Source organism: Lissotriton vulgaris, chromosome 1_2, assembly GCF_964263255.1.
Source record: "Lissotriton vulgaris chromosome 1_2, aLisVul1.2, whole genome shotgun sequence".
Lineage (NCBI taxonomy): Eukaryota > Metazoa > Chordata > Amphibia > Caudata > Salamandridae > Lissotriton > Lissotriton vulgaris.
In genome coordinates this window covers 238,798,621-238,870,516 of record NC_141686.1, presented here as the reverse complement: position 1 = coordinate 238,870,516, position 71,896 = coordinate 238,798,621, and the positions used below count along the sequence as shown (strand labels likewise).

General features: G+C 46.2%; 1 protein-coding gene across 7 annotated transcripts; it reads right to left on the bottom strand.

The window, feature by feature from the left end:
* Window positions 1–21,396: 21,396 nt before the first annotated feature.
* Window positions 21,397–30,983, bottom strand: NASP (nuclear autoantigenic sperm protein). Of its 7 annotated transcripts, none has more exons than XM_086953150.1 (16): window positions 30,061–30,983; window positions 29,916–30,006; window positions 29,022–29,069; window positions 28,101–28,211; window positions 27,705–27,785; window positions 27,353–27,459; window positions 26,391–26,843; window positions 26,040–26,092; window positions 25,696–25,769; window positions 25,336–25,409; window positions 25,068–25,256; window positions 24,615–24,784; window positions 23,747–23,809; window positions 23,152–23,226; window positions 22,436–22,564; window positions 21,397–21,679 (listed from the first exon to the last, which is right to left on the bottom strand). In XM_086953150.1, exons 1-16 carry the CDS (start codon window positions 30,890–30,892, stop codon window positions 21,611–21,613), a joined length of 2,619 nt encoding a protein of 872 aa, XP_086809276.1. In that variant the 5' UTR covers window positions 30,893–30,983; the 3' UTR covers window positions 21,397–21,610. The 7 variants fall into 7 exon arrangements, with proteins under 7 accessions (XP_086809276.1, XP_086809275.1, XP_086809274.1 ...); XM_086953149.1 differs by having other exon boundaries at window positions 29,022–29,072; window positions 30,061–30,982; XM_086953148.1 differs by having other exon boundaries at window positions 29,916–30,983.
* Between the last annotated feature and the right edge of the window lie 40,913 nt (window positions 30,984–71,896).

Here is a 71,896-nt window from a genome sequence, read left to right as displayed (position 1 = left end):
TGCTCCATCAGGATTCAAGCAAGCTGGGCCGAAGACGGCTGAAATGCCAGAAACCGGTCCCCGGTAGCTTGTCTCCTTTCTGATAAAGAATTGGCTTGGTAGTTTAGTCTGCCCTGTTCCCATGATGCACTGGGCCAGGGACAGACTGATTTGCATATAGCCAGATTCTGAGCTGGGATGGGGCAGTGAGATAAATAACGGTGATGGATCAAGCCCTGATCTTTGGACTGGGTAAGAGTGGTCTGCTCAATTCAGACACTCTGTTCATCACCACCCCCTTTTGTAAATGGATTAAAGCTTAACTTGCTTGATGTTTCAGTTTCTGTTTCTAATTCTGTTACTTTGGCTATCGCTATATCTTGGATCCCTTTTGAAATATCCACCAAAGTTTCCTTATCTGTATCATTTTTAGCGTCATTTTTAGCGTCATTTTTAGCTGCAGTTTTAGCAACCACTTCCTCCAGATGCCCAGCTTTTTCCCCCATTGTAGCCAAAGAAATGTTAGAGATATTAGAAATATTATTCTTTTTCAGTACCTGTTTTGTGGTGCTGCAGTCCTCCAGTCGTTGAGCTCCCACCGTGTCTGGATCCTCAATCCTCTCTGTAAGGGCAGGAAGTTTCATTTTTTTCTTTTTTTCACCCTCCTTGTTAATAACTGAGGCGTTTGGCATAGTTGAAGCTGTGAAGGTGAGCCCTTTCCGAGGTGTATTGGTTGGCATCGACTGTGGGGACAATGGAGTGGTAGATGCCTTTCCAGCTGTCAGGCTAGACGAGCCGCTAGAGGAGCCGCTCTGTGGCTGTACAGGTGAATGAGGAGAAGGTGGCAGTTTACTTGCTGTATTTTTACTGTTCCTTGTAGTCCTAGGCGGGTGCTTTGGTGACATTCTTCCTCCTTGTTTCAGAGAATTCGTGAGCTTGTGGCTCCAGTTACTCAGGTGTGCTAGTCCAGATGAGTGGAGCCCAGAGCCTCTGAGCCGATCAAAAATCGCCTGCCAGAGAAGCGTAGTTTTGGCAACAAAGTAGAACATTTATATTAGATTGAATTGCTCTCTTCAGGTAGTGGATCACGTTTTTCTAATCTCCACAAGTAAAAGATATCAGCACGTCATTGACATTGACATTGACATTGCCGTACCTTTTCTCAATGCAGCGTGGAGCAATTATTCAAATCGGCGCCGGGTCCGGGTTCAATCACTGCTCTCAGATATGTCAGCCTTTTCTCTTATGGCCGCCAGTTACTTTTTCACTTTCAACAGTGCAGCAGCGCAGCATAGAAACCCTCGCACTCGTGCTTGAAGTCGGGTTTTTCAGCTCTGTAGCTTTTCTTTCTCAGCCGCCAGCAGTGCAGCATAGCATAGGATCCTCGCGCACACACCCGTGCTTGGTGCCGGGTTCTCAGCACCGTAGCTGCCTACCTCGCGTTGTTGCGTTTTCCAGCTCAGTGCTCAGTGCTCAGCAATCCTGGTCTCAGCTCCGTATTTCTTTAGAACAGCCTCGGTGTTTTTCGCATCTTGCATCGGTGCGAGGAAGCCAGCTCTGCTCTTTCTTTTTTCAACGCTCAGAACTCCCGGTTTCAGCTCCGTATTTTTTCAAAACAGCCTCAGTGGATTTCGCATCTTGCTGCAGAGAGAGGGTAGACTCAGGTGAGCTGCTGGCGTCGATCCTCACTCCGCCATCTTGGATCCCACCACCACATACACTGTTCATGCAAACTACAATAGATTACCAAAATACCTGGATTGCCGCTCGATATCAAATGACATGGAAGGACCCCACCTGCTCACACTGATCAGACCTGTCATACACAGTCCCCTTGCCCATTTTAACCATGGTGTTGTAAGATAAGTAAGACCTGTGGAGTACTTTAAGCTGCACCAGCCTGAACTGTGCTCTAATCGCCACCTCTCTGGGGAGGCAAAGGCCTCTGGCCAGTCCTCAGTCAAGCCACCCAGGTCTACATACCAGCTGCCCCGCATGTGAAAGAGCGTGTCGGGAGAGTTGTTGTAAAGAGGGCTCCCTCACCTATGAAAAGCTGATAATTTCAGGTCTAACAATCTATCCTCTAGCGGGGATGATTCCAGCAGTTCCTCCCAGGGAGATCACACACTGAAGAGCATGCAGATAATGAGAGGTCTCCATAATCGCAAGCACATCATACTTGCTCTATGGTTCAGAGAATGGGACCACCCCCCACTGGACCAGAGGTTCTCTACCTTAGTGACACCTTTAAGGTCCCATTTATCAAAGTCAAGGCTTGTCCCCAGCATGCGCAACCTCTCAGAGTCCCACAGTGGTGTGGCCTGGGTAAGCTTACCAGCCCAGGGTTTTGTCTCGTATGCAGATTTGGACCTAGACTGCTGTTGGTCACGTGAGGATAAACATGTTGGGTTGGTGTAAAGTGCTCATAGATGACCTCCTAGGTGTAAGATATGACAGTCCATACAGTGTGCTGGCTGATCAACCCATTGATTAATAACCACCAGCTGTACCACCCAGTAGTATTTTTGGATATCAGTTAGGGCTGTTCCTATAAAATACCAGCTCTAGCAATTGACCTGGGACTATACAAGGAGTGCCTCAACCACACAGCAAAGTTCTAACTGCTTTCTGTGGTTTAAAAATAGATTGGAAGAACAGGGAGTGGCATATTCTTAGGCAATCCTGGTTTAGGTTTTTTTTAAATTCAGTTTTCAAACTTTAAATACAGCTTACAAACATGGCTTCCCCATTGCCAATTAACTCAAAAAATTTTTAAAATGGAAACCCTTCCCATCGACTTTGTTAAAAATGAAACATTGCCCACTAAACATAGGACACTTACATATCACTTAGAACCTGGTCTGGGCTATTGGCCAGGAATAATACTAGCAGGCCCCACATCACAAGGCAACGAGGATCATGGCGCCTCCTCCACATGTCTCCAGTGTAGTCTTGTAGTAGGTCATGACTTATGCAATCGCGATTGATTTGCTCTCTGCATTTACCTCAGCTCATTGCTACCTGCCTTTTGGCTAACAGCAGCGTCACCACAAATTTACAGTTTGCTGATAGTATAGATTTGACCAACCCTAATAGACAACTGGGGCGTGCAGAGAACCTGGTCAGAAGTCATGTCTGAGAGTATGTACCACCTTCTCCCAGTACTCCTACACCTGTCTGCAGTCCCAGGCCAGGTGCAAGAAACCTACCTCCGACCTCCCACATGATTTGATTTGATTTGGACTTGTAGAGCGCATGGCTGCCCTGGAGCGTCCCAGCGCTAATCCTAATCTGAACCTGGTGAACTCAAGCGGGGAGCAAGGTTAGGGGATGGAAGGGAACAGAAAGGTTTTAAGTACTCTTCTGAATTTAAGGTGATCCGGTTCCATTCGAAGTTCTCTAGGAAGGGCATTCCATTTGTTTGACACATTCAGTGAGAACCGTCGGCCTCCAGTTCGTGCTTTCCTCACTCGTGGGACAATGGCCAGATTTTCTCCATCCGAGCGAAGGGCCCTGGTCGACTTGTAAGGTCGGATCAATCCTCTCAAGGCCGGAGGGCCTTTACCCTGCAAAGTCTTATGTGCGATGCAGAGAGACTTAAAAGAGACCCGCTCTTGGATGGGGAGCCAGTGCAGGGCATTCAGCAATGGTTTGGCTGAGGCCCGTCTCGGCGCCCCCATCAGCAGCCTGGCTGCGGCATTCTGAGCTCGCTGAAGAGTATTGATAGTGGCATGAGGGGCTGCGAGGAAAAGGGAGTTACCATAATCCAGTTTGGACAGAATCAAACCCTGGATTAGCAGCTTTCTAGATTGAAACGGAAGGAGAGGGAGGACCTTCCGGGGTGCCCAAAGCAGGCCGAAGCAGCCTCCAACCACTTTCTGCGCATGAGTCTTGAAGGTCAGTTGGGGTTCGAACCAAATCCCTAGGCTTTTAATTTGCTGCTTGGGGGGTGGAAGATCTCCCATACAGGCAGGCCACATCTCAGGGGGCAGAGAGGTGAATTGATTGCCTAAGAGCATGATCTCCGTCTTCGATCCATTTAGTTTAAGTTTCGAACTGGACATCCAGGAGGAAATGGCTGTAAGACAGTCTGGGAGATCGACCGGGCTGCCCGCATGTTGCGACAACGAGACGACAAGCTGGGTGTCGTCAGCATAGCTTATGGATTTAACCCCGAATGGGGCTATCACCTTCTCCAACGGGGCCATGTAGACATTAAACAGTGTGGGGCTGAGGGAGGAGCCCTGCGGCACCCCACACTGAAGAGGGAAGGCCTCTGACATGGACCCATTTTCCCAGATCCTGAAGGACCTCTCCTCCAGGTAGGACTGCAACCATTTGAGGGCTGATCCTGTAATGCCCAGCAGGGCCAGGCGTTGGGCCAGGACAGCATGATCCACAGTATCGAATGCAGCACTCAGATCCAGGAGGATCAGCGCTACTGATCCCCCTGAATCCAAGATGCATCTAACCTCTTCAGTCACCGCCAAAAGGGCGGTGTCTGTGCCCTGACCCGGGCGAAAACCAGTCTGAGAGTCACTGAGGAGATGGTTAACCTCTAGATACTCTGAGATCTGCTTATTCACCACTTTTTCGGCCACTTTGCTCAGTCCAGGTAGGAGCGAGATCGGGCGAAAGTTGGCCAGATCGGAGATGTCTAGTCCTGGTTTCTTTAAAAGCGTTTTGACTCTGGCCTGTTTCCAGCTCGGAGGCACTATGCCCGAGAATAGTGACGAGTTAAGTAGCTCAGTGGCTACAGGGGCAATGATGTTTAAAGTTTGCTTTAGAATGTGCATCGGACTGGGTCTGAGGGAGAGCCGCTTTTAATAGTGGAAAAGATATTACAAAAGTCTTCTTTGGATATAAGACTGAAAGCCTCAAGTTGAGGACAGGTAGGGTCAGGAGAGGGGGTCTCGATGAGTTCAGTGGTGGAGGATTGAGGAAGGCTATCTAGAATTTTCCGAATTTTGGTATCGAAAAATTCTGCTAACTGATTGCATCTCAGTACTGGATCATTCTGGACCAGGGGGGGAGCTGGGACTTTAAGAAGCATGTTCACAATTTTGAATGTTTCTCTGGAAGAATTAGAAGAGAGACGAATTTTTTCTGCAAAAAAGGCAGCTTTGGATTTTTGCCGTCCTAGCTTGTAAAGTTTTAGGGCTGCTTTATATGCAGTTTTGTGAATAGGTGCCCAGTCTTTGCGCCAAGCGCGCTCTGCTCTTTTGCACGCTTTCCTGAGTTCTCTTAGTTCAGGCGAGAACCAGGGGGATTTGAAAGTGTTGCTCTTTTTAGTGCAGAGCTTAAGAGGCAGAACCGAATCCAGGGAATTAGTGAGCCAGTCTCGAAAATTTGTATCTGCCTGTAGAACATCCGATTCTATAGGGGGTGCAGATTGTTCGAGAGCAGTTGACAAGTTGTCTACTGACAGCCTTGGCCATGGCCTTTGAAGCGTACGGGAACAGGGGACCTTGGTTCCTCCTTGGTAAAATTCCCATGAAAAAGGAACTAGGAAGTGGTCTGACCATAATAGGGGTAGGGGGGTTTGGCTGTGATCTGGGGGATGTTGGAAAAGATCGGGTCTAACAAATGACCTTTATTGTGGGTGGCTTCCTTATTTGCCAGTTCCAGGTCAAAGGAGCTAAGGTTGGTGATCAGTTCAGCCCCAGAGTTGTCCTTGGGGTCGTCGAAGTGTATATTCAAGTCGCCCAGGATCAAAAAATTCGAGGCCTGAGAGGCAGCTGATAAGGAGATTTCTAAGAGGGAGTCAGGGAAATGTTTTAGACTCCCCAGGGGTCTGTAGATGAGGAGACCTGACAGGGAGTGGGTGGGTGAGAGCTGAATGTTAAAGCTAGCACTTTCTGCGTCCAAAATTCCACCCTCCTTCAATCTGCAGTTCAGAGACTCCCGATGAATTATGGCAAGTCCCCCCCCCATACCTTTATCTCTGTTCAGACATTGGATATTGAAACCACTGGGGAGCGCCGAGACAATATCGAAGTCTGAGTGAGGGGATAACCATGTCTCCGTCAAGAAGAGCAGGTCGAACTTGCAATCTTCTAACAGCAAGTGGATCTCGATCGCATGCTTCGGCAGCGATCTGCAGTTCAAAAGAGCCATCTGCAGGGTTCTACCCACCTTCTTACCAACCGACTCCCCGCTGCAGGGGGCCGGACAGGCAGGGCATCGGCAGAAAGGAGGGCTAGAACCAACCCAGCGCGGGCATCCCGGGTTGGCCGTGAGTCGAAGTGACAGTAGTTCCTCTTTTGAGAACCTTGTGGGTCCAAGGGGGGACACGGGCATAGTGGCTGGCCCTAGGCCCGGTCTGGCCCAGACGGGCTTGCCTCTGGCGCGCCATCGGCGCGCCCGCTGCGCCCGCCCGCTGCGCGGACCGAAGACAGACTTCATAAGTAACGCCCGGGCTGTGATTCGCCCGAGCGCTAGAGCGCTGACCGCGTTATTTCAGTTGCAATGGCGGCCAAAGTCGTCGCCCTTTGCAAGACAGTAATCATCAAACAGCACATGTCCCTTTGCAGGCCATAGCAAAACAATTTAAGGGGCATCAAGTAAGTTTGCTATAGGAACTTAAAAATGAATGATGCGGAAGTTGCATTTTGAGGTCAGCATCATAGTCAGTGTGCAGCAGAAACAGGGATGTGTTCCAACAGGCCAGTGGTACTGATATCGGTCTATCCCTTTGCACTGTTATGTCTAGTGACCAGATGTCTGTGGGAGGTATAGGCGAGTAGTGTTTGCATGGCGTTGTCCCCCCATTTCATACCTGTAATGCTGTGTCACTGGTGTCTGGGTTTAGCTGCCTCTGTCACTGGATAGCTGTATTCCTGCGGTTTAAGGCCCAAGTTTTGTCTTGTGTCCCCAGCCTGATCGACCACCAGGTTAACCTCAACAGTGACGCTTTCCTATCGTTCTCTTTTCGTGTCCAGCCATCAAAGAGAGCACCTGTCTCAATTACAGTTTTGTAAGCACCCCTAAAGAATATAAGACTCAGGTAACTAATTTTCTTTGAAATATCGTTCAGTGGCGTACACCAGTCCCTCCCTCACACCCGAGATCTGAAGATCTTAAGCTTTCCAAGCCCCCTGCACCACCAGTACATCACTTTGTGACACGTGAAAGGGGTGTTCCATGGGGGGTGTTGTGGGTGTTCCCACACTACACCCATGGAATGACACATATTCAGATTTACAATGAATCGTAGATCTGGAAATGCGTGTGAATGCTACGCCTCCCCAAGAGAGGCATAGGAAAGCGCAGCGAGGAGAAATGTAGTCATTTCTCCTCGTTTTTTCCTCTTTCAAAGTGTGCTGCATTCTACAGCACGCATTGAAAGAGGAAAAAGCCTGTAGTGATTGGTTTTGTGCAGGAAGATGCTTCTTCCTGTACCAAAACAATCCCCCCACGACGCAGGCATTCTTGCATGATGGTGCAGGGGTGCCTCCGCAGGACAGCAGTTTGTGCACATTCGCAGGGGGAAGCACAGAGATGCAACATACTGTTGTAAATAGGTCACATCCCTGTGCTTTGAAAGTGACTCAGTACAGCGCACCAATTACTCTGTATAGTGGTCTCAGCACAGCCAAATGGCTTGTGGAATGCACTGAGTCACTTTCATTGTAAATTTGCCCCCAAGGGTTCAGTGTAGTGGTCCTTCAAGTTCACGGCTTATCCAGACTGAAGATCTCCACACTGGCTGAGTGACTAGATATTTCCCCCCTCGTTAAATGGCATACATCACGAAAAAAGGGAACACAGTAGACCAATGTTAAAACAAAGTCAATATGGTAAAGGCTGCCATGGGACCCAGAGTAGAAAGTACAATTGTGTAGTGGGTTTGTGTGCCTGCAAAATGTCAACTATTCCCAGGGCTGAGAGGAAGTCTGCCAAGTGGGAGCAAGAGGGCAGGCTTTCTTGGAGTCATGCAATTTGTTTTAACAAAGTGCCATATTAAAACCTCCTGCATATCTATCAAGCTGATCAACCCAGGTTTGGTTAATAGTAAGTGTATCTGCCTCTTAAGGAGTATTACTGTCCCCTAGAAGTGAATCCAGCCAAGACCGTCACCCCCCAATCCAGAGCCCTGCAAGGATTGCCCATATGGGGTTTCCTGTAAAAGGATTACATCTGGGGAACGTCTTTAAATACATTGAAGTCCCATGCTTAATTCTGTCCCATAAGCCTTTTACAGGACAAGAGCTGAATTTCAGAAGTGGTCACTTTATTCACCATTATACCTCACTACATTGCAATGTTTTATCACTACCTATCTCAGTAGCCATACCTGGAGTCCTGGCCATGACCGTACCACATACATACATACAATTCGAGGTCTACTAGTGTGCTGAAAAAAGGCACTAGTTAATTTGCCTGAATGGTATCAAAGCTAGCAAACTGACCTCCACCTTTTCAGGTTTGTTACAGCATACCATAACTCAATGAACCCTCCCCCACCACCATGCACGACAGACCTAGAACAGCGATTCATAGGTTACTGGAGCTGTCTGAAGTATTACATCAATCCTGAAAGTTGACAATACGAGCAATAATGGGTGGGGTCCCTGGTTTGGGGCATCCACCCAGGACTAGATGGGCCCACTCAACTGAGAAAGGAGGCAGGTTCCTTGAGAAGATCCTCAACAAATAGGTCCACTCTAGGACTACTAGTATGTACAAATTAGTGAGCCTGGACCCGCCTTCATGGACTCCATTATTTTACTGGTGGCCTGTAATTCACTGACCCGGAGGGCCTCAGTTTCATGTTACAGAGCAACCTTTTAATCCTCCACCTCTGGTTCATGTTGCCGAGATGTGCTCAAGACTGGTCATGACGGAATCAATTTGTGCTTCTAGCACAGATCTTACTTGGCCATGATGTCATGCAGAGTCAATGGTTCCCCTTCAGAAGCTAGTTGCACAGCGAGCAGTTGTACCTGGGACTCATACAAGGCCTGACACTTAAAAAGTTCAGTCTGGTGGGAGGTCCGCATGATCGCTACGGATCAGGCTATGTACAATTCAAGCAAAATGCAGTCAGTTCTTAAATGTGCTGGGTTTTGCCTCGCTCCATTAATTGCACGTCACCAATGCTCAGTTTTACAGAGCACTGTATTGTTTCACCCGGAGATTGCCAGCTACAGTATTATGGATTAATCATCTTGCAAAGCATTCAAAACCTGGAAACGGCTCCAGTATACCAAAGCTCAAACCAGCTATCAAGAGCATTGGTAAAGGGACTCCTTTTGATTGTTAGTTGACCTACCCTACGTCACTGAAGTAAGCCTAAAAGTGATGGGCAGTGTGCTTAATTATCCTAGCCATTGGTAATTACTGGTGTCCACATACAAGTAAATATTGTCCCACCATGCTACCTCAGCTTAGACCAAATGATTTAGAAATGTCTTGATCCTACACCAATAGAAAAGTCCAACCCAACTTGCCAAGAAAGGTTCTATTAGAACCCAAAAAGCAACCCCATACAGATTATCCTTGTCAGGTGCACCTATGTTTCCATGATGCAGGACCTGTCACTGGATCAGTAACATCCAAGTAAGGAGCGACAGGTGGCATGCTCAAATTAAATCTACACCAATTACTCTGCATCGTGGTCCATCTTTCACCCACACCACCACCTCAGATCAAACCAGTCATTGATTGGAATGTGCCCTGGGTAATTACCAGTGGGCGAGATAGTCAAGTAGGTCATCCACTCCTAATGTATTCCTCAATACACACTACATCCTGACCTGCATGTGAGGGGCAAGCACTCGAGCACAAAGAAAAAAGTTACCTGATGGAACAGTAAATACACAATTGAACTAATCGGAATAGTATAAATGCTCCATGAAGGAACACATTGAAGGTAAGCTGTTGGCCAAAGAAATCCATTAATGAAAGTGCCCACTGTTGGAAATAGGTCTATCCCACCGACAGCAACATTTGCCTGTAGCAGTGCCAAAGCATTGGCATAAATAGGGGTCACCTTCATAAGGTGAAGTCATGTAGCACATTGCCCTGTGAAACGATTAGTATGCTCAGATGGGGGGTGACGGCAGTAGCTGAATGAGCATGTAACTTACTCCTATACACTGAAGATGACCAGTTACTGGACATGTACTGCTTATGTGGGCTATGGTTCCTGAACTGGTCACCCTACCTGCACAAGTACCAACTAGATGTACATTTTTACAGCAATCTTAAGCGGTAACAAAGCAAAATCTATACAGCATAACTGCATAATTCCTCAGCCAAATTGTAGCTTTTGCTCTGGTTTAATTGGCACTCACATTGAAGACTACAGAAAATGCTTTAACTGCATTTCTGCCCGAGGCTCAGAATCTAGTATACAACCATGCACCAGTAACAAAACTCAGTGTATTCATCGCCAAACTGACATTTTGCAGAGAGAGACTGCATCATCTTGGTGAGAATGGAGTCTTTTGTATCCATCCATACTAATATAATAAAGAGAGACCAAACCTTTGAGGCGGGTAATCTCAGGAACCACAGCACCAATCACAACACCCAATACAGCGTTGGAAAGGGCAGTTGCAGCAGGAGGACATAGGCTATGCAGACGCCCACCATATACATTTAAAAAGTTAAAGAAACGTGACAGCAAAGTAGTCCCTTGTGGGCGTCTCTGCGTTGTGCTGTGGGGGCGTGACAAATGCTGGGGGCATGTGGTATGTTCCACCCTTTGGGCTGGTCTGTTCCCATGAGGCACAGGGTCAAGGCTGATTTGCATATGGCCATGTCTGAACTGGGGTGGTGTGGAGTGCAAAACAACAATGGATTTAGGGCCAGATCTCTGTAATTGGGTGAATGTATGACATTGTTCTGCATTCTGTCCATCAACTGTTGTTTTTGCATTTGTCACCCCGAGTGGGATGGGTATGCTCAGATGTGAGTGCCATGCTCTCCTGATTGAAAACGGTTGATAGCCAGAAATTGGTCCTAGCATGTGTGAGTCAGATCCAGGAAAGATATGACTTAGCAGTTCAAAGGGCCTGGAACATTACTCTTAGGTACAGGGTCATGGCTGAGGAGGTGTGGAGTGCAAAAAAATTGATGGATTTTGGCCCAGATCTCTGTATTGGGGTGAACGTATGAGATTGTTCTGCATTCTGTCCATCATCTGTTGTTTATACAATTTGCACTTCATGCCATGTCTCATATCCCGTGTCGGGGGTGTGGGCGGCAGCGGGGCGCGCGTCGTGTCAAATATTTCATTGTTTTTTCTTCCCAGGTTCTGCACATTCCAGCTCCGGGTGTTCACCCTGCTCCCTTTAAATACCTCTGCACACCATAAACAAAACCAACCCTTACTCCTTTAAATACCCCAACACCCTTAAACACTAACCCATCTTAACCCTATAAATATACCATGTACCCCAAAAACCAAACCTACCCCTGAACCCAAAAATACCCCTGTACCCCAAAACCCAAACCTAGCCCGAACCCTTAATACCCCTGTACCCCAAAACCCAAACCTACCCCTGAACCCTAAAAATACCCCTGCACCCCAAACCTAGCCCTGAACCATAAAAATAACCCTGTACCCCAAAATGCAAACCTAGCCCTGAACCCTAAAATACCCCTGTACCCCCAAACCTAGCCCTGAACCCTAAAAATACCCCTGTACCCCAAAACTCAAACCTAGCCCTGAACCCTTAAAATACCCCTGTACCCCAAAGCCCAAAACTACCCCTGAACCCTAAAAATACGCCTGTACCCCAAAACCCATACCTATCCCTAAACGCTAAAACTACCCCTGTACCCCATGACCCAAAACTATATCTGAACCCTTAAAATACCCAAACACCCCAAAACATATACCTCAGTACCCCAAAACATATATACCCCTATACCTATACTTTCCTTATCCGAACATTTAAAAAAACATGCTTTTACCATTCATGCATTTACAACGAATTTCATTGTAAATGTATGCGTGGTAAAAGCATATAACATGTAATGCCATGCGTTATAATGGCCTTGCGGAGTCATGGTACTTTCATAATGAAAGTATGCGGAGTGATGGTATGCGGAGTGATGGTATGCGGAGTGATGGTATGCGGAAAGAACGTTGCAGAATAATGGGTGTTTACCCTCCCCCGGTAAGTGCATTGGTGGCACGGCGGCCCACATCTCCAGCAACATACTCATATTTTTTCAACACCGATTTGAAAAATGCCCAGGTCTCTCATTGATGGCCAGCACCCACATACACTTTTAGACACACCTCCCGCCACAAGTTCTAAAATTGCGAACTTTAGAGCTGGGGAGCTACGTTTGAATCTCGGCATTAGGTCAACATCCTGTGATTCCAGGCAAATTGCTTTGTCCCCCCGTGCCTACCACAAATTAATGTGTTCTTCCGTAATGTAAATTGTGCTCATGCCACACTGTCGAGTTTGCGCTATATAATATTGCAAGGAAAAATAAAGTAAGGAAACTCGAGTTCACACACTACTGAATGCACACTCTTAAGTGCATCAGCAGTGCACTGTGAATCGGAGCGTTTCACAGGCCTGTCCCAGATAAGAAATGCTATCAAAACTAAGTCCTACAAAACAATATACTACTGGCCGACAGCAATTCAGACCCGGATAACGTTGGGACGGGCTGCTAGTTTTATAATATGACTAGCAGCCCGTCCCGACGTTGTCCGGGTATGAATTGCTGCCGGCCAGTAGTATATTGTTTCGTAGGATTTCATTGTGATAGCATTTCTTATCTGTGACAGGCCTGCGAAACGCTCCGATTCACAGTGCACTGCTGATGCACTGAAGAGTGCGCGTTCAGTAGTGTGCCAACTCGAGTTTCCCTACTTTATTTTCCTTGCAATATTGTATAGCGCGAACTCGACAACATGGCATGAGCACAATTTACATTACAGAAGAACACATTAATTTGTGGTAGGCACGGGGAGACAAAGCAATTTCCCTGGAATCACAGGATGTTGCCCTGATGCAGAGATTTGAACGTAGCTCCCCAGCTCTAAAGTTAGCAATTCTAGAACTTGTGGCGGGAGGTGTCTAAAAGTGTATGTCGGTGCTGGCCATCAATGGAGAAACCTGTGCATTTTTCAAATCGGTGGTGAAAAAATATGAGTAAGTTTCTGGAGATGTGGGCCGCCGTGCCACCAATGTACTTACCGGGGGAGGGTAAACATCCATTATTCCGCAACTTTCTTTCCGCAGACCATCACTCCGCATAATTTCATCCTGAAAGTACCATGACTCCGCAATGCCATTATAACGCATGGCATTACATTTTATATGCATTTACCACGCATGCATTTACCACGCATACATTTACAACGAAATTCGTTATAAATGCATGTATGGTAAAAGCATGTTTTTTTTAATGTTTGGATAAGGTAAGTACAGGTATAGGGGTATATGTTTTGGGGTACTGAGGTATGTTTTGGGGTGTTTGGGTATTTTAAGGGTTCAGATATAGTTTTGGGTTATAGGGTACAGGGGAAGTTTTAGCGTTTAGGTATGGGTTCTGGGGCACAGGCGTATTTTTAGGGTTCAGGGCTAGGTTTGGGTTGGAGTACAGGGGTATTTTAGGGTTCAGGGGTAGGTTTGGGTTTTTGGGTACAGGGTTATTTTTATGGTTCAGGGCTAGTTTTGGGGTGCAGTGGTATTTTTAGGGTTCAGGATTAGGTTTGGGTTTTGGGGTACAGGGGTATTTTAAGGGTTCAGGGCTAGGTTTGGGGCACAGGGGTATTTTAGGGTTCAGGGGTAGGTTTGGTTTTTGAGGTACAGGGGTATTTTAAGGGTTCAGGGGTAGGTTTGGGGCACAGGGGTATTTTAGGATTTAGGTATAGGTTTGGGTTTTGGGGTACAGGGTATATTTATAGGGTTAAGATGGGTTAGTGTTTACGAGTGTTGTGGTATTTTAAGGAGTAAGGGTGGGTTTTGATTATGGGGTGCATATGAGACATTGCATGAAGGGCGGAATGTATTGACAGAATAGAACACAATGTCAAACATTCACACCAATACAGTAATCTGGGCCTAAATCCATCATTTTTTTTGCACTCCACGCCACCTCAGCCCTGACCCTGTGCCTCAAGAGAACATTCCAAGTCAAACTACCAAACCATGTCTTTCCTGGACCGGACTCAAGCCTCCTATGACCGATTTTTGGCATGCAACAGCCCGACCCACGAGAAAGGCTCTATCCTCGACCTTATCATCGCCAAAGAGGACGCTACTCAACGAGTCTATTCAACCCCGTGACTGGTCAGATCATCATATTGTCACATTCCACATCAATGAAAAAGTCAAACTCAATTCGGTTCAACCCTCCAGACCTAAAGCCTGGAAAAGACCTGAAAAAACTCAACCCATTCTCCATACCCCCCGAACAGTCGCGACCTACTCCCGCCTACGGGCGCTACAGATGTCCAATCCCTGACTGACCACTATCTTAACGCCGTGACCTCATTAATGAGGCTGCTCCCATGCAGCTAAAAAGAGTCTCCGCTAAAATCTCCAACCCATGGTACGACGGGAGTCTCAATGAAGATAGACGAGCCATGAGATTGGAAGAGCGCACCTGGAGGGCAGCTCCCTCTGCACTACACCTGAAAACGCTGAAGAAAAAGAGAAACGCCTACTCAGGAAAATAAAGCGCTCAAAAGCAAACTTCTTCAGCCTCCAGCTCGACCAAGCAAAAAAAAAAAAAGCGCCCTAGAAAACTGTTTAAGTTATTCAGAACACAAGCCAAGGAACAACCCCAACCTCTCAGTACTTTGCACGAAGCACCCTCCTGTGAAGACTTCGCCACTTTCTTTACCCAAAAAACTAACATAAAGAATGATCTACGCACTGACGCAAGACTCCACAACACACTCAACTGCATAACACCCACCGAACCTAAAAACAATGCAACATGGTCAACCTTTGAAACCTACTCCGAAGTAGGCAAACTGCTCAGCACCTTGAAACCTTCCAATCACCTCACGGATCCCCTCCCTGCTAACGCTGTTAAAGATTTCACCCCACTGCTCCTTCCTCTCTGGACTAAAATTATCAACAGCTCGCTCCAAGAAGGAACCATCCCAGACTCCCTCAAAGTTGGACAAGTCACACCTTTGCTAAAGAAACCTACTGCCGACCCATCCGACCTAAACAACTACCGTCCCATTACCAATATTCCCACTCGCGCCAAATTATTGGAAAAATGCGCTCAACTACAACCGACTAAACACATTGATCTGTTTGATCTCCTCAACCTTCATCAATCAGGCTTCCGAGCAGGTCACAGCACTGAAACTGCTATGACTCACATAATCGACGACGCCCTTCAAATCTTAGATCAAGGGGATACCTGCCTCATCCTGCTTGATCTCTCCTCAGCATTCGACACTGTCAAACATGAGAAGTTACTCGATCTTTTGAGCACAAGAATGGGTCTTTCTGGGACTGTTCTCAAGTGGTTCACCTCCTTTTTACACAACAGGTCGCAGAAATTCAAGAGTAACAACCTGATGTCCTCTCCAATACCTGTTTCGTTAGGCGTCCAAGGATCTTCCCTATCACCAACTTTGTTCAACCTAGTTATGGAACCTCTCACCACCTTGCTTCAAGCATCCAATGTACTTTTTCACATGTACGCAGATGACACCCAACTATCTCAAATTACAATCCCCCAATGACATCTTACTACTTAACTCAACGATCAGAAGCACCCAATCCTGGCTTGCTGATAATCATCTCAAACTCAATGCTCTGAAAACAGAATTCCTGCTTATCACACCTCCCGCGAAGATCCCCACCACGCAAACCTGGCTTAAACAGTTAACTGCACTCAATGTCCAACCCATCATAGTGGACTCAGCGAAATCTCTAGGCACAACCCTCGACTCCAACCTCAACATGCAGCATCATATCAGCAAGGCTACTAAGGGAGCGAACTTCCAAATCAATACCCTGAGGAAACTTAAACCCTTCCTACCAGCCAAAGACTTCCAAACTGCAGTAAAAGCACTAGTAATCCCGCGAATTGAATACAGCAGCACCGCCCTTTGCGGTCTCCCGTTAACCAGCACTGCACCCCTAAGAGCCTCTCTAAACGCTGCAGCCAGACTCCTCACCAGATAAAAAAACTCGCACATCACCCCTGACCTGAAAACACTGGACTGGCTGCCTTTTGAAGCCAGAATACATTTGAAAATCACCTGCATGACACAAGGCTCTACATCTGAGCTCTCCCGGATACCTCACTCAGAAGCTGTCAATCTCTGGCAGCTCTAGAAACACTAGAGGCACAATCTTCTGCTAAAACCTCGAAGATTCCGGAAGGTAAAAACTTATAAACGCTCTCTCAGGAATGGCACCCAGGATCTGGAACTCACTCCCTCCTGAAACCAGGCTCATCTCCTCCTACACTGAAAGTAAAAGCTATTTTTATGGCCAAATACACTTGACCTATTAGCGTGGATCTGGAAAGACTCTACACCAACCTGTATTACTCTGTTCGAACTCTATGACTATGTATTTCACCTGTATTATTGACGCTACTGACTGCACACATTCAACTGTTATATTTGTATTATTGATGTGCTGTACTACTTTGCTCCCTCACGTACCTACCCTTCCCACTTATGTGTAACCCCACTCTCTTGCTGGCATCCCCTGCTTTGTAAAGCGCCGATATCTGCAGAGATCTTGTTCACGCTATATAAAACTTTCAAAATAAATTAAATAGCTTGACACCAGTGGTGTGGAGAGCATGGGACTCACGTCTGAGCATACCCATCCCACTCGGGGTGACCAATGCAAAAACAGTTGATGGACAGAATGCAGAACAATGTCATACATTCAGCCCAGTACAGAGATCTGGGCCTAAATCCATCGTTTGTGCACCCCAATTCAGACATGGCCATATGCAAATCAACATTGACCCTGTGCCTCATGGGACCAGTCCAGCCTGAAGGGCGGAATGTACCACACGCCCCCAGCACAAGCCCACAGCACAATGCAGACATGCCCACAAGGGACTACTTTGCTGGCACGGTTCTTTTAGTTTTTAAATGTATATGGTGGGCGTCTGCATAGCCTATGTCCTTCTGCTGCAACTGCCATTTCCAACCCTGTATTGGGTGTTGTGATTGGTGCTGTGGGTCCTGAGATTACCCGCCTCAAAGTTTTGGGCTCTCTATTATATTAGTATAGATAGTTAAGCTCCCTCAATCCTTTGATCAGTAAATTCAGAAATAAGATTGTATGGCAAGCAAGACCTAGACTGGAACTACAAACGTTCAATTTGATTCTGAAGATTCTCGCTTAACCAGATTTTCGTTTATATCAAGCTTCACTTGGTAATTGGCTGACTTACAATTCAGACATGCTTTGCCATTCCCCAGCCACTCCATTGCTTGATGAATCTGAGATTCGCCTTGCTCCTTTCTTACAAGTTTGGGAACTAATGGAATCCCGTAGAAACATCCTCAACTGACTTTAGGAGAGTGCATCCCTCTGGGGCTTAAGCAGTCCATTCAGATTTGTGGGCTAAACTTGGGTTCCATAAACTAGTTATTTATGAGAAAACATTTTCTATCCTGGCAGTTAGTCACAGAATCGAATATAAACTATTTTTAATTACATCCAGATTAAGAAATTTTGCTCAGGCTTAACCTCAGAAGATAGACAGTTCTCAACTTGGGAAAGTTGACTTATACTTGTAAGTAACGGGCTGGAGAACTGTTAAAGGCTATTTGCTTTTCAACAGATTAGAACAGTTTCAGATTTAAAAAGATCTTTTACATCTACTGGTTGCAGCCTTACCCTCCAAAAAAATCAGGGCTTTAATAGAATTAATTTGCACTGTCAAAATTTTTAACCTCCCTGTGGTTTACCCGTAGCCGAATGATGAAATGCCTGCCATAAATGGACATTACCAGCGCCTGCCCACCCATGTCTTTATATTTTAACTACTTTAGAAATTTGGATCACACTATGTTTAATAAGTTTTTAAATGTATGTACTGTTTTGCATCTTTTATGATCTGTGATCGAAATAAAGATTCATGAAATGAAAAGAATTAATTGTAAAGCAGTAAGCACGGTCAATTTAGGAAGCATGACCGTCAGTAAATGATGATCTACTATACGCCTGCCAGACTTCATAGTCTATTCAGCAGTAGACCCTAGATATTCTACCAAAAATTCATTAGGTGGGTGCATGTGAACACCACATGCATCCAGCCCCAAATTGTCTGCATCTAAAATGTCTGTGCTGAAATTAGTAGTCTGTCACTTGATCTCAATACCATAGCTGCCTTTCAGGTAGAATAGAGGCACGGGATGAGCTTACTACTGTCCAGTTATTCACCACTAAGATGGATTCTTGCCAACTGGAAATCCGAGACTATACAGGCAATTTCCCAATGGGTGATTACAATGAGTTGTGGGAAGGAAGCTGCCAGGCGAGGCTCCTAGGCTAGATCCAGTGGCTGTTGGATTTTGTAGACTGTCAAGAGTCCTTCGCCACATTCCACAAATAGTTTTTTAAGCATTCACACTGCAACCCACCTTACTGTGGAATTGACTTGCCATCAGATGAAGACCATGAGCTAAACATTCACTGCCACATTTCACTATTTACAAGTCTGACAGCAGTGCTCATAGCGGTGAGTGACTGGACTGCAGATGGAGGTGGTAAACTGCCCGATTGAGCTGGAAGCAATATGGCAGCTACATGCAAAGGGCCCCATTGAGCAGCTTGTCTCTACACCTGCTTTCCCTGAACTATTCTTGAACCAAAGAACTTTACTTAAATAGAAACTGGTTCACATTTGACTTGACAGACCTTCGTTCTCACCACTGACAGGACAATATGCAATAAACCCACACTGCCCGACTTAGCTCAGCACCTGGAATGAGCTGCACAGGAAACCTCGCAGCAACCCAACCTGGCTTCATTAAAAACATGCTGTATGTTAGTATGTCAAATGATGTGCCACTCCCTCCCTCACTGGACTTGTTTACATAGACCACAACTAACGTAAGTACGAAATTAAAAGCCGTCAAAATAAACTTTCTACCATGGGCACACTGATTACAAAACATTTCATGGTACTAAAACCCACGAATAATAAAAGCTTTTCCAACATTCACCTGCAGTTCGAAGGTTAACAGGCATAACTCACTGCATGTGTGCGCAATGTATACTGCTTACAACTCAAAAACTTAACACCAGAATGCCTGACTTCTTAATCTGAGAATGCAGATTGAAGCAATTCCAAAAATCAAGAACGACAAGCTTTACAAATATCCTACCACATCTGGGCAGCCTGTCCACTTCCCAGCCCAAGCAGTCTGTAGAAAGGAACACTACTCCAAGCAAAGTGCCAACATAGCTAAGGCACACTGAAATTCAAAGTGCAAATTAGCTGGGGTGTCGAGTGGAGAGAACGAAATGACAAGAGGAAGGTACAGAGCCAGTTCAGGGGTTGCAGCTGTTGGGACAGAATTGGACTTCCCATGGAGGACAGTCTGAACGCGGAAGCAAATCTGCCAGCAGATGCGAGTATGCTTTCTCCCTTGCTGCCCAGCACACGAAAGAAGGACGGTTAGAACAAACGTCACAGGATGGGAGGGGAAAGTGCTATCTGCCATGACATGTTAAATCCAGCAGTAGTAGAGACTAGTGCTTCAGATGGTGCCAGTCAGGCTAGGAAGCGGATATCCCATGTAGAGATCAGTGGACAAAGATGTGGCGTGAGCAGTCTGCACACTTGTAGACGCATCACAGAAAAGTGGGAAAAAAAGCTGTGACAAGTGTTTGGGAAACTACAGTGATCAGCAAGGACGAAAGAGAAAGGGGACTGAAACCAAAATGTGGCCCTTAGTGAAAGGATCCATGTAGCAAGGGCAGTCGGCAGGTTGGGAACAAAAAAACCACTACAAGGCAGGACAAATGTACACTATTCATCACCAACAAAAACCATGCACTTGGTTAAGGCAGACCAAGCAAACAATGAGTGGTGGGCATGTCCAAACACCAGAGGGACCACAGTACACCTTGCAGAGCTGGAAAAATCGTGGCATCCAATATTAGTTACAAACCAAATTACCAGAATGCAACAGTAAGATTGTCTTGCACTGGAGATGTAACAAACACCAGTTGGGCTTCACAATACCACTAACAAAGATCAGAGTAGCCCATTGGTCTTGCTTACTGGAATTTCCTGGGTGGCAGTACTTGGCAGAGTTCAATATGACTATTAAGTAATATTTCTCGCAAAAAAAAAAATCCTAATTTTTTTGTTATAAAAACGGACCCGATTGACCTTTACCCACAGGTCTTTAGACATGCAAGACATTTACGAGGGCCAGAGTAAAATACCAGGGCATGCAGGTTAGTGTAGCCAACACCGAAATATGCAAGTTCTATAGCCTGAAATGAGTAGATCGAACTAGGATTCAGACAATGCATGTGGCAATTGCAAACTGTCTCGGTATGGAAACACATTGAGTTTTAGTCAGTGATTGACCGCAAATCTTAGAGGAAATTCTAAGAATAGTGACTGGTGCAGCGACCTTCAGAGCACAGGGCTCGATCTCCGGCAGCAGACCAGCTCAGCACCATGTGACTGGGCAATAACTCCCTTAATTTACACAACGGCCCCCAGTACCGAGACCCGTATGGTTGAGTAGTTCGCGCTTTACTGGATATACGATTTTAAAGTCCCAGGACACCCTGCTGCCAACTGCACCAAGAAAGTTAGCTAAACAAGTAAGTTTGCCATCACAACCGCGATTCCTTCGTATGCACTCCATATGGTCATGTTTCCAGAAACTAGTGTTGCCTCCTATAATGAATCACTGCGAGATTAGGATGTCACATTTGAGAAATGTGGCAAAAGGATTATACATCCTCTGCTGCAAGTAATGCAACTACTGAAAACTTCAGATTAAAGTCTAGTTTTTGTATTGAACAATCAGGAAAATTGAATTTACGAATAAAAGCATAGCATGATTTGTTATCTTCTTGGGTAGAGGGTACACAGTTAGTAATAGTTTAATCCTTGCCCCTGGCAGCAGCTGCTTCTGAAGCCCTGTCCGGAGGAGGCAAAGCCTTGTAGCCCAATGAAGAATCTGGGCTTCTCCAAGAGGCAACTGACTTCTCAGAGCAAACTCTTAACGAAACAAGCCAATAGGGTAAAAAGGAAGAACCCTAAAGCCTGCTAGATCTGCACGCATTTTAGTTTCCAGCTTCTCTCAAAGCAAAAGTGCCCAGATGACCTCACGCCCCTAAAAGATGACCCACAACTGCTTTGCCAATCTTTAGGTCTGTTTTTACCTCAAGGCTCAGCATTTCTAGGCGGCAGAAAATTAACATGTTTCAAGATAAAAACCATAAAAGAAACAAAATGATAGAGTAGTGTGACTTGTAACATTTTATTCAAGTTAAACGATTCGTAAACTTCAACACCCAAGACGGCCTGCCTGAGGTAAAGGTTTGAAGAAAACGAAAGACATTCGCAATGTAACATTTATTTAAGTCATACAAAATATCCTGCCAAAAGTGAAAAAAATACATTTATGTACAAAACCAGTCCCTTTACAAGAGCAAAATAAGAGCAGGGTTTCTGCTCAGGATGTGCTTTCAACTGCTGCGCCTGTGTCCATTGGTGTCTGTTCCATTGGAGTTTCTTTCTGTGCCTGTGGGAAGTAAACATCAAGTCAGTAACTAGGGCAAACTGTTCTGAAACTCTTGCTTACTCGTCAAGTACTACACCCTCATATTTGGACACTGCCTAAAACTCACGATTTAAAAAGGGTATAGATTGACTGTTACGAGGCAAGCCCTGCAATCAGATTTACTATGCTAGGCAGAGATACTATACGCGGCACTGCCTGGCATAGTAAATCTGGAGTGACTGATAAGTGCTAGTCTGCCTTGTGAAACTCTGCATCAGGAAGGAGTAAAATGGGTGGAGTGTAGGTGCTCACAAACTATGGTTTGACGCATTCCTAGGTTTACCAAGACTTGTAAACCTGGGAATGTATCAATGCTACACCTTCCAAGGTAAGGCATAACAAGTAGATTCTCCTTTGCTGTTCAGCAGGTCTAAAAACCCTCATTGTGTAGGGTGTCCCTTTCAGCATAAAACAATCCCGTTTGTAACACAAGCACACTTGCACCATGGGTTTAAGGATACCTGTGTTGGTGCTTGGCAACCATAACCAGAGAGCAGCAGTGTGCTGCCATGTTATTTCTAGCAGTTTCCAATTCGATCACGGATTAACCCAAAAAGCAGGTTAGTGATGCTGTTCATGCAGTTAAAGGTTGCCTTAACGTTACAGGTCAAGTGATAGCATGCACACGAAGCAAATGAAAGTGATGTATAAAGCCAAGTAATAAGCCTTGGCTTGAGATTAGATTTGGTGTAGGGTGCTTGTGATTTAAGTGCCCACCTCGTCAAGCTTTTCCACATCACCATTATTGGTGGCGTGATCAGCATCCCCGCCACCATTCACAACTGCTTCCTGCTTTGCCTTTTTTGCTTCATTGTCTTTCAACGGACTCTCTTCTTCAGGCTTCCTCTGAAGAAGAAATTGTGGGAGAAACAGTTACATTTTCTGGGAAGGCCAAGGGAGTCCACTTGGGAAAAACGGAGCAACTACATCAAGCAGCAACTATTAAAAGTAAGCTAATGGCATTGGCTAAAAAAAAAATGTCCAAGTATGAATAAGTTGCGGCCAACAGCTGTAAAGCAATGCCCTTGAGTATGTAACTGCGGTTGTACAAACACAAGCACTCAAACCCCTCGATTTAACATCCTGGTTGAGTTAAAGCTTGTAAGTTCTGTAGTGCTCAGGCACTTATGGTCTCATGGTGTTTTAACACGAGCCCTTGTTATTCGGAGTTTAACCCCTTCCATGCTCATGACGAGCTCAGCTCGTCATGCAGTACACTGGTCGTGTGCTTATGACGAGCTGAGCTCGTCATGAAACAATGAGAAAGGGAAATCTGCTGCACAAGAGTGGAATTGCTGCAGCAGCCATGTGGTTAATATGCAACCTACTCCACAAAGCCAGCAAAAGCAGACACCATTAGTGTAGTCTACAGTGATAGCGTGGTTAGAGGAGCACGGGTGATGAAGCAAAGGAAACGCTAGATTGTTACTCACCTTCTTCCTAACAAGATGAGAAATATCTGTAGCACAGTTGGAAGCTGGTGCCTCTGCCGGTTTTCTTACTGGAATCTAGAAGAACAGTAACAAGTTACATACAAAGCACTCCAGCTAGAGGTCAAATTCACTGAAGTACTAACACCATAAGTTCATTGGGAGAAGTGTGGCTCAATGGTTAGAACGGCAGACCCTGATGCAGAGGTCTAGCCCGGGGTTCAATTCCCTGCCTCGGCGTGTCTTGGGCTCAAAATTCCACAAACCTGATAATTCTCGCCTCGGTGCCTATTCTAATCATAGAGTCCCACTCTGCAACGCTGGGCAATAGCTTGCTTAATCTCCACAATGGCCCCCACAACGCTAAGGATGCCTGGCCTCCACCTTGGGGGTGCCTAGGAGTGGACGCCTCACAGGGAAAGCCAGGATGGGTTCCACAGCGGTATTCGTACAAGCGCCTTGAGACCCTTGCGGGTGAGTAGTGCGCTATACAAGTATCAATTTACATTGGCCAAGTTATGCCAGTAAGAGGGAAATTTACAAGCACTCTGGAAAGACACGAACAGACAATGACCAAGCAAAACAGAAAGTGGCTTACTGTGGAAACTGATGAAGACACATTGCCATTGCCTTGTGTAAAAGGTGATGTAGATGCTCCGGTCTGAAAAAGAAATCACTGCGAATAAGACTCACTGGGCATAAGACTCAGATATGCACGACAGATAACCATCCTATGGTAAGCTTCTGACAGGTCAAAGGCTGTAGAGTTTATGGGTAAAATTCCAAATGCTTAGGAGTTGTAGCAGGGTACCAATTTGACCGTTCTTTCGGTGAAAGCTAAAGGCTCTGCATTGGAGACTAGTCTGTCGCTCATTGTACCAAGCACTCTACCACATAAAGGTGTTGCAGTACCCACACAATACCAAAAATGTCCATTTGAGATTAGACTGGGCAATTCCCTTGCCTGCATTAGTTTAGAAATCATTCCAGAACTTATGGGTTAAAGTTTACGAACTCTACAAGGAGACTCGACTTGTTCTACAATAAATGAAGATTGCAATACGATCAGAAACACCCATGTTCTTCACCCCCACCAAAGCCAAGCATTCTTTATAAGGGGCTAAAGGGTGTGAAAGCGAAGATCAGGAGCCTGAACACTAAACCAGAAGAGGGCTTATTGAGAGACTTCAAATGTGGCATCAAAAGCCATTGTTACTTAAAACAGCTTGTGAACACCTTCCATTGGCAGTTCATACATGCCAATGAAATGTTGTGGCCTTTCTTCCTGCATGCGATTTAAGAGGCATGATGGTAGGCAGCCATGGATGTGTTGGGCTAATTAGCACAATTCTTGGTGCCTCCACTGGAAGGTGTCATGGAGAAGTTGTGCTTGCGTTTACCCATAAGTAGCAACTCCTCAAATCAGTACAACGCACTAGACACTTAGCTGAGATCACCATACTAACCAGAGTTTCTTTAAGAGCTACTTCTGTGACTACGCCAGTCCTCTGTGCTTCTTTTGTGTCCTCAATCTTCAGCTTCATTTCTGGAATCAGTCCCCTGAGCTCTTCCATTTCCTTTGTGTCTTCAGGACTACCATCACCGCCAGCCGTCTTGACACGCTCTGCCAGTACATCTGAAAGGGTGGTTTAAACATAAGTGGCTCCACTAGCTTAGTAGCCTTGCATTGTAGTTCCCCCAGCTTGCAATGCTAGTTAACCTAGCACACAAGCTCACCATGGGCTGCCAACAAGGACTGTAAAGACCCACATGGGCTGCAGGACTTTAAAAATTAGCTGTTTAATGCTTGCAGGAGCAGTTGCTCAAACATTTTTGGTACATGGGAGCAACTTGCAATGGTTAGATTAAATGTCTAGGCTGCCAAAAAGTGAGCTAGAAATGTTCCTGCCAAGACTTACCAAGTCGTTTCTCAATGACCCGAATGGACTCCGTGAATTGAGCAAGGGCTTCTGCATGCTGGTTGCTATAGTGGTATGCCATGGCCAACTGATAGTGAGTCTCGGCAACAAGTCTGTCGTGTTCCTCCAAGTGCTTTTTCTGAATATTTAGGCATGCATTAAAGTCGTCCACAGCCTGGGAATAGTTCTCTGCAAGAGAACAACAAAGTAAACCAACCGGGAGCAGCTTTAAGCACAACCTGCAGTTCGAAACACTACAGATACTTACCAGATTCTATGCTGACCTCGCCAAGTTTGAGATGAGCCTGAGCAGCATGAAGCTGAGATGCCTTGGTGTCCGCTCTATAATTCAAGAAAGGCATAATGAACTAAAGTCAAATGAAGTTAGTGAGGGGCATGCCTTCATAGGTCTCGGCACTAGTGGAAACAATTTCAAGATAAAGATTATAAGTGGAACTTGTGACTTTCAAACTATATGTTCACATGGCTTTCAAACCAGTTTAAGTGACTAAAATCCATGCAATTCGTAATTTGCCAGTATGTAGTTCTAATCAAAGTAAAGATACATAGTGTGCATGAAATACAAGTAAACTCGCCAGACCAAGTAAGCAACTAGTGAGGACATTACCTTGAAAATATAACCTTGGCAAGCTCCAGCATCTCCCAAGCAAGCTGCAGATTCTCAACATCGTCCTCGTCATTCTAGAATCAAGACAAGCGAGTTACTCTGCAAGTCACTGGTGCCACTTAGAAAGGTTTTACAAGGCTGTAGCCAAGAAAATCCGTCACAACCCCTTTGACATCGTGGACCACATCAAAACCAGATTATCCATTTTACAGTGTTACAAACTGAAGATCCCCAGTCATGACTAAAGTTGTACAGAGTGCCTGGATCTGAATCAAGCAGATCCTGGATAACCGCCTTTGTCCTCAAAACAAATTCTCATTTGAGCAGTCAATATAATAACTCACTTTTTCGTCAGTGGTCTCGTTTTCTTTGTCATCTTCTGAACTTTCTGCTTCTTCTGGAAAAAAGGGTCAAAAGCAAGTTTGTAACAACTATTTCCAAGCTACAGAAGTCATGATGAAACACGTGCATAAAAGCAGGCTCATTTAGAAAGGCATGCAGAAATCAGCTAGCACAGGACATGAAACATCAAGGCAGGAAGCTTCCCTAGCAGGTTCCAAAACAGCCCTTGCACAGAAGCGCCTCTAAAGCAGAACTAAGGTAGACCCAGTCCATTATTTGGAATTTACCAATACAAAAAGTCACCTTGAAACTTGCCCCCGCCCCCAACCTTGTTTAACAGGCAGAGCAGTTACCTTCTCCCTCCATCTCCTCAGCTTCTTGGGGCTCTTTGCCATTCTCTACTGCAGCTTTTCCATTCTCTGCTGTACCCTGTGGGATATCTTCAGCTTTGCCATCTTCAGCCTTTTTACCTTCTATTTCAGTTGCCAGACGTTCTTCAGATGCTTTTGTTTCTGCAGTTTCTTTGCTTTCCACTGTCTTGGTATCTTTACCTTCCTCTGTAATGCTTTCCTTTGTTACTTCTGCATCCATTTCCTCTGGTTTATCAGCCTCTGCTTCTTCAGTTTTCTCTGCCTCCTTTGGCTGATCAGAATCCTGGTTTTGCTCTTCGGTGTCTTCCATATCCACGTCAGCCCCTTCTTCAGGGGTAGTCTTCTGTGCATCAGTGCCCTCTGCAGCATCCTCTGGTTTCTTCTCTTCACCCATGGCATCATAAACCTGCTCTCTCAATTCCTCCCTTTCTTTCTCTAAATTATTAAGGGAATAAACATTTCTTCCATAAATGGGAAAGGCACGACTAATTACTGCATCACCGTTGGCTGTCAAGCAGCATGCAAGCTCCCTAGAGGCGAAGAAGCCACACTACCATGCAACATCCGACATGTCTGAGACACTAAGCTTTCCAGAGCTACTGGGAGTCACGTGCACAATAAGCTGCCCAACCAGTCACTTGTATAAGGGCCATGCAAATTAACTTTATACAAGATTTGAGCCACCCGCTTTAGAAAAGTTCATATGAAGTGAACTCTAAATTATCCAGGCAGTGTGCAGCCACAACAGCTTACCAAATCCACCACAGGTAAAATATTCTAACAAAAGGGGTGCTAGCCTTTGGGTCTGCTGTAGAGGCCATTATTTCCCCAACTCTGCAAGCTAGTGGCAGAACTAGGATTTAAAGGAGATTGGCTCCCAGACAGCTTGTGGCTTACTACAAGGAAAGCTTAGTATCGTCTGCCAGACCTAGCATTCTACATACCGTCCAAATCATCTGCATTTTCTATCCTTGGATCCTGTTCTTTCCCTTCCTCTTCTTCCTCGTCTGGCACTCCTTCCAGTGCATTTCCAAAGACACCACTTTCCATCCTAAAAAACACCAATTATTAATGCTCAAGCTAAGGCAGCTCTTGCATGCAATAGAGCACAAGTGTAGCAAGTTAAATGCTATTTAAGAACCGATCAGACGTGCAAGTTTACTACTTCATTTCTAAACTCCACCCAAGTACACTAACCGCCAATTTGTTTTGTGACCCATGTCTAGTATGCAATTGCCAAAAGGCTCAGTAGGTGCCAGAAATACATTTACCATTTGAGCTGCAAACGCCACATACCTGGCAAGTTCAAGTAGTGATTTTCCATAGAGAAAGAAAGCTTCACCACACTCGTCAGCAGTTTCTCCATATTTCTTACCACTGCAGAAAGAAAAGACATGTCACATGCAACCATCTAGTTTGTGTATTGTGAACTCTGCAGAGACTACTGGTACTGGCTTTTATCAAATGGTCATTATAAATTCATAACGCATGTTAAAAGACACTATGTAGTTTATCTTGCATATTTAAAGTTTGTAGGGAAAATCAAAAGCACCGTTTGCAAAGCGGGGCTTCGCAAAAAAGGATAACATGACTAATGAGCCATGGGTTTGAGAAATCACGAGGCGCAAGACAGCATGTTCAAATGTTTATATTCGTGATAGTTTGCCTATTGAGTGAACATGGCTTACTTACAGCATGCTGCTGGCTTCCTGGAATGCATTGACAGCAGCTGGAATGTTTCCTAGCACCAGGTGTTTGTTTCCCATGCCAATCAGCTTCTTGGACTCTGCATCTACATCGATACTACAAAAGAACATAACGTTAACTGCTCAAATTAGTGCTGCAACAACTCGCCACAAACAAGTCTTATTCCAACAGGGTTCGGACCCAGCAATAAAAAGGGACTGGAGTGAAACTAGCATTTCCAAGAAAGCAATTTACTGCTGATTAACATCTACTCAAGCTGCTTGTGTTCTAGTACCAAGTATAGCCGCATGAAGTGACACAACATTGACTGGACATCACTCCACACTATAGGAAGGGTATCGCTTCAAGGGAAAGGTGAAGCCCCTGGTTGGTCCCCTCGGCCCACATGCTAGAAAGAATTAGTTCGCCCATTCCTCCTTTAACATAAATTGAGAAGCCGTGGGCCAGTCAATTCCTTGGGCCCTCAATGCCGGTTCACGGATAACCACTGTACTTGCAGCACCAAGTACATACCGCATTGTGTTAAACTGTGGCAATGGTGACCTGAGCTTCAATGCTAGCAGAGACAGTTGTCCCACTCTTTTTGTAGTAAGAGCCAATATTTCACTGCAATGGTAACTTAATCCTTGGCCCAGGTACCAGCTGCACTAATGAACCTGATGGCACTTAGCCGAAGGGGCATATTTAACCCTTCCTTGGGGCATCCGAGAAAGCGGTCAAATTTTGTAAACCTCTGGTTATAAAGTACGCTCGACCATAAACTAGCAAAGTCCAACTGCACCCCTAATGTGGGCCATCACCAAGTGGCCACCTAAGGAATATGCAGCTTCATCGGGCTGCCCCTCAAAGATGCACAAACTGTCCCTGTAGTTTTAAGACTAGGCAACGCATCCCTAGCCCACTCACCCATCAGCTTCCTCCGTTGACGTCGAAGGAGCAGTTGCTTCTTGCACGCTGCTGTGAGGAGAAAAACACATTATCACCACTTAACAGGCTTACAAGTGAGTCTTCGCGGTATTAGTTAGGGTGACGAGCCCGACGCCTGCATTTCAGCCATGACAGACCAAACTACAAACCCCCCGGCGGAGTTAACATCGACACTATCCCCAGGATACCCTACTAGACAGGAGGCGCTACTTTACACGGCTCAGACCCCTCAGTGAACTAACCCCAGTCCACGCGTCATGAGGGCGCCAGACTATCATCTCGAGAGTTACACACTAGAGGGTTAAACGGGAGGGGAAGTCATGAGGTAACGTAGCGCAGTGAACATTAACACCTCGGGGAATAACCCGCACGAGCCAGGGACCACTCGGCCGACCCCCGGAGAGCGCGCCCGTTCGACTTCACCCTCAGAGAAGTGGTACCCAAAGCTCTCCTCAGGCTGAAGCCCGCCCCTTCAACACACCCACCAATCACAGCCCACCCCTTCGAGTACGCCAGCACGCGCCTCCGCTTTCAAGCAATCAGGGCGGCCGAGGTCCTGTCTCACGTCCGCGCACCTCCCATCGCTCCCTTTAGCGCCAAAATCTTAAAGGGCCGCGCGTGGCGACATTCTAGAGCAGTACAAGCCCCACGCGCTCAAACGAGGCGACTGGCCTCGCGCCCACCCCCTGAAACCTGCACGCGGGCTAGGCCAGTACGCACGAGCACAGAATGAGCGCGAGCTGTCAAACACTTCAGAACGCAGTGGCGCGGCCAACCGTCAAACAAAGGCCGCGTGAGGAGGGCTCCCCCACAACCATATCCCACCAACCCCGCCCAGGCCACCTGTGACTAGGCAGAGTCCCCCGCGCTCACCTCTCTACCACCGGGGACTCCTCGGGCACGGCTTTCTTTGGAGAAGCTTCGGAGCTGTCAGCTGCCGGGGCGATGCTCTTGGCCGGGGAGGATTCGGGTGCCTTTTTCGGGGATGCTGCGACCGCTGTGGGCTTGGCAGGGGAGGCTTCCATGCTGTCCGGAGTCTCGGGTGCCGGAACAGATTCGGCAGCCGGCGTTTCTGTGGAGGAGGCCTCGGCGCTCTCGGGTGTAGAGAGCTTCTTGGGAGCCTCTTCAGGAGTAGTGCAGTCCATTGGGGCGTCCTGGGTGGCAGCGCTTTCCAACGCGGGCTCTTTTGTCAGGGGGCTTTTAGGGGCTGACTGCTCGGCCGGGGTGGTCGAGGGGGCGGGGTCCTCAGTCGGGACTGCCTCGGGAGCGGGTTGCTCGGCAGGAGTGGGAGCGGGTTTCTCGGCAGAAGTGGACTCTGGGGTAGGCTGCTCAGCAGGGGTGGGAGCGGGTTTCTCAGCAGGGGTGGCTTCAGGAGCGGGGTTGGCTTCAGGAGCGGGTTTCTCAGCAGGGGTGAGAGCGGGTTCCTCAGCAGGGGTGGCTTCAGGAGCGGGTTTCTCAGCAGGGGTGGGAGAGGGTTTCTCAGCAGGGGTGGCTTCAGGAGCGGGTTCCTCAGCAGGGGTGGGAGCGGGTTCCTCAGCAGGGGTGGGAGCGGGTTCCTCAGCAGGGGTGGGAGCGGGTTCCTCAGCAGGGGTGGCTTCAGGAGCGGGTTTCTCTTCAGCAGAGGTCTCAATTTTCTCCACTTGGTCGGCCTCAGCAGTAGGTTCGGAGGCAGGGGCACTTACGGGAGCAGAGTCTGGGGCAGGAGAGGCCTCTGCTACTGCGTCCTTAACCTCGGAGTTGTCAGGCACAACCGCAGCCTTCTCGGGAGATGCAGTGGGAGGGGAGGGCTTGCTCTCTTCGGTGCTATCCGGCTTGCAGTCCTCTGCCATAGTTTCGGACCCCTTGGTCATGGTTGCTGAGGGGAGACGACGAACAGACACAACGGGACTAGCAGCAGGAAGGAAAATGGCAGGTAATCTCAGTCTCTCGCGGGACACCTTTTATATTCCGCTCTCACAAAACCCGCCCCCCGGCTTCCGGGACCCTCTGACCTCCTCACTGGTTCCCGCGCGCTGCCTCAGACCGCACCTCTCAACTTCCGTTTCATGCAGTTCACACAAAGGAACCGGCACAAGAGCGACATTTTGGAATGGAGGCTTTCTGGTTAATTTTAACAGAGCATTCGAAGTCGAATAACAAGTTTCGACTCTAGAGTGTAATCATTACGTTTTAAACGCTCGTATCTTCTAAGGATTCTTAAAAGTGTTCGTGGTTTTAGAAGACGAACAACTTCCGAGATCGATAGTCTTACTGTGTTTTACACACACACACACACACACACACACGTATTTCATATTGGCCTCACTGGCTTGACAGGTTCGTTTTTTTTTAGAGGCACGTGAACAAGGAGCGCGAGGCTGTTGCTAAGAGAAAAGTATATACGGTGTTTGAGCCTGAATAATATTCCTTTGGACCAGGCTGCAACGTTTTCTGTCTGTTTAAAGACTGCGGCATTATTAATACAGTTCATTACCCACAGGAACTTGAAGATGCTTTTTAGACATAGCTTTCAAGTTTTCAGCCTCCTTATGTGTGACATTTGATTTCCATGCATTCAGTGTCCACCAAATGGATGACATTTGAATGCCTTACGTGACACTTTCAGTGACACTTTGTTACCAGTACAACAAGCATTGAAAATGCAAAAGGTGTCGCATTTTTGGGAGTTGGAGCTATTGCATTATAAACGCAAATGTTTTACCTATCTAATAGATATGCCCTCGCCACCTTAATAAAACAAAGCACTCCACTGTTGTTTTATGTAGTGGTATGTGTAGTGGTAGGACGTACACCAAAATGCAAAGTCAACAAGTCAATTCATTCAATTCAAAATAACTTTATTCGGTTTTCAGTATGAAAGCCACAAAATTACACAGTAAAAAATCGTTAAAAACATTAAAAGTTCTTGATATGTTAAAATTAAGGTCTCTTATACTAAACAATGCGTTTACTCGAGTCCATATTATGACACATTCTGAGTTTTCTCATAAGTTCATACGATGCTTAAGGCACATTCTAAGGTAGTGTGCCACAGATTTTGACACTAGGGTATTCTCCAAGAATTGCAATGCCAGGTATGCTGGGCGACATCTTCTGACCTTCATTACTTTTAAGATTGGTAAGATCCACCTCTTGCGGAATGGCGTATAAAAAGTACAAAAGAAAAGAACATGAATTGTGGACTGAGGAGAATTGGAGTCACAAGGGCACGCTGTTGTATTATGTGTCCAGTTGTTCTGAGTAGGAAATGAAACCATGATATGGAAAAGATTGAACCTGAAACGGGTGAGAAGTAATTTTTCAAATTGGGTCAGGTCTTGCTGCAGATATGGTTGTATGGATGGAACAGTTTGTATCATGAGGCAGTGCTGTACTGATGGTTTGCCTATTTTTGTCATCAGCCGTAATTGGGCTAAGTGAGACAGGCATATCTTTTTTAGTTCTTTTTTCGCTATGTCTGTTACTGACTGCGGATCGTTGAAGAACCTCAAGAGGCCAATATCTGAAAGAAAAGATTTTACGTATTGTAGCCACTTTATCTTTTCCATATGCTCTAGGTTCATGCAATCCTCTATAATTGCTCTTGTGAGTTTGCATTCATCCGTAGCCCATATTCTACGCCATAACATTATGGGTTGGATCTTAATGAGATCGGAGATGTGATCCACTCCAAATTCTAGGTGGCATCCAAAGGTGGTCGTGCTCTTTGGTACTGCTAATAAAAATTTGAGGAAGGAATTTTCAATTTTTTGGATTTGTTCTACATTTGCTATTCCCCAAACTCCTGCTCCGAAGATGGCCGTGCTAATGCATTTTGCATTGTAGATCTTTAACATCTCTGCCAGGGTTTTTTTTCCTAGGCGAAGAGAGAAGGCTTTTAGGGCGCCCACTGTTCGTATGAGCGATAGCTTACGGGAGTTGATTACATCTTTCCATTTGAACTCCTCGTCGATGGTAATGCCAAGGTATGGATACGTTTTTGTTGTTTCAAGTGGTAGATTATCCACAAAGATTGTTTTCGCCTTTTTCCCCTTACTGCCGGTGTGCATCACAAAGGTTTTCTTTATGTTGACTTTCAAGTTAAGATTAGTCATAAAAGTGCAGTAGTTGTTTAAGGCTCTCTGTAGCTGGATCGGAGTTCGGGCAAGAATCACCGCATCGTCGGCGTATAACAATGCTGGAATTGGTCGCAGACCTGCTGTTGGAAAGTCTTTTGTTCCCTGTAGCATTGCTGCCTCAAGTCCGTTGGTATACAGCGTGAATAAGAAGGGGGCCAGCACACACCCCTGCCTGACCCCCTTCTGTATTGGGAAGCTGTCTGTAAGTTGACCTTCCAGACCGTATCTTACCTTGCCTGTGGCGCCAGAGTATAGCTCGCGTAAAAAGTCCACTATTGCGGGATCAATCCCCATTTCCAACATTATTAGCCAGAGTTTTGAATGTTCCACACAGTCAAACGCTGCCGTAAGGTCAACGTAGACCATGTGGAGACTAGTGTTTTTTACAGTTGTATATTTTGCGGCCAGTAAGGTTAAATTCAGAACTTGGTCCACGGTACTCAGGCCTGCCCTGAACCCGTATTGTAGATCTGAGAGGACCCCGTGTTCTTTAGACCACTCCTGAAGACGATCAAGAAGTATCCTCCCTGCCATCTTTCCCAGTGAGTCCAGAAGCGAGATGGGTCGGTAGCAGGAAGGATTGTCTCTGTTGCCTTTCTTGAAAATAGGGACCAAGATTGATGTTGACCATGAGTTGGGAAGGTTGATTTCCTTGGCTGCATTCAATACCTTTGTTAGAAGAGGGGACCAGAGATCGGGGAGAAATTTGTAGAGGTCCATTGGAACGGAGTCTGGACCTGGCGCTTTGCCATTTTTTGCTGACTTAATGGCCTTCTGTGTCTCATTGATGGTGAAGTGTATTTCTAGCGGATATTTCACCAATGGAAGGACGGGTAGGGGGGCTGAGTCTCCAGTTTTTACCTCTCCAAAGACTCCTGAGAAATACTGCACCCAGTCCTCCGCGTTTATTGCAATGTCTAAGGAAGGGCTCTCATTGTTCCCAGCTAGGAATGGGGTCTTGACTATTCTCCAGAATGCTATACTGTCTTTTTGCATACTGCTGTCTAGAAGCTGAGTCCAGAGGTTACGTTGTACCTCTTTTTTCCTTTGTTTAAGTGCGTGCGCGTATGATTTTCTTAGTTTCACTATCTCTTCTCTGTTTCGTTCTTTTTTTGCTAGGGCTTTCTTTAAGTTAGAATAGGCTTTTGTACACTGGGTATTGAACCATCCTTTTCTTTGTGTGTTGTTTTGTTTTCTGGGTTTGGTCAGTTCATTTCCTATAGTTTTCACTATTGTGTCATAATCGTTCAAAATATCAGCAGCAGTGGCAGTAGGATTTAAGCAGTTATCGATGAGGGTCCTGCATTTTTCAACTATTCTTTTGCTGGTCAGTTCTTGGTCTAAAATACCCCATTTTAGGTGAAGCCGTTCGACCTGTTTAGCGTGAGTTTTTTTGATGCAGTAGAGCAAAATGATCCTTTGCTGGATTGTTATTGTGATCAGGCTCTAGGTATGTTAATTTAAGCGGATAGTGGTCACTGAGTGCGTTATTATTCACTTCGAAGTGCTTTATACGTTCTGCGTTAGTGGTGGAAACCAAAATGAAGTCAACAAGTCAAACGTGTTAAAAGCCAGCTGTGAATACAGACAACCTCTGTTGGTTTCTTCTTAACAATCTTGTTAATTTTTCTACAGTAATGTGAAAATACATTTTACGCCCCATGCCTAAATGGGCCCAGGGAAGGAGCACATTCTGAATTAGGGCCCACAACAATGTGCTTTCCCTCCAGCCATACCAAATCAGTTCAACAAGCCAATGCTCTCAGTGGTAGGTTGAGTAAGCTGCAGAGGGCTTTGCCTTACACCGTTAAAATGACTCTGGTCCATAATATAAATAGCACTGTACAATAGAACAGTCAAGTGGTGCTGGCAGGGTGTTGCATACCCCTGCGTCGTGAAGTCTTGAGGGAGCTGTCCACTACAGCAGCTGACGGAGTCCCCCAGATATAATTTAGGTCCCAGATGGCCAGGACTGCCGTAGAATTATCATCAACAGACTCTGAGTAGCGAAAAGGACTTATAGCGCATATGGTTGTACACCGAGACCAGTCAATGATTTTTATTTTTTGATTTGTGATTTATGGAGCTCATAGCTGCCCAAAGGCTTCTCAGCGCTAAGAGACCGATGCCATAGAAAGGATAGAGGCAGATTAATAATACTGAAGGAACAGCCAGGTTTTCATCGACTTCCGGACGGCTGCTTCTGTTTCCAGAAATCTAGATTCATGTGGCAGTGAATTCCACAGCTTGGGTGCCAGATGAGTGAGGGATCTGCCTCCCCATCTGGCTCCCCTGATTCTGATAGTCTTTAGAAGCCATCCAGAGCAGGATCTGAGGCTTCTGTTTGGGACATAGGGGGACAACAGTTTTTTGATTTTACTAGGGTCCTTGTTACGTAAGGCTCTGTGTGTCATACAGAGTGCCTTGAACTTAATTCTGGCCTCAATCGGGAGCCAGTGAAGCAATTTAGATGCTTCCTGGCTGATTCCTGGATTGGGACCTTGCAAGTAGCCATGCCTCATGGGTCTGGACCACTTGTAGTCTATAGGTAACATATTTTGGTGCCCTTATGAAGAGTGAATTTGCATAGTCCAGACATGAGGTGACCAGGGAATGGACTACTGTCTTTCTGAGCTGTGTGGGGGTGCGCTCCAGGAATTTGCGGAGCTGTCTAAGTAGTTCAAAACATGTGCTTGCTAGTTTCTTGGCTCGGATCACATTTGTTAGATCCTTGTCAAGCCAGAAACCAAGATATTTGGTAGTCACCTTCGGAGTAGGTGGGCTCCCAAGGCAATTGGGCCAGCTGATCAGAGGCCTGGGGACTGCATTGTTCCCGAAGACCATCAACTCCATTTTATCCTCGTTCAGCTTCAGGCAGCTGTTCATCATCCATTCCACAACCCTTTCCATACAGGTTGCTAAGCTGTCAGAGTCGCTGTTGGAGCTTGGATCTAGGCAGATAACCAACTGAGTGTCATCAGCGTAGGATATCATAGAGACATCAAACTCCTGCGCTATCCGTGCTAGCAGTCCCATGTAGACATTAAACAATGTGGGACTGAGCGCAGAGCTCTCAGGCTCTCCTCAAGTCAAAGGCATCGTCTTAGAGAGGAGGTTAGTGTCCATAACTTGGAAAGTTCTACCTTTCATTAAATATACCAGCCACTGTAGAGTTTTATCTTGGATGCCAAGTTCCAGAACTCTATTTCGCAAAGTATGATGGTCCACCGTGTTGAATGCGGCACTAAGGTCAAGAAGTAGTGTAACCGCTGAGCTTCCCTGATCCAGTATAACTTTCAGTTTCTCTTCCACTGCCAGGAGTTGGATTCTGTGCTGGTCTGAGCGCGGAATCACATCTGTGTGGGATGGAGGCATTGGTTCGTTTCCAGGAACTCTGTCAGAACTCCATTTACATGTTTCTCTAAAATATCCCAACAAATGGCAGCAGTGAAATGGGTCGATAATTCCCTAGTTGGGCTGGGGCTAGATTGCTTTTTTTTTACAGAGGTCTAATTATTGCATGTTTCCATGCACTTGATACTTCGCCTGACTCTAGTGAGAGGTTCATGATTTTAACTAGGGTTTGGAGCAATCACTTTTGTAACTTTTCCAAGAACATGCAGTGGAGCAGGGACTAATGGCAAGCCGGCCCGACACAGTGATTGGTAAGAAGTTAACGTTTCCAAGAAGTGCTGTACAATTTCTAAAGAATCACTACAACCTCCCGAAAGGTAATCCACATCAGCTGTGCAGCCCATGGTTACATTTCTGTTTTTTGTTTGTTTTATCTGTTTATTGAGTTTTGCAATAGAAAGGCATTTCACATGTTTAACACATACATAAGTGACACATTGAACCCAGATCCATAATAGGAAGTCCCTACAACAGACCTCCACAACTATGAATGTTGACAATACTCAAGTTCAACAAGTGTCTGTATCCATGTTGTACATGCATAGCTATGTGCCTGAAAGAGTCATTTGCATGTTCCAGCTGCTCTCCTATATTCGCTTACCTTGCAATAGCTTCAAATGAAATAAATCACTTTATAATAAGCACATACTGTCCTGTTGAGTACTTAGATAAATCCAGAGTCCACCTCACTTATCATAACAGACCGATATGTGAGAGCAAATTGTAAGTATCGCTATCTTCAAACATATGATGAGAAAACATTGCTCTTTAAGAGTCAAGGGAGCCACCGAATTTGTATATATGGTTAAAAATTAACCCACAAATATGGGAAATAGGCTAATCGTTGCAGCGCATTGCTGGGTACATTAATACTTGTGTCGGTTGTCAATCACTAATTAATTGGCGTTACCTCCGTCCAGTTTGCCTCGAGCCGAGTTTTGTACTCTGTCGTACTCTTAAAACATAAAGTCGGCCTCCCTGCTCCTCTTGTGTCTCTTCGTATTACGAAGAGACACAAGTCAAAGGCATCGTCTTAGAGTCAAAGGCATCGTCTTAGAGAGGAGGTTAGTGTCCATAACTTGGAAAGTTCTACCTTTCATTAAATATACCAGCCACTGTAGAGTTCTATCTTGGACGCCAAGTTCCAGCACTCTATTTCGCAAAGTATGATGGTCCACCGTGTTCAATGCGGCACTAAGGTCAAGAAGTAGTGTAACCACTGAGCTTCCCTGATCCAGTATCACTTTTAGTTTCTCTACCACTGCTAGGAGTTGGATTCTGTGCTGGTCTGAGCGCGGAATCCCATCTGTGGGGGATGGAGGCATTGGTTCGTTTCCAGGAACTCTGTCAGAACTCCATTTACACGTTTCTCTAAAATATCCCAACAAATGGCAGCAGTGAAATGGGTCGATAATTCCCTAGTTGAGCTGGGGCTAGATTGCATTTTTTTTTTTACAGAGGTCAAATTATTGCATGTTTCCATGCACTTGATACTTCGCCTGACTCTAGTGAGAGGTTCATGATTTTAACTAGGGTTTGGAGCAATCACTTTTGTAACTTTTTTAAGAACATGCGGTGGAGCAGGGACTAATGGCAAGCCGGCCCGACACAGTGATTGGTAAGAAGTTAACGTTTCCAAGAAGTGCTGTACAATTTCTAAAGAATCACTACAACCCCCCGAAAGGTAATCCACATTAGCTGTGCAGCCCATGGTTACATTTCTGTTTTTTGTTTGTTTCACATGTTTAACACATACATAAGTGACACATTGATACCAGATCCATAATAGGAAGTCACTACAACAGACCTCCACAACTATGAATGTTGACAGGACTCAAGTTCAACAAGTGTCTGTATCCATGTTGTACATGCATAGCTATGTGCCTGAAAGAGTCATTTGCATGTTCCTGCTGCTCTCCTATATTCGCTTAACTTGCAATAGCTTCAAATGAAACAAATCACATTATAATAAGCACATACTGTCCTGTTGAGTACTTAGATAAATCCAGAGTCCACCTCACTTATCATAACAGACCGATATGTGAGAGCAAATTGTAAGTTTCGCTGGCTTCAAACATATGATGAGAAAACATTACATTTGTAAACCAAAAAAAGAGAATATCATTACATAATTTAAAGTCAAACCTGTGTTCAAGGCTACCCCCCCAGACAAGTATCAAATATAACCAGATTGCAAAAAGACCAATATTCCTCGAATATTGACTTTCCATTAGTTCGAGTTCCGACTATCGAAAATAGTAAATGTATGCAGCCTTAAGTAGTCTTCCCTGCAGAGGTTACCCACCCCCTGAGCTCTAGCCCAATTAAGTATGGTATGGGTCCAAGCTAGTAAATGTGGTGGATCTTTGAAATTCCAATGTTTTATTATGAGCCTCTTAGCCACCACCAGATGTAGATCTATAAACCGACTTGTGGCTCTGTACTTTTTGTCTCTTGTAAAGAACCCCAATATACATATTTCCCATGTATTCGAAAGGCAACTATCAGTGCAGGTAGCTGGGTGCTGTATCACCCCCTAGCAATACTGCAGCAGGTTAGTACAGGACCACAACATGTGTCTGATATCTGCATCCTATTAAAATAGCCAGTGATTTTCTCCAGGGCGAAGTATGCTCGATGTATTATATAATATTGTATCAATCTAAACCGAGCATTGCGAGGGACAGATGTGGGGCTCGCCAGAATTATGTTCCATTCTGTATTTGTGCATGAGCGACCTAAATCAAGTTCCAATTTCATACGTAAACGGGGTAAGATCCGTTGCTGTTTGGAGGCGGAGTGCAAACCAGCGAGTGAGCTGCCTGCCAGTTCCCATAACATGAATATACTGGATTACTAAATTTGTTGGCAGTTCTTGCCCAATGTCCCCCTAGCTGCGCCGCAGCAAGCTTATCCACGAGGCATGCATTAGGAAATGTCCTGGAGGTATTCCGTCCTCCTGTGTAAGATCACAGTATTGTTTGAGCGTGCCTTCTAGGTAGAGGTAATCTAATGTATGCAATACCGCGGTATGCCACACCTCAAGATGAGTTTGTGCAGTTAGTCTATTGCCCCTTGGTGTCCCCAGTAAGGGAATTGCTTGAGCATACGGTCTGATGTTTCTGGTGAGCGACAAAAGTAACAATAGGCTGCTTGCATCAGCAAAGGGAGAGGGCTAGACTTCTTACCACATGGATGAAATAATGAGAGGATATTATATTCAGTGTATGTAGTGTTGTTGCTCGCGGTGTCTGCTAAATAACGGCCCGCCACCCAACGAGCCGCCCATTGTAATTGAGATTGTAAGTAATAATGCTGTGGGTTAGGTACTGCGAGCCCCCCTTGTTCAGACAGTAAATACAGTTTTGTGAACGCCACTCTACATCTTGAGAACAACGGTCCATAGGGTTAGATTTTTCACAAAACAAATGAAAATATAGACTCCAATCAGTACTATATTAGCAAGTTTTTCGGTACCCAGCCGGGCCTGAAATTTTATTCAAGTATAAACACAATTAAAAGACCACCAGAGAGGTCTAATGCAAAAGCTGATAGGGTACAAGCCTGTACCTATCCAGAGCACACTCGAACAAGGTTCGGGGGTGAGAGGGTAAGAGAAGAAAAGAGGGTAAAGAATATCAGGCAAAAAGAACATGGGAGCCAATTGTCCCTTGCATCATTAGCACATTTGCAAAGCAAGTTCAGACAAACAATTCCTGTAACGATATTGACACAATGGGAAGGTTACAGAATTGCAAAAGTGTCGACGGCGTTTCGATCCCTGGCTCCTAGTGAACTGGGATCATCATCAGGACTTTAACAATATATTGCCTGTATGTACTTTTTGAAAAAACCTTTTCGAGCGATCTTCAATCAACTCCTGTGAGTCTAGAAGAGATGGTTGGGTGGAGGACTAGTGCCTCGAGATCCTATTCCAATTGGTTAGGAATGTTACTGTTTACTGTTGTCCTGCTTAGAATAAATCATCCGTAACGGAGGTATACAATATATCCAAAACTCCCAAGGGTGGGCACTCGAACTGTTTCAGGGCCTTGAGTACAAAGACGATGCTGCCTTGCTCACAATACGAGCAGAATACAAACGGCGTGCTCAATGGCACTGCGCCGACTCTACGCAAATCCGAAAGGTTATAATGAGATAAAAACAATTGTGAATCGAATATAGAAAAATTGTACAATTTATTTAAAGAATAATACAACCATAAAGCAATTTTTTTCTTAAAAACATTTTAGTGCCACAGAAAAACAGTTAAAAATCGTGTCATTCCATATGAAAAACATTTAAAAACATTTGTTACGAAGAGACACAAGAGGAGCAGGGAGGCCGACTTTATGTTTTAAGAGTACGACAGAGTACAAAACTCGGCTCGAGGCAAACTGGACGGAGGTCACGCCAATTAATTAAAGCGATTGACAACCAACACAAGTATTAATGTACCCAGCAATGCGCTGCAACGATTAGCCTATTTCCCATATTTGTGGGTTAATTTTTAACCATACATACAAATTCGGTGGCTCCCTTGACTCTTAAAGAGCACTCCTGACTAAGAAGCCCTGTACACTATTAAAGAAAACAACAGTGTCTCAAACCTCATATCAAAGGAAGAGTTTGAATTTATAACTAACCAACGTGGTGGTGACTATGGGACCGTCCACACAACACTGATATTCCAAGAACCTTGTCCTGATGAAGGTCCTATCGTTAAACTGAAACGCTGCGTCGACAACTTTGTAATAAATATGTTTTTAAATGTTTTTCAAATGGAATGACACGATTTTTAACAGTTTTTCTGTGGCACTAAAATATTTTTAAGAAAAAATTGCTTTATGGATGTATTATTCTTTAAATAAATTGTACAATTTTTCTATATTCGATTCACAATTGTTTTTATCTCATTATAACCTTTCCTGTGATTTATTATACATGTGGTTATGGTCTGTACTTAAGGGCATTTAGAACTTTCCTTCCCATTGATTGTATACTCTGTTCTCCCAATCCTATGGCAAGCTAGGGACTCACGTAGATTTCTCCGGTTCACTTCTCCTTGTCCCTGATTGGACCCAAAAGGAGACCTCCCTTTTCTTTTTCAAGCCTTTCCTGTAATAACCACAGATTCGGGAGAAGTTTTAAACACTTTATCTATGCAAGTTTTGTTGAGTCAGCAGCCACAACACAGTGACCAGAAATTTTACAAGTAAGAATACAATTAATAAGACATAAAGTTTGCAAAAAATCACAGTAATACCTTTAGACACTGGAGTGTGCTGTTCTCCCTCTCCTCCAGTCCCTGAAATCCGGCTCCCCAGCCGATCCGTGCCCAGCCCGAGTGCTTTCGGAGGTGGCGGAAACAGTCTGCGCTGAGATCACGCAGATAGTGAATCTCTCCCTGGCCTCAGGTGAGGTGCCTTTAGTTTGGAAACAGGCCAAACTTCTGCCGCTTCTGAAAAAAACGGGACTGGATGCTACGGTTCCCGGGAACTACCTTCCCATTTCCCTTTTACCGGCACTCACGAAAATCTGTGAGAAGGTGGTTCTTCAACAACTGGAGAGCTTTGTTGAAACCTCCAATGCCCTCCACCCTGCTCAATCGGGCTTCAAGGTTGCATACAGCACCGAGACGGCGCTGGTGGAGATGACCGAGGCAATTCGGGACTGCCTAGACGGAGGCGGCAGAGCGGTCCTAATTTTATTGGGCCTCTCTGCCGCGTTCGATACCGTCCCCTATGAGCTCCTCCTCGGCAGGCTGTCTGCCATTGGTATTGGGGGGGTTGTTCTAGACTGGCTGTCCTCTTTTCTATCTGACAGGACCCAGCAGGTCTGGATGCCTCCCCACGCCTCTGAGCCTAAACCACTGCTTACAGGGGTCCCGCAGGGGTCCACTCTAAGCCCCTTACTGTTCAATGTTTACATCACCCCCCTGGTTTATCTAGCGGAACAGTATGGGGCTAAGATCATAGGGTATGCAGATGATACCCAACTGCTGTTTACCTGTCCAGACGACAATCTGGATACCTCGGCAGTCCATCTGTGTTTGTCCTCTGTATTTCGCTGGCTAACTCAAGCCCAGCTGAAATGCAACAAGGACAAATCCGAAGTTCTTTTTTATGGTTCCTTCCCCCCCTCGTTCAAGAACACACTGTGGCCCCCTAACATTCCCAGCCCGAAAGAGATGGGGAGACCTGCCAAAAACCTTGGCATCTGGTTCACAGAGGATCTCAGATTCGAGGACCATATTAAAAAGCTTACAGGCACCTGCTTTGCCACTCTGAGAATGCTCCGCAAATTTTTCCCCTTGCTCCCTAGGGATGCCAAGGAGACGGTTGCTCGGGCGCTCATACTGGCAAGGCTGGATTACGCGAATGCACTGTTCAGTGGCATTCCGGCCTATCTGGTGAAACGCCTGCAAATTATCCAGAATGCGGCTGTCCGTCTATTATTTAACATCCCTAGATGGAAGAGCGTCCGCGCTGAGATGCGCACGCTCCACTGGCTTCCTGTTGCACAGCGCATTTTGTTTAAATCTCTGGTGCTTGCGTTTCGTGCAACTCACGATCAAGGCCCCCTGTATCTGAAAAAGAGATTTACCAGCTATGCCCCCGCACGCACCCTCAGATCTTCCACTCTGTTCAAATTGTCCCTTCCCCGTTTCAAACGAGCTAGGCTCGGTGGCCAATCGATCTCCGTGATCGTGGCTCGGGCCTGGAACGCTCTCCCTCTCCATCTGCGTTCTATGTCAACAGTGACTGCATTCAAAAAACACCTGAAAACACATTTGTTCAAGAGTGTAATCTAAGATGCCTTCTCTTTGTTTTGCTGTCTGCCTCTTCTTACAAATGAGTAATATTTCTTACATACCTTCCAATTTAAACACTTTTATCAGGTATGTAAGTGCAACAATGTTGTGCCTTCAGCATTCTACAGACTCTGCCCCCTTTTGCCAATAATATATCAAGAGCAAGTCGATTTTGTAAAACCATTGATCTGATCGCAATAAGAATCCTCCAGCAGTGTCAGTCGATAAGCGATCCACCACTGTAGACAATTTACAAATTCTTTGTGTATTTAGAATTACTCCCACTGGAGGTATCAATGCACTAAATATGTTGCCTTCAATTTCTGAGAAACTAACTCTTTCATATTGTGTTAGTTCTTTTTCGTTTTCATTGCATCCAGTGATTCTCTTTACATGGTATACTTTCGGGAATACTATTCCAAAAAATCAACTCCCATACCAATGATCGGGCAGCTTAAAATATGCTTTGGTCCCACAAATATAATAGACTCCAGGAAATATTGGATCAGTTCCCCCTTTTAGTCCCCAAACCCCAATTATCTGGAAATTGTGTTCACATTCACTGGAACCGATGAATACATTGTTATACTTCGTTTTCTCTCTATGGAGACAGTTTTCCCCTTCTTTTCAAAATCCAGAGACATAGCAGCATGAGTCTTCCCTTTCAGCCCATTTGGGTATCTGGGGTTTCGGTTCAGTGGCCTTTCTATGGAAATCCTATCTCCTTTTCTCTGCTAAATTCAAAAATGTTTTCTCTTCTTCATGTAATCTACATGTTAAGTTGCCTTTGTGTGCTTCAGCTATATCTATCGTTTTCATTGTTAGGAAAAATTCACCAAAGAATTGTGCACGTTAAGCACTAAGAACAGGGTTCATATTTACACGTATAGGAATGTCAGAATAAATGACATCTAACTTAGAATAATAATACTGTAACTTTCCAGTTCTACAAAACAAACTAGTCAATATACTACATGAAATACCATATGTCAGTGGTAAATGATGGTAGGTAACCCCTTCAGCTACTGATGTCGGTAATTTCATACAGACATAACGATCACTAACTTGCATTGTCTCTATATAGTGTATTAATAGGTTAGCAAATACATTTAGGTCTGTCTCATTTTTGCTTCTACTATGATGTAATTCTATCTCATCTGGTGCTTCTAAGTCTACTCTGTCTTGTTTATGGTGCGCTACCTTTCCGTGTATACTAGTGTCATTCTGTTTAGCAGTCATCAAGTAAGGTATTGCTATTGTCAGTCCTAGCCATACTATAAGCACTATTAATACACTACATATGCATATTCTACAGCATGTCTTTATACAATTTCTTTTCGAGTTTCCAGTAACTCTAGTATCAGTCATTTACACTAAGGAGGCCAAGCCCTCTTTGAAAATTTTACACAGAATATAACAGTGAATTTTTCTCAAGTTGATCTCACTTCTCCAACAAAAGGATCAGCAATCAATTCTTCATCACTTTCATCACTAATTTCCAGAGTCTCAAATTCCTTCAGAATCACGTAAGTCCATTCAGGACCTTTGAATTTATTGTTCAGCTTTTTCAGACGTGGACTTCTCCTTCTTTGTTTACTTGTAGACGGTTCAGTTTGGCTTGTGATTTCATCTACTTGTTCAGGTTCTTCATCTATTGTGACTAGGCGATATTTTAGTCTTTTTACAAAACCAGGCCAAGTATCACCTTTTCTGAGTCTTTTAGCTGGCACTGTGCTTTCCGATTCTTCAGATGCCCTTTTATTTTATTTTGGTTGTGGCACAATATGGTTTTCGTTGTCTTCAGATATCCTCTCTATCTGACCTTGTCCAGGGCTTATTGCCATTGACGTTTCTGCCTGGATGGGTTCTTCTACACTAGTCTGACCTTGTTCAGGATATTACTTTGTTGGGCCTGGAATTTTTTCTTCTTCCTGAACACGGTTTGCTAATCCTGTCTGGTCCTGCTCAGGTCTTGCAATTTCTTGATTGTCTTCTGCCTGGGCGTTTTCTCTAGTACTTATCTGTCCCTCCTCAGACACAGGAGTTCTGGTGGGTGTTTCGTTGGTCTGAGTTTATTGCTCTTTCCTTATCTGGTCCTCCTCAAGATTACCATTAGCTTTGATTTATGTAATCTGAGTGTGTTCTTCAATTCCTGTCTCATCCTCACTATCACTCTGACTGACTAGATATGTTTGGGTTCTTGTTCTTATTCTTATTTCATGTATTTCGACCACTGGAATCCATTCATCCTGACTGGTGCTCGGTTGTTCTCCGTCAACTACTTCAGGATCAACTTCTTGAGACCCTTTAGCTCCCCACCTTGGTGCAAGGCAAGATTCTCGGGTGTGATCTTTTATCACTATCCAATCTCCAGGGTTCAAGTCAGGTGCTGGAGTTGATTGTCTGGCTACGGCATCTTCCCCAACCTAGTGAGAGATAGAACGGACTTGGTCAGCCAACTCTTTGCAGTATTCCAACATTAAATCATCAGATATAGTGAACAGCTTGTGTTCTGGCACACATGCTTGCCTCATTGCCCTTCCCATGTGTATTTCATGGGGACTCAAGCCTGTTTTATTGTTTGGGATGCTTCTGAGTCCCATCAGGACAAGAGGTAAAGCATCAGGCCATTCCAATTGGGTAGATTCACACATCTTTCCCAATCTTGCTTTGATTGTGCCATTCAGTTGTTCTACCACTCCAGAAGCCTTTGGGCGGTATGCACAGTGCAGCTTTTGTTCAATTTTGATTGCTTCACAAATTAGTCAAATTATTTCATTATTAAAATGAGACCCTTGGTCTGATTCAATCGTTACTGGAAAACCGAACCGAGGAATGAGCTCTCTTAAAAAGAGTTTGGCTACAGTTAAGCTGTCATTCCTTTGGGTTGGATATGCTTCTACCCACTTGGAAAATAAACAAACAATTACAAGAACATATTTTAATCCTCGACAAGCTGGTAACTGTATGAAATCAAGTTGTAGTCTGATAAATGGGCTTTCTGCCTTTCCAATTTTCCCAGGGCAAACCACAGTTTTCCTACTAGGGTTCATTTGTTGGCAAAGCAGGCATCTCTGGCAAAGACTCTCTGCTATACTCCTGAATCTTGCATTAAACCAATCCTTTCTAAATAATCTTATAATTGCGTTTCTGCCTATGTGTGTTTCCCCATGGTACATTCGGGCCATTGGTGTAAGCATACAATCATGTTGCACTGGTCTCCCTTCTAGATAAACTATCACACCATCTTCAAGTCCTATCTGACACCCTATTTCTCCCATTCTTCCTTTTCTTTGAGTTCTGCTTTATTTTGCAAATCTTTCATTTCCTCCCATGTGTTTACTCCTCTCAACAGCATAAGTTGGCAGCTGATTCCACATGCTTCGATTTTCTTGTTTATTGCCATTTTAAATCTGGAACAAGGTTGGGCCTCTTGGTCAGCATAACAATTACCAGCTGTCACTTTGTCATTTCCAGATTGGTGACCACGGAGGCCATTTTAGGACACTCGGATTATTGTTAGTAAAAGCTCATATGCAAGCTTCCCCATCTTACTAGAAATGTCGTGTAATGCAAATATTAGTAAACAAAACATGTTGATTAATTAATTATATGTTATTTCCAGAGGGCTGAGTCCAAGCAAGTTTCTGTATATATGAAACCTTGCTCCATCAGTGATACCATGTGACCCGTCCTGTCCCTCACAACCGGATTATTATACAATAACTTAAGCAGTGTAATAGAGTAGGATCCCAGTCCATATCTCACCAGGACACTAAAGATAAAGGGCCATTACACAGTATCAAATGCCTTTTCTAGATAAAGCACCATACAGCCAGAACTAGGCCAGGCCTGAGGGGAATATCGCATGACCTCAAACAGATGGTGCAGGTTTAGAGCAGTGGACAGGTCTGGGATGGATCCATTCTGGTCCTCTTGTATTAAATGGGGCACCAATGGTGCCAGCCACCCTGCCTGTATGCTAGCCAAAACCTTATAATCCATGTTCAATAACCCCAATGGGCGTTAGGAGCCAAGCTGAGTGGAGTCTCTATCTGCCTTCAGCAGTGTAACTAGTGTGGCTCCGCACATAGAGGTCGTTAAGTGTTTCAATCGAAGTTCCTCATCCTTTCTATGGTATTGATGCTAAAAGATCTGAGTATGCTTTATACACTTCTGAAACAAAGCTATCCAGGCCCCAGCACCTTCCCCGAGGCTAGGGAATGGATCGCTCCCTACATTTCAGTAGTTGTTATTGGTGTGTTTAGCTCTGTACTCTGAACTGGGGTTCGCCTGGGGCGGAGAGTCATAGGCTTCCAGAGATGACTGATATAATGAGGAGAAGTGAAGAACCAACTCCCTGTGTATTTCATGCTGGGTATACTTCATCGAACCATCGGGAGAATGTAATGCCATAATGAGGTTGTTTGGTTGCTTCTGACGAATTAGCCATGCCAGCTGTGTACCAGAGCAATCTGCCATCATGAGTCCTGGCAGAATGTGCTGCATAATTTAGGTACCTCAGTATTTCAAATAAGGTTGTGTGTGCTGTCTTTGCGGTTAAATGTTGCAAAGAGCAGGAAGGATCAGAAGTCCTGCACGTCTCTAGCGACAGTAAGTTGCGCTCCAGTTCTTGGAGCTCTTGCTCCACTTGCCTCCTCATTCCACAGTCCTGTCCCAGACAGTTACTCCTTAGAACCACCTTAAATGTGTCTCATTCGAACAGACCAGATAATGCCGTATCTGTCTTATGCATAGTTCGTTATAGCAGTGCAATGGATTCACAAAAAGGCATATTTCCCAACAGGGTGGGCTGCAGATGTCATTTCGGAGTCGGAGAGGGCTGACTATCCCATGCTAGTGATACATAGTGTGGATTGTAGTCAGAGTGTGTACGGCCAAAATAATCTGCCTGTGTCAAATATGGTAGCAGATTAGGTGTACATAAGATTCTGTCGATGCGGAGATGCAAACAATGTGGTGTGGAGTAAAAGGAGTACACTTGTTTGGCGGGTTACGATGCCCCCATCCGCAGGCCCAGCTCCTGATCAGTAAGGCCCCAGTAAATGCCATTTTACCTCTGAGCGGTGGAAATGACCGGTCTAGTGTCATGTCCTGTACATTGTTAAAGTCCACCCCATTACGCAGGGTAAAATGCACCATTTAGAGAGTATTGTAGACAGCTTACACTAGAAGGGCCCCTGCTCTGTGTTTGGTGGATATATGTTTCCTAATAGAAGGCATCTTCCATCTAATCTACCTTTAAGAAAGATATATCTCCCTTCCGCATCTGTTATTACCTCTTCAACTAGGAGGGAGGTGCCCGGGCGGATCCATATCAGCAATCCCCAGGCAAATGCGGAGTAGTTTGTAGTAAAGATGTGTCCCCTCCACCTACCCCGCAACCTGTTTGTCTCCAAATACGTTAGATAGTACTCCTGAAGGAGTGCTAACTGTACATTATGCCGTTTAAGGTATGCATACACCGCGTATCTGCAGAAGTGGTACATAGGTCACGCACGTTCCATGTGCGTGTGATGTCATGTTTTAAGCATGTTCGGATGCATAAATGGAACAGAATTAATGTCATACATGTGGTCATAGTAAAAGGTATTGGTCTGGCGACAGCAGCCACCGAGCACGACAACGCCTTATTGAACATTTCTTAAAATGAAGCACCAACATTTCGGACATGTAATACCAAAAGAGTGGTCAAACCTGATGATATATTGCACATGAACAAAAAAAACCCTTAGAATGTATGGGAATGATGGAAATTAACCTACATTGGCTTTCCAGTGCAACACACCCATCCAGCAGCAAGGATATACAATTTCACCTGTGATCTCTCAGCTATACGGTAGGTAGATAATTACCCAGTCCAGCTTTGTCAGCAAGGACACAATGTGCTCTTTCAATTGAGAAGTGGGGAGATAGTGATGCTACTAGTATTAATTCTCGAAGCCATTTTTTGATAAAATCCACAGCATCTTGGACCTCAGCTCCCTCCAGGAGGCTAATCAGACGGACATTATTACGGCGCGAGCGGCCTTCAGCATCCTTCACCCCGCCTTCCAGGTGGCGGAGCCTTATTTCATAGTCCTTTATTTGTTGTACCATATTATCCGTGACAGGTTGGACCTCAGCTAAGGTTTGTTTGACATTGGTGGCGCTCTCTGACAATTTTCGGTCATCCGCATGAAGGACCGTGAGTTCATTTCATTGTCAATTTTAGCCTCCATAGATGACCTAGAGCACTCAATAGCTTGAAGAATAGCATCAAACCTGTGTCCAGTGCTGGGCTCTGTTGACTCAGGGTATTCTGTATGTCTGTCTCTACTCCTGAAGATGCGTGGAGGTTCCGGGGCCCGTCCCCCTCAAACGCCCCACCTCTGAGACTTTGTGAAGTAGCCCTGCTGCCTCAATAATGTGTCAACTATACCTGCTCCTACTTTTGCATCCCAGTCGTGCAAGGATGTTTAGTGAAGTTGCAGCCCCGGTCTCTGACCAAAGAGAGGGGTCTGGTGATCATGCAATTTCTTTTCACTGCTGAGGACCCTCCTGTCCAAGAGCACTATGTGGGTACGAGGGTTGGGGGGATTCCCCAGATAAATCTCCTGAACTCTTCATACCCTACATTTCCCTCAGGGGAGGTGGCCCAGAAGGGGGGGAGGGCTTTCACAATCCACCCACATGAAGAAAAGAGGATGTGCACCCTTCAAGATTCCTGGCACGTGCAGCTTTTCCCAGTCCTCCCAACTAAATTAGTTTGAACAGGTTCAGTCTATCTCTGTCTCCTACCTCCAGCCACCGGTATCAGGACTGGGGCCCGTTGCCACCAGCCTTCCCCAGTAGCAGCACTTGTCCCCATGCCCTCTGCTGCAGGAATGTCACCCAGGCCCAGGAGCCCACCACACCACCAGTGTTCCGGCTCTGCAGCCCACCTCTTTACTCCGCTATTAGCCTCGCAGCCCCAGTCGCCGGCACCTCAGATTGCCCAGGAGCTCAGACGCCTTCTCGCAGACGATCTTGCAGGTGGCAGAGTGTGGCGTAGCAGCACTTGTCCGCACACTCGGCTGCAGCAGGAATGGCTCCCAGGCTCAGGAGACCGCCACACCACTTCTCTGTTCCACTGTCAGACTTGTCGTGGGGGTGTGGGGGGCGCTCGCGCATGTGGCAGCAGCACTGCGGCAATAATAATTAGGCAGGACACCTTTCTGTGCTTTCTTTGTAGCTCCGACTGACTCGCCGGGCCACGCCCCCTTTATTTGTAGCTGGCGTGTGACGACACGCGCCAGAGCTAACGTGACCTCTCCGGCACGGGTAAACTGCTCCGCTACCCCGCGCTGGAGGACATTACATTCCTTCTAACCTTTATTAAATATACAAACAAAACAAAACAAATAGTGATCAGTTGGATCTGTTACCAGTCACTAGAATTTCAGACCCAGGATCGTCACACCATGAAGTCGGCCAGCCTGGAGGATGGAGCCGGGTTTCTTCTCAGTCCATACCTGGAGTGTTCTCCCCGTGAGGTGGCAGTGATGGGGTCATTCCTGGCGAGCCTTCACTCTCCAGGGATCTCACAGGAGAGCTCGGCAGACTCCCCGCTGGCGTTACCGGTAGTGGCAGAGTGTCCTGGTCTAGCATGTTCTCATTCTCAGTGAGGGCATTCCTTGCCCCTCTGGGCTCTCTTCTGCCGCCGGTTGACGCGGCCTGGCCTCCAGGTAGTCGGACGCCTGCAGTTCTGGGGTTCCGGCGTGCACCTTCTTGAAGAAAGAGATGTTGTGACTACTTTTTTTCCTCTCCGGGCTGTTACCATGGTGCCGGTTTTGCGGATGACTGTCCAAGGTTTATGCTCAAATGGAAGCCGCAATTTGCTCCCAGGGGGCCCGATTCACAGAATGAACTTAAGACTCAATCCTAACCTTACTGCTATTTTGGTATTCACAGAATGCACTTACTACTTTTGGCATTCACAGAATGAACTTACTACTTTTGGTATTCACAGAAGTTAGGATTTTGTCTTAAGTTTGTCTTAAGACAAACTTAAGACAGACTTAAGACAGACTTAAGACAGGCTTAAGACAAAATCCTAACTTAAGTCTGTCTTAAGTCTGTCTTAAGTTTGTCTTAAGACAAACTTAAGAGAACATCCTAACTTCTGTGAATACCAAAAGTAGTAGGTGCATTCTGTGAATACCAAAATAGTAGTAAGTTTAGAATTGAGTCTTAAGTTCATTCTGTGAATGCCAAAAGTTGTAAGTGCATTCTATGAATACCAAAATAGTAGTAAGTTTAGGATTGAGTCTTAAGTTGATTCTGTGAATCGGGCCCAGGGTATCTATCCTTGATGTTTACCTTATCTCTCACTTGAATGACAGATTTCCGGGACCGTCGTCTGGCACTGGCCTGGTGATTGGAGTTGGTCCGGTTGGCTAGGGTCTTTCCAGCGTCGATCTGTGATGGCGTCCAGCTTCGGTGATGCGGGATGGTGTCTCTCACTACTTGGCTCATGGTCGCCGGTCCCGGGGCTGCCTCGGTTGTTAGATGGGGCGTCAGACGGTATTCCCACAGGAAACTGTATATGGCTCTCTCCAGTGGTGACCCATCAGCATGCACTATGCGTATTGTTTTGTTGAGAGTGCGCATAAACCTCTCTACTTCCCCATTGGCTTGGGGCCAGCGCGGGGTCACCTTCCGGTGCTGAATTCCCCAGGTCTTTAGATAGTCTGCGAACTCTTGTCCAAGGAAGGGTGGACTGTTGTCTGTCTTCACCACTTCGAATATTCCGCGGGTAGCAATGGTTTTCTCGAACTTGGTAATGACCTCCGTGGCCGTCTGAATCCCCACAATTTCAACCTCCGGGTACTTTGTGAAATCGTCGATGATCACCTGTGTATAGCGTCCATCTGGGAGGTATCCAAAGTCTACACTCACGCACTCCCATGGCCGTTGGGGGTTGTCTTCCGTGATGACAGGGTGAGGGTGATCTGGTTGCCCCGCTGCTTGGCACCATGTGCATGTTCTGATTGTCTGTTCAGCCAGTGTGTCCATTCCTGGGAACAACACCATAGCTCTCTGCCGGCTCTTGGTCTTTACCATGCCTTGATGTCTCTGGTGTGCTAGGTCTACTGCTTGCTGAGTCAGGCTCACTAGCATCATCAGTCGTTCCCCTTGGAGCAGACAGCCTAGTCTGTCAACCAAAAGGTCCTCTTTGATCCGCACCATTGATTCCAAAATGACCTTCCTTTGCTTGCGGCGTCCATCTGATCATGGTAGACTGAATGGGGCGCCAGTCATTCGATTGGACTGCGTTTTCGGTCAGTTGTAGGCATTCATCATTCCGGGTGGCTTCGACAGTAGCCTCAAGGCTAATAGGCAGAGGTTGGGATCTTTCCAATACAAGCCGGACAAATTCTTCAGTGTCTTCCGCATCCTCTTCATCCGCTTTGGTGGCCGCTCGGGGATGCCTCGAGAGGTAATCCGCTGGATTGGATGAGCCCGGTTTGTACTCCACCGGATAGTCATATCCCTGCAGTTGAAGGATCCATTTTTCAATCATCAGTGAAGGTTTAGACGCTGACCCTTGAAACAGGGGAATGAGGGATTTGTGGTCTGTGGATACTGTGAATGGATGGCCATATACATAGACGTGGAAGTGCCGAGAGGCCCAGTGGATGTCAATCGCTTCTCGCTCTATTTGCAAGTATCTCTGTTCCGTGTCCGTCAGTGAACGGCTTGCGTACGCTATCGGGCCCATTCTCCATTTCCTTGCAATTGTGTGAGCACAGCTCCGAGCCCATATGGGCTGGCGTCCACTGCGACGTTGGTGAATCTGGTTGGGTTGAAGTATGACAGTGTCGTATCTGCCGATAGGGCTGATTTAGTAGCTTTAAAGGCCTGTTCCTGTTCGAGGCCCCACTGCCAAGTTGTGGAGGATTTGGTAAGTTTTCTGAGGGGCTTCGTGAGGTTGGAGAGGTCGGGACGAATTGTCCGCAAAAGTTCATTATTCGCAGGAAGCTTCTTATTTCCGAGATGTTAGATTGTGCAGGGGCTTCTTGTACATCTCACACCTTGTCTGGATCTGGGGCCACTTCTTGGTCCGAGAAGGTGTAGCCCAAGAAGCTGATCTTGTTCTTCAAGAATTGGCACTTCCCCCTGTTTAGGGTCAATCTGGATTCTTTGATTCTTTGGAGGACCCCCCGCAGTCTCCTGTGGTGATCTCCTACTGATGACGCATAGATGAGTAGGTCATCACTTACATTCAAAACCCCAGGGAGTCCGCTGAGGCCTTCAAGGATGGTGTTTTGAAACACCTCTGCTGCACTTGAGATTCCAAAATTGAGGCGTCGGTATCTCCTGAGACCGACGTGTGTAGAGAAGGTGGTGATGTATCGGGAGTCCAGGTGTAGTGGCAGTTGGTGAGAACTGGACTGGAGGTCCATCTTAGAGAACCACCTTGCGCCGTTCAGTTCTCCCAGTATGTCGTCGATGGTCACTTTAGGACGGCGTTGTGTCAAAATCTTGCGCCTGCCTCACAGCAGGCATGAGACTGACGTAGGCCCTTTCACATGGGGCTTGCCCCATGTGAAAGGACGCATTGCTGGAGTTGCGTCACTTTTGTGAGACACTCCAGCAATGCGTCACTGTTGCGCTTACAGATACGTCAGAAATACTAACTCCTTGCGACATGATGCGTCATACATTAAATATGACGCATCAGGAATGTCGCAAGGAGTGCGCACTGAGAAGTGACGCATCGCTGCTTTCACGCAGCGATGCGTCATTTCTCATAAATGAGGCCCCTGATGTCTATTCATTTGTAAAACAGTGCGTGTGAAACGTTGTATGATAATGAACTGATCTGACTCTGTGCTAACGTGGTAGCTGTCTGGGGCTCAATTAACAGTAAAGTTAAGGAATAGCATCTAACAAACAAGTCGTGTAGGGAAAGTTCTCCATTCTACGCGGTCGCTGTCTAAAGGTTCAAAGTTCACAGCGTGCGTCTAAAGTTGAAAAGGGCCGCTTCCTAAAATGAAACATACACGGATGCTTAGGATGGGAGATAAATCATCCGCATCGGAATCCCGGAGAACATACCTGGTGGTTGCCTCAGTACGACAGACAGCTAACACCGAGATGGTGGCACGTGTCAGTCTTAAATAGAGTCAACGTGCACGTCAGGCACTTACATGCCAGAGTTAATGGGGTCAAGAATGACTCGATACCCTGCCTGCAGCTTTTGAGAACAGTCTGTCGATAACAGATAACTAAGATGATGTTGTTGCAGGGGAATAACTTCGAGTGAAATAAAACATGCCTGGAGCATATAAAAAGAGCAGAGAAATGGTTGTGATTACAGAATTAGCTCATGAAACGACGAATATAAGAGCTTACATGACAGTGCCTATATTACTAGAGGATAGTAACAAGTTGCACGATTATTTAAATGACATGCAAATATTGTTTGGAGCCAGACATTAGTACAATCTGGCGTTTTTTACCCTCTACATTTTGTTGTTAGCCATTGATCGTCACAGACAATGCAATGAACTCAAGTACTCTTTTGTATGCGCATTGAGTTTTACTCAGCGCAATTAACTTTAAAACTCAAAAATTTCAACATTTATCCTGGAACCAGTTATTAGGAGGAAAACGACATTTTGGACACAATTCATGTTCATGTCACTCATAGATCGTGACAGACAATGTACATGGCAGATGTTAGGTGAAAAATTACATGTTGGACACAATTCATGTTTATGTCATTCATAGATTGTCCCAGACAATACACATGTGGATAGTTATTGTGGCTGTCCAGCTTAACTGGCGCACAATCTGGCAATATTAGTTGTGGTACGATGAAAATGGTGTTACGTTGCAAATGAAATCTGTGTCCTACTGTCCATCGAGTAAAGACAATTGGGCATATATTACATCCATCTCATTGAGGCCATTATGTACAGAATTAAAGCGATCCAGCCACTCACATTCCCTGGTATTCAAAATCAGACCTAGATCACCTCCCCTGATGCCCAGTGTGATTGCTTCAATCACCAACCATTTAATGGATTCTGGTGAATGGTTAAGAGTTTGAAAGTGTTCTACCAAGGGGGCCCCCATGATCCCACACCTTATCCTGCTGCAATGCTGCAATATTCGGGACTTTACCTTTTGGGTTGTCTGCCGTACATAGATTTTTATCGCAAGGTCAAACAATTGCATAGATGACGTTTTTTGTGTTGCAGTTTGTGTGAGTTTTGAGATCCGTCGTGCAGCTGTTGTTGTTGAACTGTTTAGCTTCAATTGTCAAACTACATGCCTTGCAGCTCCCACATTTATAGTGTCTCACTAGATCCGGAATTTGCCACATTGATTGGATAGTAGGTTGGGGCGGAGGTCCCAGGAATGATCTGACCACATGGTCTCGTACGTTCTTGCCTTTTTTGAATGAGTGCATGGGAGGCTACGGTAGCTGCAGCTCATCAGCCCCTATTGGCCAGTGTTTATTGATGATTTGCCGAATTTCATTGCTCCGTGTGTTAAATGTCTTAACACAGATCATCCTCTCTTTGTTCACATTGGGGTGTTCTTTAGGGGTGAGTAACGATTCCCTTGGGTTGTGCCAGGCTCTTTTCCTGGCCCTCTTCACCAACCGCTTTGGGTATCCTCGTTCAATCAGTCTGTTGATTAAGTCGTCAGATTCATTGAAAAAGTCTTCTTTCTGTGTGCAGTTCCTCCTGATTCTCAGGTATTGCCTGAAGGGCAGATTATCATGTAGTCCCTGTGGATGGTGGCTGCCATAAGGTAAGAGGGTATTCCTTTCTGTAGGCTTGAGATAAGGGTGGTATATAGATAATGATTTGCTGCTTTAATCGATATGTCAAGGAAGTCAGTGTAGCATCCTGCTACAATAAATACAAACGCTTATTGCTGTATAACTTGGAGCTTTATTCTGTACATCTTGCTCATACCCTGTCCCTACTCTAACTAACCCTTTCCTGTGTCCGCTCCTCCTCTTCCTCTGGCCCCCTAGCTCCGCCCACTCCCAACTACTAGTGTGCCGACTTCACAACATCTCCCCCCTTTGTAACAAAACAAACAAAACATACTGACTTCTCAGTCCATCTCCACGATCAGTTTCTTGGGTGGACGTATGTCGCGATGAGGTCGTGGCGATCCGACTCTCGGACTATTAGTACTCAGTGTCTCAATGATCGGAGCAATGCTTTCACGATCATCAGGATGCAGTTCATCCGAACTGAGAGTGTCCATTTCACTCATCAGGGTTCTGGAGGTGTCCCGTGACAGTTCCTTAAAGTGTGAGATGTTTCTCGTGACTTGCCGCTGCTCGGACTCCGCAGTCAACATGGTTCCTTTCCTCTTCGTAATCACCATTGGTTCGTCCTTGAATAGACAAGCTCTGCTGCTGAAGTCTGGACAGGTGGAGCCTTCAGTGTCTGGGGTGCCTATGGAGAGCTCAGTTTGATATCGGCAGTCTGTCCTCCTTTGTGACTCGTGCTCACGTGACGCTCGGCCTCTTTTCCAAGGGGATGTACTTCTAGTTCCCTTCCGAGTGTCTGCATGTATTTTTACTTCCTTTTGCCTTGTCAGGTCAAGAACAACACTGTCTTCCTGTTTCGAGTCTGGGATGCCAGCCAGTGGGGTATGAACTGTGGAGGTCACCTTGGTATGGCTGGGAGATTGATTGGCTGTCTCGGGTTGTCTCTCCCACTCATGCTCGCGCCTGGAACAGGCAAACCTTGGAACCGGCTGGGTATTTGTGTGTTTCGTTCTCATCCGATGATGACTTGACTCTCCTGACGTGTCCGGCTTCCTTTGCAGATCGACTGGTTGGTCCGTCTTTATTTGGGTGTTAATGGCCACGATGTCTGTTTCCATTTTATAGGACCAGGACCAGGACCTTCGAGTCAACCTTGCTGCCCCCACCCGGGGTGACGGTGTAGTATTTGTGCCGCGATGCACCTGTGATCGATGTGACAGGTTGTCTGGTGGAGTGATCGAGTGTGCATTGACATTGGTGTGAGACATGTCGCCCTTGACGGGAAGAGTGTCCCTTGGTTCGCTGATGTGTTCAGGTGCTTGGCGCCATGGCCGTTGTCGGGACCACGACTATGTCGACTCAAAGGATCGGACCGAAATGTTATCTGAATCAGAGGGGTTCTTCGTCACTTCCCTCTGAGAATGTTCCTTTAAGAATGTTGCGCGTGGTTGTTGTCGGGACCACGACTCTGCCGATTCAAAGGATCGGACCGACGTGCTTTCTGAATCAGAGGGGTGCTCCGTCAGTTCTCTCTGTGAGTGTTCCTTTGAGAATGTCTTACCAGGTGGTCTTCGGAACCGGGTAGTCCGTGACGAGCTGCTTTCCACCTCGGAATTGTCTTTGAAAAGCTTCTCCGTGTGTCTTTGTTGGAACATCTTCAATGTTGTCTCATTTGGGAGATTGTTTGAAGATTCCATGCTTGTTCCTTGTGCTTGATCCCAAGCTTTTGCCTCTTCGTCCTTCTCGCCTGAGGTTTCCCATCTCCGCTCTGTTTCTTCGTTGTCGCGGGGCCCATGGATGCATGGATCTTTTCTTGCTTGTTGTTGTTGTGAGGGACTAGTCCGTCTTGTGCGATCTGGTTCTCCTTCCCGATTGTTTGGTGCTCTAATATCTCTGATCTGTTGGTGATGTGTTCTCCTGCCAGCAGTTTCCTCGGACTCATCTTCACTCCTTGGCGATTGATGTTCCAGCGTCGATTTCCGGTGTTGACCATTGCGGCCCCTTCTTCTGTGGTTTGTCTTTCTCCCCCACTGGTTGTGCAGAATGCCATTTTGTCCAGGAGTGCAATCTGTCCCACTGGACGCTCCCTCTTTATCAGAGTAGCGTGTGTTATGCTTTGACTGACTTCTTGAGGGACTCCTGGAGATGAATAATTCCGGGGAGTTGTTCTTTGGATGGTTGACTCTGAGTAATCTTTGGTTGTTTCTGAGTGGTCGGACGCTGAGTAATCTGACTCTGAGTATTCCTTGTCACTTTCCTTGTCACCGTGTCTCCCCCGCTGTCTTTTCTGTCTTTTCGCTGGTCTGCCTTCTCTCGCTCTCCTTTTGTGTTTGTTGGATTTCTGGGTTCTCTCTTCCCAGGTATCTCGAAGTTTTGTACTCAGATGCACATCCCTCAATTTGTCTCTTGTTTGGACTTGCATTCCAATTTCGGCTTTCTTGATAATTTCCTTTAGCGACCAATGCCCTCTCAGTATTTTGTGCCTTGTTTCGGGGTTTTCACAGCCTTCAATTATTCGGAGCCGAACAGCATCCTCATTTGTAAACGTGTTGAAATGGCAGCCTTGTACCAGACTTTGCAACCGAGTGATGAATTGCGGCAATGGTTCGCCTGGTTCCTGCCGTGCTGTGTTGAAGACCATGCGATTATGATCCACCTCTGCCTGTGCATTGAGATGGGCACAGAGCTCCTCTTGGAGCCTATCATAGATGTCTGCTTCTTCTTTGGAAAATGTTCTAATTGGGCATCGGCCCCCGGGACCCACCAAATGGAGCAGTAGCACCAGACATTTTCTTTCTCTTTGCTCACCGTTGGCTTTCAAGAAATTGTCCAATGCTTCCAGCCACCAGTGCCGTTTGAGGCCCTGGATCCAATCGTCAATCCGTGCCGCTGGGGGCGATACTTCAAGGTGTGGATTGAAACATTGAGCTACGTCTCCTCCCGCCATGAGAGAAGAAGGTTCTGATCGGTCGTAGACGCGGGGCATTGTGCTGTACACTTTTCTTCGGGTTTCAGTTGCTTCTGCTTGTGTTCTAGCTTGAGCTTGATTATTAGTTTTTTCTTCAGTGTACTCGTGTTTGGTCAACATTGCACTCTTGAATTTATCCATGGTTAGTGACAATGTTGGGTTTCACTTGCTTGTTGTGTGTGTTCATTGGCTACTCCACACTTGCATTAGCTCGTGCTCGTTGCTGATTCCGTTGTAATTATTTATGCGTTGTCTTTATTTATGTTTGCTTGTTGCTTCTTTTATTTAATGGACACGCGTTACTTCATGGCATTCGCCACTGCGCATTCGCTTGCGTTTCTCACTGTTCGCGTTTCCACCCGTGCTGACCTTTGTTTTGTCAATGCTTGTCTGTTAAGTCACTCGTGTGGTTGCTCTTGCTTGTTAGTTGATTCACTCTTGTGTTGGCATGTGCTTACTCTGTTTGGTTGCCAAGACTTGTTCATTGTTGTCCACGCGCCGTTATCCACGCTTATTTATTTGCCTTGCCAATGCCTATTTCTTTGCGTTTATCAGTGTTTGTTTATTTGCACATACCAAGGCTCGTTGACTCGCAGATACCAATGCTTGTGTGTTTGCATGCACCAATGTTTGTTTATTTGCATGCACCAGTGCTCGCTTGCTTGTCTTTGCCAATGCTTGTTTGGCCTTCGCCAATGCTTGTTTTCTTCCTTCGCCACGATTTGTCCAATGCTTGTTGAGCTGCACGTATCAATGCTCGTGTCTCCTTGCATGTATCAATGCTTGTTTCGTTGCATGTGCCAATGTTAGTTTGCTCTTCGCCAGTGCTTGTTTCCGTTTGTCCAATGTTTGTTGATTTGCATGTGTCAATGCTTGTTGATTTGCATGTATCAATGCTTGTTGATTTGCATGTATCACTGCTTGTTTATTTGCAGGTATCAATGTTCGTTTATTTGCATCTACCTTACGGTTATCAGTGCTTGTTGACTTCCTTTTGCCAATGTTTGTTTTGTATTTACAAATAGTGGGAGAGGAGGGGTGCACAACAAAAAGGTGGGTCGGTTGGTCGATGGAAGCTTCTAAATTCTGGGTGCACTCATAGGGTAGTGTTATCCGTCTAGAACACTTTGAACTATTACTATAGTTGTGTATGCGGAGCCCCGTAGATACATCCCCTGGTGAGGCACACCAATCTGGATCACACACAAGTGTTTCGTTTTCAGTTGTATTCTTCGTTTATTTCATTTCAGTTATTTGTACTCATTTAAGCATAGTTGACTCGAATGTTTAATATTCGAGTCAACTATGCTTAAATGAGTACAAATAACTGAAATGAAATAAACGAAGAATACAACTGAAAACGAAACACTTGTGTGTGATCCAGATTGGTGTGCCTCACCAGGGGATGTATCTACGGGGCTCCGCATACACAACTATAGTGTTTTGTATTTACCACTGCTTGTCTCTTGTTTTCGCCAATGCTTGTTTTCCCTTTTTTTTGTATTTACCAATGTTTGTTTTGCACTTACCAGTGCTTGTTTTTGGGCCCTGTGGCACTCGCCAATGTTTATTTGCAATTTCAGGTCTTCTGCCTGACCTCAAAATGGCCGCCGATGATCCCTCGCAGGGGATTGGACACTGCTGCCTGAATCCAAAATGGCCGCGCGGGAATCTCGTTTTCGACGGGATTTCGGCCGTTTTTCTTCGTTTCTTCACCGGAGTCACTGTATTTCTCAGCGCTTCCACTTACCACTTGCCGGTTGCAGCCAGGATCCACCGCTGGAGTCAATGCTTCAGGTAGGCACCTTTCTTTGACTTCTGCCGCCGGGGTGGGCTCCCGGTGGGCACTTCTGGGCACTTCAGACGGGACGCTCCCACCTCTGCACACGGGGCTCCCGATTCCAGCGCTCGACCGCGCTTTTCAAATGTGCATTTGTTTTAGCGCTCAGCAGCGCTCGACAGTGGACCTTCGCGGGGGCAGTCCACACCAGGAGGCACTCTCTTTCGGCCACAGCAGGCCACAGCAGTCCTCAGGTGAGCTTGGGGTGGGCTCCCAGCTCACTGTTACAGTTCCCGCTCTTCTTCTCCGCTGGCATGCCAAACCTCACGCATCGGGCGTGAGGTTTTCCGACTTCCGACGGCACCCGGACTCCGTTTTCAGCGCACTCAGCAGCGCTTGTCACCGGGCTCTCGGGGACAGCGTCCACGACGTCGGGGGATCCTGGGCTCAATCTGAGGTGCTGGACAGGGTCGGAGTGGGCTCCCGACTCCTGTTCTCTTGGGGTGCCAAGTTGCACGCATCCAGCGTGACGCGCGCTTCCAGCGCGAACAGTTTTCTTTTCCTGAGCGTTTCAGCGCTTGATCCAGTGGCTCCCTCTGGGCTCCCACAGTCACTGGGGGGGAGCAGGGTCACCGGCTGCTGACCTCTTTCCTCCGGTGGCAGCACTACCAGGCAGCAGATTCTTTACTTGATGCTGCAGGGGACAGGGCACTCCGATTGGATTCTGCAGGCTATGATCATGCCTATCCCACCCTCGTCGCCAGTTGTAGCATCCTGCTACAATAAATACAAACGCTTATTGCTGTATAACTTGGAGCTTTATTCTGTACATCTTGCTCATACCCTGTCCCTACTCTAACTAACCCTTTCCTGTGTCCGCTCCTCCTCTTCCTATGGCCCCCTAGCTCCGCCCACTCCCAACTACTAGTGTGCCGACTTCGCAACAGTCAGTGGACAATTTATCCTCATGAATGGTAAACTGGATATCCGTTGACCTACCATTCAGCCAATCAAAGAAAGAGAGGAGTTCAGAGTCATTACAAGTCCAAACCATGAAGACGTTGTCTATATAACGTTTTCAGTATGTGATAGGGTCTCCAAAGGGGTTCAGCTCATTGTAGATGTAGTGTTGCTCAAACTCATCCATATAGAGAATAGCCAGATCTGGAGCAAAACTGGCCCCCATGACCACACCCTTAGTCTTCACAAAGTGGTCACCCTGAAAGTAAAAGAAGTTTTGTGTCAACGCTATCTCCAGCAGTTGTACGATGAACTCAGTTGGTACACGCGCAGGTAGGGTTGTTCCATCCAAATGCTTCTCCATTACCTGAAGGGCATGTCATTGTGGGATGCTCGTATATAACGAGACAATATCCATCGTGAACAGAATTTGGGTAACAGGATCAAAAGGCATGCCATCAACCAGATTTATCACCTGCATGGTGTCACGGAGGTAATACTTTCGTTGTTGGAGCCCTATGTGCCTGGGTGCGTGCTGAGGTCAGCTGATCAGGCGCTTGTCTGCGCACCTCGAGTTTGGAGAGCGAGGGCTAGGGGTCGCTGTTTCCGCTTTCTGGCGGCGAAACTCTGGAACTCTTTCCCGACTTCCATTAGAGCCATTCCGAACCATCTGGCGTTTCGAAAGGCCTTAAAGACGTGGCTTTTTCCCACTCCTGCTGTTTAAATCCTTGGTTGCACTTTCAGGCTCTTGTTTTTTGTCTCTGGTTGCGCTGGGGCGCCTCGGTGCTGAGGCAGCCATGCGCATTTCAAATCTGAAATAAATAAATAAATAAATAAAATAAAGACTTAGTTTTTTCCGCAAGGGGTTTTAGGAAAAAATCCACGTATTTTCACAATGGCTCCAGTATTGAGCCACACCCGGATACAATGGGGCGGCCAGGTGGTTGTTCCAGGTTCTTATGGACCTTAGGTAAGGTGTAGAAGGTTGGTAGGCTAGGCTGTCTCTGGTTTAAGTATTGAAATTCTGGGTCAGACAAGTAGCCTGCCTCCTTGCCCCTCTCGGTTGTCCATAGGATCATGGTGCTGATCTTCTTTGTGGGGTTATGGTTAAGTCTGGTGTAACTAACTCCATCATTTAGTTGCGAGTATAGTTCTGTTTTGTAGGCATCCATGTTCTGGACCACAATGGCCCCAACCTTGTCGGCAGGTTTGATCACGATTGAACGGTTGTTCTTCAAATTTTCAAGTGCCTTGCGCTCCACAGTTGTTACATTGTGTTTAACATATATTTTAGTCAAGCAGGTCATGAGTGCCTCTTTTAACATCATGCTTTCATAGGTGAGGATCCGATGAGACACCATCTGGGATGTGGGGGTGAAGGTAGATTGGACCCGCAAACCTGTGTAAGAAATCGTAGTAGAGGGTGATGAGTCCCTGAAGTAATGTCTCAGACGAATCTTCCTGAAGAACCGATGCAGTTCAGTCTGGACGTTGAATTTGTTAGGGTATGTTGTTGGAACGAAGGAGAGGCCTTTGCTGAGGATCGTACATTCATCATTGGTCAATTCATGGGTGGATAGACTGATGATTGGGTCCTTCCGGTTGGTTACCAACGGTATGCCCGTCGTCTGGTTTGAATCTCCCCATGTTGTTCCTAGGGAAACCTGACCTGTTTTTGGGGTTGGTTCTGGCCCTGTTGTCTGCCTCTGTCCCAACCCTGGCCTTGTTGTGGCGGGCCTGTGTTCGGCCCCTGTTCAAATTCGTATCTTACCTCTCGGTGGTCACCATTAGTTTTCCTCTAAAAAAGAAGGTCCTGGTTGGGGGTAAAACCAACTCTCCTGGTATTGATACCCAGAACTGGTACCTGGCTGGTCATCTTCACTCCCTGTGGAGCCAGATGATTCAGAGAAGGTTATAAATCTCCGATTGCCTCTGAAGACTCCTCTACCCTTGTTGGTAAAGCGCCCCTGTTGGTCTTGCTTATAATAGTCCTCCTGTAGATAAGGATAGGTTTGTTTTGTCGTAGAAACGGACGTCTTTAGAAAGTTTAACCAACTTCTTGGCTTGAGTGTTTACATCGAATTCCTTGACGATTTTCTCCAAACGCTCCAAGGCTTCCTTGGCATTGGTCAGAGCACAGTCAGTTGAGATTTCACGTTTCAAATCCGCGATTTACTTTATACGTTTTCCACTTGTTCCAAAGCAGTTTCCACACCCAACACAATCCAGTGGCGTGAGCAATTATTAGCAACGAAGCTGAAACCTTCCTTAAACTTTGGTTGGTCAACAAATATTGCCGGCTCGTTCCTGACTTGGAGACCCACAGGTATGATGCTAGCCTGTAGATACTTGGTCAGAAGGTGGCGATGTAGTCTGGTCCTAATTAATTTCTTCTCTAACCTCTCAAGTTTGTTAATCTTTTCATTTAGAGAAACATCAATATTGGGGTATTCGAGGTGATAAAGAGTTTATTAGAGGGATCTTGGATTAGATTAGCAATGTACTCCTCATTGTAAGAAAGTGTCTCGCTTTCTGTCAAACTGATGAAAATAAAGAGTTTAAAAATGTATACCCTCGCAAGACAAGCCTGCACTTTAAAGAGTTATGCATCAATGGTGTAACCCGATAGACCACTGGACCCGGGTAAATTGTGGTACATAAGAAAACGTCACAGTGGAAAGTATTCACACTTCATCAAGGAATAGCACATGATCTAAAGTAGACAAAATTAGACAACACCAAATAGCTCATTCAACAAATGATTGTGATTTAATGAATATCACATGGATTGAAAATAAATCAAAACTATAACGTATAATGAATATGAGATTCATGTATTTATCAGAAACTGGTGCACACAATGTGAAGTGACAGTTGCTTGATAGGGAATGTGCAGGTGTCTAACTTTGTCTACTTTAGATCATGTGCTGTTCCTTGATGAAGTGTGAATACTTTTCACTGTGGTTTTTTCTTATGTACCACTGTCACACTCAGCAGCCTGGTCTCTGGATGTCGCTAACCTACTGTACACTGTACTTACTTTAAAATAACAACGTTATTATGCATATTTAAAGTGCTTTTGGTTGCAGGCTGGGACCTCCAAGCTCTACTCACTACTGCACCAAACAAGATTCAATTCAATTTCACTCAGCTCTCTCTAACACACAAGCTCACACACACACACACCACTGTAGTGATGCAGTAAGCGATTGAGGTTTTAGAAAGTAAAAAAGTGCATTTTCCACAAATGTTATTTTAAATTCAATTGCCATTACATATGGTATCTATACTACTATTATAAAGGAAGAACTTTGAACCATTGAGGCGGGTAAACTCGGGAACCACAGCGCCAATCCACACACCCGATACATCGTTGAAATTGTCAGGGTGTGCAGATGGACATAGGCTATATAAATTTAAAAAACATACGTTATTTAAAAAATTTACGAGAAAAAAAAAGTAGTCCCATGGAAGTAGCGCCGGCCGCGACGTGCGTGCTGACATCAGTGCTGTGCCGTGCCTCTGCTGTGCCTATGTGCCGTAATTATTAATGACGTGTTATTGGTTCCTGCAGAATGTATGCAGTAGTCATGGCGCAAGAAGAAATGTGTAGGACACGTTAATGATTTGTAGATCCAGTCATCTAACCACTCATTGCTCTTACCTGACCCAACACTACAAGAATGGGAGTAGAGCACATGAGTTTTGCTTCTAGGAAAAGACGTGCTTCGCTGTTCTTTTTCCAAAACTCGGGTAAGGTTCGTAGCTACGCCTGCTTCTGCACACCTCTTTTCGCGTTCTGGGGGGTCTGAGGAGAGGTTTCCTGTGCAAGTGCTTATAATCATGGTCACTGCACTCATGCTATTTTAGTGTCATTTGCAACATTTGCCAAATTGTCCATTAACTGCTGCATAATTTGAAGATTTTAACAAAAAGAATGTTTTATTTGTAGCTCACACCGATCAACAGTGACTAAAAGTGTGGTAACAAGTTGCAGTGCAATGGAAGGCCCCTCACAAAGTTTGACTGGTCACCTTTCTCTTGAATATTGCTATATCAGGGTGTTAAACTTTTATTAATGAAGTAAAACCGACGCGCAGACAGTGTTAAGAATTGTAATAACGAAGTAATACTATCACAAAATGCGATGCATTATGCTACATAGTTTGTCTTTTCTTGCCATCAAATGAAGTCAACTCTGAGGCATGATCGTCCCCGCCACATAGTTCAATTAACCCAGATTATAATTAACTGCCCTGGGCCTAATGAATTAGTACCCCTCAGGCAGCTGTGCGCATGTTTAAATGTATGAACATTTATGTCCCAGTTGCTCCCCGGGCATTTTCATTTCCAGCAGCAAACGGGGCAAAGAAAACATTTTCATGGTCGAAATTAACTGTCCAGGTGTACACGATAGCACTGTGTGATCTTCATAATGCCCGTCTGTAGCAGCAGAGGTGTTACCGCTCTTTCCTGTCACTTTTCTGTGTGTGGGGGGTTATACTGCAAACCACAGACTCTAACATGCAGTCACAGCTGTTGCTCGCCCCCCTGCTGCAACTGAGCAGGAAGGACTAATCTTCTCAGACCACTGAGCAGTGATGGGAGATTAGCCCACAACACAATTACACTGAGAGGAAAGCCAGTGGCGTAGTGAAAAAGGACTGCCCCCCTACAGAATGTGATATGGTACACCCGAGTCTCCCATATAGATATCGATATCGTCATTAGTCTTTGGGTTGCATGGGGCCACCCATTGAAGAATTTTGGGCACACTGGTCATGACAGTCGCTCATTCCCAAAGCATTATTATATATGTCACTGAGTTGAGGGCCCTTGGAGAATCTGCTCAAACCCTTACAGGAGATTGTGGGAGAGAAAATAATGCCAACTTATTTTTATTTAGCTATCCATACCACCATTTTGTCATTTTAAAGTGCTGTTATCAATGAGTTCTTCTTTTCACAGATTTGATGGTTCTCAGTTGACTGTCCTCGGAAGGATGGAAGGTTGTGTTGGCCTTGGTAGGATTCAAACTTATGGCCTGTAGTCTGGAACAGGCATTAGCAGTGATTATTTAACTAATAGAGACAAATTTCCTACTAAATGAGGTAGAAAACAGAGGAAGGGGAAGCAAGATTTCAAAGAATACTGGCGTGGAAATCTATACTACTATTATAAAGGAAGAACTTTGAACCTTTGAGGCGAGTAAACTCGGGAACCACAGTGCCAATCCACACACCTGATACATCGTTGAAATTGTCAGGGTGTGCAGATGGACATGGGCTATATAAATAAAAAAATATACGTTATTTAAAAAATTTACGAGAAAAAAAAAGTAGTCCCATGGAAGTAGCGCCGGCCGCGACGTGCGTGCTGACATCAGGAGCGCGGGGATGAGCGACGTCCAGGAGCACGAGGAGGAGCGGCGGACATGAGCGCGGGGAGGAGCAGCGGACAGGCGGGGAGGAGCGGTGAGGAGCGGCGGACAGGCTGGGAGGAGCAGAGAGGAGCGCGGGCAGGCGGGGAGGAGAGGGGAGGAGCGGCGAGGAGCGGCGGACCGGTGAACTCAGGAGCGCGGGGAGGTGCGGCGGATGAGGTAAGGCTCCGGGGGACCCACGGACAATGTCGGGGCGGGCGGGGGCCCTGAAGCCAAGGTCGGGACGGGCTGCTACTCCGGGAGACCCATGGACAATGTCGGGGTGGGCGGGGGCCGGGGCGGGCGTGGGGCCCTTAAGCCTGATTGCTCCCGGACAAGTTCGGGAAGGGCTGCTAGTATGTTATAAAATGATTTGTTTCATATTTAACACTAAGGGGGTCATTACGATCGCGGACGGACTTGAGTCCGTCTGCGACCCCAGAGCATGAGGGAACGTCCGCATGGGCTGCGGCGTTCCCTCTGTGCAGATTAGGATGTGACCGCCTGGGTGGCGGTCACATCCTCTATTTTAACATTGCGGCGGGTGGAGCTTCAAGCTGCACCCGCAGCAATGTTAAAAAAGCATGCACAGCATTTGCGGCACAAAGCGGCAGGCACCGCGCGGTGCCTGCTGCATTGTGCACGCAAATGCAGGGGGGTACCATAGGTACCCCCCATGTGCACCCCCCACCCCCCCACTACACCTAGGGGGCCCGCAACGGGCCCCCGCAGTGCAGTTACACATGCTTTTCCACGGCGGAAAAGCCGCCACGGAAAAGCATGTTCAAAAGCACATCCTAATCTGGCTGACGGTGTCTGAGAGACACCGTCACCATTTTAGTGCTTTTCCGCCGCGGTTGTAAGCCAGCCGCGGCGAAAAAGCTGCGGACCTAAACCATGACCCACCAGCCATCCTAATGTGGCGATGGGTCCTGGTGGGTCCGCAGAGGATTTTCCGCATCCTCCGGGCCGGCGGTGGCTTCCGCCGGCCCGGAGGATGCGGAAAATCCTCCATTGTAATGACCCCCTAAATCTCTTTGCACATATTGTGGCAGCCTATGTATACTGTCTGCAATACAGTTTTAAAATGACTTGCATATGTATGCAATGTGCTTTCAGTCACAGTCTTGGACTATAAATACACAAACCAGTATCAACTAATGCACCAATAGTGATTCAATTATTTTCCTCTCCTGTTATGTACCCAAAGACATCTGCACAGTAATTGTATTAACTGCAGCTTCATAATGTAAATTTCCCCCTCACTACTTTACTTGCATTTATCTTTCCCTTTTGAAGTGTGTACTCCGTTATATGAAATGCGGTTGTTTCAATTTGGAAGACTAACAAAAATAGTGGCAGAATTAGTTTGAGTGCAGGTCAGTTTAAGGAACACCGTACATTACCAAGCGGGAGGCTCGACGAGCGCGCATTTATGGCCCGGCCCTCCGGGCCACGCAGCGCCATAGTTCAGAGTAGGTAGCCGGCGGCCCGATGGGAGGCCGGCCCAGACAAGTACTTCCGGGGCGGTGGTGACGCACGTCCGGGGGGGCGGGGGGGCGGGGGGTCAGAGGCCGTGACCTATTTAGGGCAGGAGCACAGGTGTCTCGGCCTCTTTCTCTCGCCTGCACCGGACCTGCTCTCACCTCGCTGGACCCCGTGACTTCCTTAGACATTATCATTTTAAACTCTCCCCCTGTTTTCGGAATTGACTTCTTCGAGTTGTTGGCCGGCGGTTGTGAGAGCAGAAGCGGAGCATCCATGTCGAAAGGAGCGACGGCGTAATCCGGCGCCCGGCTGGTCAGGTAAGGTGTCGGGGCTTCGTGGACTGTAGGCGGGGGTGGTGCTCAGAGAGGAGCTTCATTTGCTTGCCCGGCCCCATAGGCGTCTCTTGGTCCCCTGCCCGACTGCAACATCTGGTTTGTAGAGCTCACGCTTCGGCATCTTTCCTTTCGACCGGGTGGTGGTCGCTGGGTAGGGGCTAGGGACGGAGAATTAAGGGATTTGAGCACCTGATAGCGCCATCATGCCAGGGAAGGGACAAAGTCATAAGAGCAAAGATAAGGATCCAGATGTAGCGCAGTTACTAAAATTGGAGCTTGCGAAGCTCAGTAAGGATGGGGGCAGTAGCGACGAGGGAGCCGGGGGCCAGCCATCTGAACCGGAGGAAGAGCCGCAGGTCATTGTAGACCGACCCCGCAGGCAGGGTGTTCCCCCTAAGGCGGCCTTCCCGCCGTTAGTCAAGAAACCTAAGGTTCAGCAGCAGAGAGGGAGGAGTAAGAAGAGGAATGGGACGGGCAAACCAGATCAGGATAGGCGTCCCCATACGGGTGTCCCCCTTGAACCAGTAATCAATATAGTGCCAACCCCCTCGCCGCCCCAGGCGCCTGTAGTGCCGCACAGCAGCATACCCGCAACTCCGGTGGGACCTACTCCTAATGATGGGTTGGGGGCCACATTGGCGGAACTTCGGGGGGCGTTGGCGGCAATGGCTCCTTCCCCAGCCGCCCTCGATGCAAATGCAAGCGGCAGTCCAGTAGGGGGCAGCGTCCCCTCCACCGCGCCTGTAGTGCAGCCAGTAGATGCTTCTCGGGGGTGCAGTAGCCGAGATTTTGAGTGCCATAAGGGCATTGGCTGCTAGAGCTTGCGGAGTTAGGTCCTGGGACGTGGAAAGGGCTGGACCATAAACAATCAAATAACATACAATTTGCCCCTCTCACACACTTGTTTGTTGCTTGATAATACAAGCACATAAACCAGAGTTACTTCTGATTATGTAGGTTTATTTAATTAACCATTTACTTTTTCTACAAAAATTTGTTTTCTTGTTGCATGTATGAGAAACACACGGAAACATATAACACCTATTCAAAATACAAATCATGAATGACTACACATTAATTACAACAACATTAAATCCAAAGACAATAAATGAAAAACAATGAAAACATACACCACTTTGCACATTATTTTCTGTCATTGTTTTTCATTTATTGTCTTTGGATTTAATGTTGTTGTAATTAATGTGTATTCATTCATGATTTGTATTTTGAATAGGTGTTATATGTTTCTGTGTGTTTCTCATACATGCAACAAGAAAACTAATTTTTGTAGAAAAAGTAAATGGTTAATTAAATAAACCTACATAATCAGAAGTAACTCTGGTTTATGTGCTTGTATTATCAAGTAACAAACAAGTGTGTGAGAGGGGCAAATTGTATGTTATTTGATAAGGGCATTGGCGGCAGGGCCTAAACCCCGGGAAGCTGAAGGGGTAGGTGCTTTGCCGGTAGTGGCCCCCCCCACCCCCCTCCCCCTCGGGACCGCTACAGCGGCGGTAGCTCCTTGGGCGCCGGGAATTCCAGAAGGTGGCGCGCTCTGCGAAATTAGCAGACAGCTAGCCATCCTGGTCAAGGCACAGGCCAGTAATCCAGCAGCGGCGCAGAATGTGACCCCAACGGTACAAAAGGCTCCCGAATTGTCAGGAGGTAAGCCTGAGGACGCTGGTAAGGGGGCGGACTGTGTGATTAAGGTAGCGGGGAGCCAGGGCTATGTTCTATCTAAGCCGGGTAAGCTGGCGACCCATGTAACACTAGACGTTAAAGAGAAAATCTGGAAAGGGGAATATGTTGATATGTTCTCTTTGATCAGGCCAAAGCGCTGGGAGGTGGAAAGCAAGGAAAAGGAGGGGAAGGACAACTCCAGTAGGGACAGGAGACCGAGGTTGGAGGAGTCCATCACAAATTGGCTCTTTGGTTTTCAAGTGTTCATGACGGTCATCATTGAGAAGAAGCCTGAGTTAGCCGCCTCCTTGATATATTACATGCATAAGATTTTGAAGGCTCACACGACGCATGGGGGTACTGCGTGGCTCGACTATGATAGAGACTTCAGATTGGAAAAGGTGCAAGATCCGGAGATAGGATGGGACCAGGTCGAAGTCAACATCTGGCTAGAGAGCGTGAATGGGAGATCAGGGGGGTCCCAGTCTAATAGGCAGCCCTTTTGACCATCCCAGGGAGGACCTGGGGAGAAGAGGGGTACATGCTGGGCCTTTAATAAAAAAGTCTGCACTTGGCCCACAGGCCAGTGTAAATTCAAACATGCGTGCTCCTTTTGCGGGCATCCCTCCCATCCAGAATTCAAATGTATCAAGAAGTCCAAAGAAAAAGGAGGCGGTGGCAAGGAGATTAAACCTCCTCAGCCCTAAGCTGCCTACTCCCGTAGATATTGGGAAACTGATTTATTGGCTGAATCAGTACCCAGACCGGTCAGCAGCCAAACTTTTGTACCTGGGGTTTTCAGAAGGTTTCCGTATTCCTGCACAAGGGGTTCCCCCTGTAGGGTATTGTAAAAATGTGTTGTCCGCTCGATTACAGCCTCAGGTAGTGGAACTGAAAGTAGGGAAAGAGCTGGCTTTGGGACGTGTCGCGGGACCTTTTCCGGTCCCGCCACTGCCCGGTTATGTGTGTTCCCCCCTGGGGGTAGTGCCCAAGAAAGAACCGGGCCAGTTCAGAATGATTCACAATCTGTCGGCGCCGAAAGGGGCCTCAGTTAACGATGCTATTGACCCTGCCTTGTGTTCTGTGACGTA

Excerpts from the sequence above, each read along its gene's own strand:
- NASP (XM_086953147.1), bottom strand. The coding sequence starts at position 30,892 with ATGACCAAGGGGTCCGAAACTATGGCAGAGGACTGCAAGCCGGATAGC. Across the intron at positions 28,212-29,021 it reads TCAACGGAGGAAGCTGATGG|TATCGATGTAGATGCAGAGT; the intron begins GTGAGTGGGCTA and ends GTTCTTTTGTAG. Across the intron at positions 22,565-23,151 it reads CTCATCTTGTTAGGAAGAAG|AGGAAGCCTGAAGAAGAGAG; the intron begins GTGAGTAACAAT and ends TTTCTTCTTCAG.